The sequence below is a fragment of the Bos indicus x Bos taurus genome, chromosome 8 (genome assembly GCF_003369695.1).
Source record: "Bos indicus x Bos taurus breed Angus x Brahman F1 hybrid chromosome 8, Bos_hybrid_MaternalHap_v2.0, whole genome shotgun sequence".
Lineage (NCBI taxonomy): Eukaryota > Metazoa > Chordata > Mammalia > Artiodactyla > Bovidae > Bos > Bos indicus x Bos taurus.
The window spans coordinates 59,630,838-59,697,687 of record NC_040083.1 but is presented as its reverse complement, the minus strand read 5'-3'; the positions used below and the strand labels follow the sequence as shown (position 1 = coordinate 59,697,687).

The window sequence follows — 66,850 nt, the reverse complement described above, 5'->3', positions numbered from 1 at the left end:
GCCCACTAGGCTCCTCTGTCCCTGGGATTCTACAGGCAAGAATACTGGAGTGGGTTGCCATTTCCTTCTCCAATGCATGAAAGTGGAAAGTGAAAGTGAAAGTGAAGTCGCTCAGTCATGCCTGACTCTTAGTGACCCCATGGACTGCAGCCTACCAGGCTCCTCCGTCCATGGGATTTTCCAGGCAAGAGTACTGGAGTGGGGCGTCATTGCATAATAGTACACTAATGTCCTGTCCAGCAATTAACTCTTCTGCTCCACACAAAGCCCTGTTGGGAGAATAAAATTAAATGTCTGTCCTCCCTTGACAGAAACCAAGGGATATCCTAGGGACTCCTTTCCCTAGACCCTTTCTCTCTCTATCCTGATAGAGCCATAGATGGCCCTTGACTTAAGCTTGGCCAATTAAATAATCTCATGGAACTCTTTATTTCTTTCAAAGAGTAATGCAAGAGGCAAAGACATGGCTTGCAGTGGAGCCAGGCAAGACAACCAAGCAGTTTCTTTCTCTTGTCAGTTCCAAGCCTCATTTCTTAGGTTTCCCATCCATCCTGTGAGGCTTTCCTCCATGGAGAAATACATATTTTAAGTTTCCCACCTCCCTCCCCTACCCCTCATCCTTTTTTAATCTCCCCGCCTCCATCAGAGTTAATGTCTATTACCAGTTTGGTGGTGGTGGTGGTGTTTTTCCAATTTCTACATATCCCATTTTTGTTTTTAAAAATGCATGTATATGTCATATAAGTTGGATTATATTATACATGTTGTTACACAACATGCTTTTCCTGAGCTGTGATCTTCTATTTCTTTTGTATCGTCTCATCATTTCTGATTAAAGATGTACACAAAAATCTCACCAAAGTTGGAGTCTATGGATAGGGTGGGACTCAGTTAATCTATTACATAGCCCATTTATTACTCATAAGAGAATGGGCTCAAGTTCATCTGGCTGAACAAAGATTCTAAAGAATGCCAACTACGTGTGAGGCTCAGAAGTTCTTACAGGCAACATAAGGGTTCTTGAGCAGAGAAATCTCATGATGAAGACAAAGTTTCATGAAGAATAACATGGCAACAGCAAGTATAATAGACAAGAAGGAGACCCTGGACAGCAGGGAGACTGGTTCAGTGGCTAATAGAGGAGTAGATCTAAAGAAACAACACTCTAGATTACAGTGGTGGTCAGAAAAATGGAGAGAAATTTTACTGAATTTTTAAGAAGGTAGACTAGTAGAGTGGAAAAAACAATGATTGGAATTAGAAGAGCTAGATTTCAATTCTAAGACTGAAATTTATTAGCTGTGTGATATTTGGTAATATACATTCTTGCTCCATATCTTTTTCTCTGTCAATAAAGTGAAAAACCTGGAATATCAGGGCTTTAAGTTTCAGGGTTTTTTTTCCCAGCAAAACCCCCGCTCCTCTCATAGGGACAGGGTTCAGAGCCCCAGCTCTCCTTCATTATACCTCCCAGCCACTTCGTTACACCTCTGAGGCATTCTTGAGAAATCAAGAGGACTAGGATACAACATTTGAGAAATCTTTAAAGGCTCTATTATTAACTCTAATATTCAATGACTCAAGGGGGTAAGTTTGGCAGAGATGTCTAGAAAAAGAGTAATGATTTTAATAGTTACCACAGAATCAAATTAGAAAGGATGAACTGACTTCTGATAAATCTACCTGTTTCTCTTTACATGTCAAATCCAGCTTAACATCTAAATCTTGTGCAGATGGTAATCTAACCTCTATGCAAGCAATACAGTCACAAATAATTCACTGCCTAACAATTCAGCTCACTCCCATTTGAGATCCTCTAACTGTTCAAATGTTCTTCCCTGTTAAGTCAAAACTGGTTCCCCATCACTGTCATCCGAAATGAAGGTCCTTATTCCACCTTGTGAAGCTAAATCAAGTAAATCTAAGCTCTCTTCCACAGGAAAGTTGAAAGTTAAATCGCTCAGACGTGTCCAACTCTTTGCGACCCCGTTGACTGTAGCCAATCAGGCTCCTCCATCCATGGGATTCTCCAGGCAAGAATACTGGAGTGGGTTGCCATTTCCTTCTCCAAGGACAGTCCTTCAATTGTTTGAGAAGAGCTCTCAAGTCTACTTTACTCCCGTCCCCCACAACCCCACTTACTCTCTCTTGCTCTGGCCTGCCAGGAATGTTCCACAAATGTGGCTAGCTCCACTTCTGGATCAAATCAACATTTTCTAAGCATCTACCTAAAAGGAGAGATCTGCACTTCTTCAAGGCTTTAAAGAGTTAATCAAATCAGATAGTCTTCCTTGAAATAAATGACTAGCTTTATAATAAAGTGTAAATAGAACCTACATTCATTATCTGGAAACCATTATTTTCTTACTAAATTTGGAAGGAAAGTTATGATCAACCCAGATAGCATATTAAAAAGCAGAGAAATTACTCTGTCAACAAAGGTCCATCTAGTTAAGGCTATAGTTTTTCCAGTAGTCATGTATGGATGTGAGAGGTGGACTATAAAGAAAGCTGAACACCGAAGAATTGATGCTTTTGAACTGTGGTGTTGGAGAAGACTCCTGAGAGTCCCTTGGATTGCAAGGAGATCCAATCAGTCCATCCTAAAGGAAATCAGTCCTGGGTGTTCACTGAAAGGACCGATGTTGAAGCTGAAACTCCAATATTTTGGCCCCCTGATGTGAAGAGCTGACTCATTTGAAAAGACCCCGATGTTGGGAAAGATTGAAGGCAGGAGAAGGGGACGACAGAGGATGAGATGGTTAAATGGCATCACTGACTCAATGGACATGAGTTTGGGTAAACTCCAGGTGTTGGTGATGGACAGGGAGGCCTGGCGTGCTGCGGTTCATGGGGTCACAAAGAGTCGGACACGACTGAGAGACTGAACTGAACTGCACTGAACTGAAACATTAGCTGGTCCCAGTGTATCAGAAGTAGATTGCTAAATCTTTTAACCCAAAGCAAATTGTGAAAAACATCTAGCTAGGGATTCAAAAAGACCTAAGACTCAAGCTCCAAAGAAACAAATATAAATAACATAAATAAATGGAAGCAGCCTGACTCCAAACTTGTAATCTCATCAGTTCTCAGGGGAATGTAATTCTCACAGGTAACAAAATTTAATTATCACCAAGGTGACCTGGAATATCAATGTTAGTAAGAAAGCTTCATTCACAATTCTTTATCCATCCGTTCCATATTCCACCATGAGGTCTGCAAAATCAGGGTGTGTGGCTTAGGCCTGTGTTTCTTCCAGTCTGGGTAATCTGGGGATGGGGATTAGGAAGTAGGACCAAGTCCCTAAGGAGAAAGCAAGCTGGCATAGCCAGTCTGTGATGCCTGTGGGAGTGCTGAGACTTTATGGTTTCCTGTGCCCTGGTTGTCCTAGTAACCTGAGGCCTCCCTATTTGTGTTGGCATTGTGGGGCCAAGAGCGGAAGCAAAGCTGAAGTACCAGGAAGACTTGCAGGGAAAAAATGCGGGTAATGCAGCAGTTATGCCACAGAGGGTCAAGCCTAGGGCATAAGAATTACCAGACTTTGGGGAAAGGGGGTAGTATCTTATAAAAATCAGATTTCCAGATTCTACTTCTAGCATTTCTGATTCAGGAGATACAGGATAAGCTCACAAACCTGAAATTTTAAGAAGCTACCTCCTAAGACAAAGATCACAGTTTTGAAAACTTGGGCTAAGCAAACACATCAGCAGTTGAGGAGAAAAGGTATTGATCAATTTCAGAAAGCTGATATTCTAGCATGGTAGTTCTGAATGTGGTGGGGGCGGGGGACAGAATTTCCCTCCAGGGAACACTTGACAACGTCTGGAGATGCTTTAGGCTGTCACATCTGAGAAGGTACCTCTGACATGCAGTGGGTAGAGGCTAAGGATGCTGCTAAACATCCTACAGTATACAGAACTACTCTTGCAACAAAGGATTATCCAGCCCAAGACATTAGTAATGCCATGGTTGAAAGGATATTCTGCCCCTCAACCCCATCACCTACCAATCCACAGAAATCAATGCTACCTACATATTCTTAGGTCATAGTACAGAGACTTATATGAGACCCCCTGGAAATCACTTGAGACCCCTAAATGATTATTTTAAATAGTGATTTAAAAAGAATACAGATGGGGGGTGGTGCTTCCCAGGTGGTGCCCATGGTAAAGAATCCGCCTGTCAATGCAGGAGTCATAAGAGACACAGGTTCACTACCTGGGTCAGGAAGATCCCCTGGAGAAGGGCATGGCAACCCACTCCAGTATTCTTGCCTAGAGAATGCTATGAACAGAGGAGCCTGGCGGGCTACAGTCCATGGGGTCACAAAGAGTTGGACATGACTGAAGCGACTTAGTACACATGCAGATAAGGAGAAGATGAAAATAACAGATAATAAAGAGAGGCAGGTATGGACAACAGTGGTGAGCTAAGAGGGGAATCAAGGGAGGACAAGGCACTGGGTGACCACAGTGGGAAACGAATGCTGCACTCCTGGTGGATGTAGGCCATGAAGACCAGGGAAGAGAAGATAAATCTATTAAAATATCACAGAAGCAAAAAGAAAGAAAATGAAGAAACTGTGAAGAAGTAGTTTTAGAGTTGGCCAAGAATAGATCTGGAATGAAAACAAACTGTTAGAGACACTTCTTCTAAACAGTGACAAATAAGGATTTCTCAACAATGATTTAAAAAAAAAAATGAGAGGACCCTTAGAAAGAAATCAGGAATTATGTGAAGAAAGGAAAAATGTAATTATTTATGACCTTCTAGCCCTAATCACCCCCCAAGAAAGATGGATCCAGAAAAAGTTCCCTGGCTTCACTGAGCAGAGACAAGGAAAGGGAAGGAGAGCTGGAGGAAGTGTACGCCCAGAAACCCTTCTTCAAGGAGAAGGGGGCAAAGGTGGTGCTCTAGGAGCATGGAGGAGCAAGGTCAGAGAAGAGGAGGAAGGGGAAAGATAAGCGCGAGGGACTTCAGGGACTCTCGGGGACAAAGATTAAAGGAGAGATTTTTGTTTTCAGTGTTGCTTTTGAAATATGGGAGATGAGATATAAGCTTCCTTTTCTATCTCTTCTAAGAAATGTCCAGTAAAAACTGACATTACTCATCAGGGCTTTGGGGTTGGGTTTGTGTTTCTTTCCCAGGTGTGACCACATGTAAGACTGGCCTCCAGACAGATAAAGAGCTCAGTTACATATGTTTTACTATGTCTGAGATGACCATAAGATTTCTGGAGCAGCCGAAAGACAGCCTCATATGACAGTGTACTAACTCCTGGAGTTTGGAACTACACTAACACAAGAGTCACATCTGGCCATTTAAATTTAAATTAACTAAAATTTAAAATTCCAGTCCTCAGTCACACTAGCCACATTTCAAGTGCTCAACAGGCACATGTGGCTAGTGGCTACTGATTAGGCAGGACAGGTAGAGAACACTTCCAGCATAATAGAAAAGTTCTACTGAACCGTGTGAGAGTAAAGGAAAAAAAGCTTAAATAGCTAACAAAAAACAAACTCTTTCAAATCTTTAAAGAGCTGCTGCATTGAAAAACAAGTCAATTTCCCCATACTGTTTCAAAGAGCAGAATTGTGGGAATGGATGAGATGCTAGCAAGGCAGACTTCTGCTGAACAACACGCGAGTAACTTAAAGCTAGCTGACCACAGAATGGGCCGCTTCCACTACAGATGGCAGTAATCCATTCCATTCAGTAGAGACAGTCAAGCAAAGACCTCCTTGGTCATATTCCAGAGATAGTCAAGAAGTAGATGTCTTCTCAGTATCTAGTTTTGACTCTATAACTTTAATAGCAATTTATAAGTGAGATAAAAATGAAAGTCATAAATGGAATTTCAAAGGTTACTACTATCAGAAGTAGACTGTGGGGCAAGCATGAAAAATTGAACCATCTAAATAGATAAGAAACTCAGATAGAATTAATGGTGTTTGCTGCTGCTGCTTAGCTGGGGGTTAATTATTAGTAGTGGGGGCTATCATTTACATAGCAATTTGTAAGGAGAAAAAGTTAAAAAGAAAAATTTGGTAATAGTTCCAATGGTACAGCGACAACACAGGGCAATTTCAATATAGATTATCAATGGAAACCTGACTATGGTTGAAATCGGTACTACAACCAAAGAATCTTTTATGTTCTCTGCCAGAGAGAATATGAGTTGTCTGGGTACAGCAACTATTCTTGGGACTCTGGCCCCTTCACCCCATCCTCTCGCCATTCACCACAACCTTACAAGTCATGTCTCTCAACTCTTGAAACTCAGTCACCTTCAAACTGTCCCTTCATCTCCAGAAGAATGATTCCTCTCTTCCTCATCTGAATAAGAATGGCAAAGGATATTGTCTCTTAACCTTCTATCCTAGCTATGAATCTACCCACCCTGATCTTCCACTCCCAAATGTATTTGGCTTGCTCATAATGTAAAATATACTGAATAGACATATTCATAGTCATATACTGACTTATGGTTCTATTGTCTGTGTACTTTGGTATATGCATGTATATGAGAACATTCATGCACACACACATTGATAACACCTGTTACTGGTAAGAATTTAGGAATCTGGCACCAGGCTGATGAAATGCACTATACACTACCTAGTACAACACCAAGCTTAAGTGGTCACTCAAGGGACTTTCCAATAATAGCCCAGTCATGCTTCTGGATGCAAAATGTGGGCAGATGAGACTGAAGTAGAAGTGAATTTGAAAACTTTTTTATTTTTGTAGGAAATATAATGGGGGGAAAAAGAATCTTGTGCTATATCTACTGGAAGAATGTTTAGTCACAAGGAGAAGGTTGAACCCGTGCTGAAAGTAAGCATAATAGAGTGTACAGAATTCAGAGTAAGAAAAAGGTGTTAGAAGAGGAAAGAAGACAAAAGTGGATCATGCAGAATAAATAAGGTCTAACCCTTTAAAAATCCCAGGTTTTACCGAAGAGAAAGGAAGAAAAAGATTTTCAATATGAGAGAGTTTAGAGTTTAAGATGGAAAAGAGCCAGAAAGGGCTGCAGGCTTTAAAAAAAAAAAAAAATCAATGAAGAAGCAGTGGTGTATGTTGGCAAAGAGAAGTGTAGAGTTGAGAGGAGGGAGAGAATTTATGGTGGAGGAAGTTGGTGTGAAGTTTTCCTCTAAAGATGCCCAGCAGAGCAAAGAAGGAATGAAGGTAAAAGCCACTGGGAATAAGGTAGGGCTGGGGTTGAAACAGCACGGGAGAGAGGAACAGAGCCCAAAGTAGGAAATTATTTTCTTTTAAAAAAATTAACTGACCCAGATTTCCTTGTGTGGAGCCAAAAGTAACTGGAATTTAAGGATCTTTAAAATAAATTACAACGATCCTAATCCTTGCAATTGCCTTTGGCCCAGGATAAAATACATTTAAAAGATCATGATAGAATTAGTGTAAGTTTCTGACACTGTAGAGTTGATTTTAGAAGAGAAATCAGACTAATAAATTGCTGTTTACATAAATATTATTGAATAACACAACTTTAGCTGTATCTCTTTTTATCAGCCACAAGGTAAATATAGAAACTTTATAGTTACACACACGTCCACAGAAGACAATAAGTAACCTAACATATATGGTAAAGTTGTTACTTGTCTTTCTATACTGAATGCCAATGAAATGTTTTAATGGATTTAGGATATATAGTTGCAGGTTAAAGGGCTGCACAGACAAAAGTTAGAGTTAAAAATAAAGACCATAGATGAGGGACAGGAAAAGAAGTTCTATGCCACTGACACAGAACTGAGGCATTAACAACACAAGAATTTCCACACGTCAGTGACAGGAACGAGGCGCAAAAGCAAGACAAAGGAAAAGACTCGATGCCATGTAACTAAACTTTGAGTTTTAAATCAAACACTGAATCAGATTCTTCAACTTTTCTATTTTTAAAAATTCAAATAACTTAAGCTGTTTGACAAATGTAGCCATGCAATTTTAAATGACTATAAAAAGTAGAGGATTAATGCTTAGCCCTTTGGCAAAGACCAAAGATGGTAGTAGTGCTAGACACAGATAACCTTGCCTCCAAGCTCCTCATTATTACTTAAGAGACCATCGATTCTACCTACGGGGCCAGTCCGGACTCCTTATCGCCATGCCTTAATCAAGGTCTTCAACGACTTCGTCACAATGGGACCCTGAGAGCCCTAACTCCCACTCCTCTCTAACCTGCTTCTCACTCTCGGGGTGCACCGGCATCTGGGGGGTGGCCATTTTCCCTTCCCACCTAGGGGGGTGTGTGGGGGGCGGGGGTGGCCTTCCATCTAATGCTCTGGCGGCCCAAGCCTGTCCCGTACTCCAGCCAACAGCGATCTCGCTCCACAGCCCCACACTCCTCGCTGCCCTTCCCAGCCTCCTCCCCGACTTTCTCAATTGCCCCTGGGCTCCTCTCCCTCGGCTTGAATTCTCCCGAGGGTTCGGGAGCTGGCGGGGGCTGTCGGTGGGCGTCTGTTAGGTGTTCAAGCCCTGGACGAAACCCAGACCCCGACCCCTCGGGGGCCCTCCCCCCAACTCTCTCTCGGCGCATCCACGACCCTCCTCGGGCTCCTCACTCCCAGCCGCCCCTTGGGGCTCTGGCCCCCAAATCTCCCCACGGCCGCTGCCAGTCCCTCCGGTCCTGTCCGGCTGGGGCGTCGGAATGCGCTCACTTCCTCCCGGCGCGCACCTGCCTGGCGCGGTTGGAGCGCCGCCCGGCCGGGCCTCCGGCGGATGTTTTTCTGTCCCCGCGTAGGCAGCGCGAGCCAGCCGTCCCTCCCGGCCCGAAAGCCAACCGCCGCGCCCCCCACAACTGGCATCCCCGACAGCCATGCCCCAGGCACACGCGCGCGCGCACACACACACCCCAACAAGGGTGGCCCTGGTCCTGAGAAGCTCCACAGATGCACACATGAGCCCGCACACCAGCAGGCTTGCAAGAAACCGGCTCAACCACCCCGCCACACACCTACCCTGCAACTTCTTGGAGAGGGCTCCTGTCTCCGCTCCAGACTTCCTGCAGAAGCAGCCCCCTACTCCTGCCCCTGTGTGCCTACCTCCTCTTCACTACAGGCGGGAACTCTCACCCCTGTCCCATGACCTCTCACACACCAATCCCCACTGGCTCCCCTCTGCCTACAGCATGACCACCACTCCCTTCAAGCTCTCTCACTAGTGTCTGCCCCCCATGGGGTTGGCTCCAGGTTGCAGGAGCAGAAGGAAGTCTATGGTCCAAGCATCAAGAGTGTCAGCTGCTGTCCCCACAAAGGCAGCAGCAGAGCTACTGGCCACTGACAGGATTTCTGGGCCCTTGTGTTGGTCAAGCCTTTGAATCCACCTGCTCCAGCCCAGAGAATTCCAAGGCCATGCCTCCCACATGCCAGCCTACATCAGGGCACCCTGCTTCCATTTTTTTTTTCCTCTTGCTGCTCCTGAGATGGAAAGCATATCAGACCTGACTAGGGTGAAGGTGCGGTACAGTCCTCATCTCCAGCCATGTAAGCTGTCTTCTTGGAAAAGGATAGGGAGTTCGGAGGACTGATGAAGCTGTTTCTGAATGGTGACAAGGGGAGAGGGAGGGTAGTCCTCTAGAAGTAGTTGGATTGGAACCACTGGGTTACAGGGAGGGGTAGTCTAGGGGTAAATGGCACTGGAGACTTAGAAGGAAAATAGAATAAGTGCCAAAGTGATTGACCTTGTTGGTAGGAGAGTGATAGCTGGAACAGGGGTCTTTGGAGTGTGAAATAGTGAAAGAAATCTGGTGTGGCTGGGGCAATTAATACCAAAGGCTAGCATTAGACTTGTCAGAAAGGAGAACTTGAGAGTTCACAGGAGGATGGGAAGAAATGGTTCAGAAACCTTATGAGAAAAAGCAGGAGTCCCAAAGTTAGCTGGAAGGATTTGATATGTCTTCCCGTGAAGAAGTGAGGGTTCTGACCTAGGAAAAGGAGGCTGATCAGCAACTCTGTTCTCAAAGCGCACATTTAGAGTTTCAAAGACACAAGGACCAAAACCATCCTGGAGGTAATTTTTGAAGGAAGTAGTAGGATGAAAGGAGCATACGTGTGCAAGTGAAAAAAATCTATAGCAGCCCCAACAGAAGCTGTGGGCCGTGCACACAGGGCTCCTCTGCATCATTCAAAGAATGGAACATCTAGCACTGACCACAGCAGTTTACTCTTTCCAGAGGGCTATGTGCCAGGCACAGCGCTAGGAGCATGACATGCATTATCTCATGGAATCCTCTTGATGGTCTTATGAGTTGGTATCACTATTCCAATTTACAGATAAGGGAACAGGTTTAGAAAGGTGAACTAACTTGCTCAATGTCACATAGCTTTTTAGTAGAATTAGGATCTAAATCCAGAGTCTGACTCCACAACCTATGCTCTTAATCACCTCTCTTCAGCTTCTCCACAACCTACAGGAAATCCAAAAGAGGATGTCAGAGGATACGTTCCTAAATCCTCATTCCGTAACATAGGAGAAAAGAGGGGCCTCTCTTGTGAAAACTGGAATGACCCATACCGTGAGGGCACTTAGAGATGTTCCTCTTTGAAAAGAACCATTCCCAGATATGGCAAGATCTTTTATTTGCTGTGTGTTTGGGGTGATTAACAATGGATAGTCTTATCTCTGGGATGCCTGTAAAAAAAAAGAGACACCTGCCCCCAGCCCCCCACCCCTAACCTCTGAGGGGCAGCCATGTCTCTAGGACACTGCAAGGAGACCCTGCCCTGGGGTCTGAGAGAAACATCCTCCACACCAGGTGCCTGTTTGCTCTCCTGGAGCCTCTGGCCGTCGCACCCTACTGCATCTCCTTGGTTTGGCTGGGGCACAGGATTAGCCATCCCCAGGAAATGCCTCCCTCCGGTCCAGGCAGGGATCCCAGCGTACACACCCCTGGAGAGAGTGTGTGTGTGTGTGTGTGTGTGTGTGTATTACGGGGCGGGGGGAGATGGTGGAATGCTTCCTTCTCTCCAGGCCAGGGAGAGTTCTGGGGACCACCTGGGGGCCCTCACCCCACCCCCTCCTTGCTGGGGAAGTGCCCAGTCCAGTGCCCCTTCCCCGGCCACCCTCCTCCCCCTGGCTGTGCGGGGGCATGAATCAGCTCTCACAGCTTGTTAAAGCTAGACCTCTTGTTTTCATGCCCTCACCTCAGGAAACAGAGTTACGGCTTTTCCAGCTCCACTCAGCAGGGGGCCAGGGTCCTCACTTTATAAACATCCCCAAGCCTGTGAGAACAGAGGGCACGGAGATGGTGTAAGACAGGCGCCCAGGGGAGAGAGACAGAAGCTAAGGCTCAAGGAGAGGAACAGAGAAGAGCCAAGGAAGACGAGGCCAGAGCAGCCTGAACGGAAGCCAAGAAGGGTCCGAAAGAGCTGTGCTGCCGGAATGGCCCCAAGGACACCCTGGGTGGGACAGGCTGCGGGAACTCGGGGAGGCTGGGGGGTCATCTACTTGGTGGTATCTCTGCTCCTCCAGCACCCAGGAGTCCACAGCAAGTGCTACTTCCAGGCTCAAGGTAAAACTGGGTGAGGCATAAGGAAGGATGGGTGCAGAGGGCACTGGGAGGAAGGGCTCAGAGGTGGTCCTGTTGCAGCAAACCCAGACTCCCTGGAGCTGGGACAGAGGAGAGACCACACGTAGGGGCAGCGTGCCCTTACTCCTCCACTCTGGCTCTAACATTTCCTGTTCTTCCCCAGCCCCCTGCCACTATGAGGGGAAATATTTCACCCTGGGCGAGTCTTGGCTCCGCAAGGACTGCTTCCACTGCACCTGTCTGCATCCGGTCGGTGTGGGCTGCTGTGATACGTGAGTGACCAAAGGTGGCCAGAGAGAATGGCTCCGATATGAGGGACTGAGAGCTGGCCAGGGTGTGACTAGATTGCTCTGATGTGAGAACGAACGGAGTAGCAGTAAGAGGCTGGCTGAACCGACAAGAAGGTGTGAGAGGCTTCAGGCTACAGAGAGAGGGGAGTTAGATGGATCTGGAGGGAAAGTACTCCTGCTATGAAATGAAAAAAATCCATATATGGCAGGCAAGAGAAATACTGCAGGGCCGGGGGCACTGGGGAGACATGGGAGGAGTGCTGGGGAGGGGATGAGGCGCAGGGAGAAAGGTGGACCTTCACTGTCTTGACCCTTCCCCCATCCTTCGGTTCCCCAGGTCCCAGCATCCTATCGACTTCCCTGCGGGCTGTGAGGTACGCCAGGAGGCAGGAACATGCCAGTTCTCCCTCGTGCAAAAATCTGACCCTCGGCTGCCCTGCAAAGGGGGAGGGCCCGACCCAGAGTGGGGCTCAGCTAACACCCCTGTGCCTGCGGCGCCTGCTCCCCACTCCAGCTAAACACAACTGACTGCCCTTCTGCTGACCGCCCACTGCTGCTGCCACTTCCAGGGAAACCACTAGCAGCTGCTGATTTATTCTGAATAAATAAGTTAACGCTCCAGCCGAAAGCCTGTCTCTCATTATCTGTGCCACTGGACCCCAGGTGGGAACAATGGGCCCTACTAGAGCCCAGGGGCTGAGTTCTCAGGATCCTGAAGAAGGCTGTGCCACGTGGGTCAGTTTCAGATGGTTATAGTGCTGGTGCTGGGGCCAGGGGCCGCGTAGGAGGCCAGGGTAGGGCTTGTAGGCAGCACCTTGATGGGCAGGTCCCAGCTGAAGGTGTCCACAGGCACTTGCTCAGGTCCCGTCCAGGTGGCGGGCTCAGGCTGTTCCACAGGAGGTAGGAGCACCAAACCGGGTTCTCGGGAGGTGACAAACTCAAAATGCAAACGCCACTTCAAGGATACTGAGGTGGGTGGGGGTGGGGGTGGGGGGGGGAGATAAAGGCAGAAGCATTTAGACGCCAGGAGTAAAAGCCAAAGACAGGATGTGGTTAGTAAATTAGAAAACAAAAACGAAACCCTGTATTCAGGAAGAGCAGGGAAGTCATGGGGCAGGGAGCCAGGATTGAGAATTTCGCTCAAGAAATCTAGTGTGTTGTCACTGGAAACATGACAATAAGGACAAGAGCATCAGGTACCTAAGAACCCAAGTGTGGGACAGTCAGGACTTGGTAGCTTGAAGCAAATGCTCTTTGGAATCAGAGTGAGGAATCAGAGATAAGTGCACCACAGGGTCCCAGTGGGCAGGGGGAGAGGAGATCTGCACAGCTGTTAAGAATTTAGGGGTCCGTGCACCCAAGAAACAGGTTGAAGTTCTGAGGAAGTGTTAAGGGTCAGAGGTTGGATGTGGAAACTTCTGGGCGTGTGTTAGGAACCAGGATCCATTATACAGTACCAAAGCACAGCATTTTACCCTGGGCTCCCCTCGCCCCCAACAATGGTCAGGGTCTCACCAATGGCTGTGCAGAAGCCTGGGGTGGAACTGAGAGGGATGGGGAGAGAGAAGCTGGTTCTGGTTGTGTGTAGGCAGGACTCCTGGTGCCGGGCATGAGTGATGTGGGACACCGAGGGGGCACCTCCTGCCCCGCGGCGCCGCTGGTACTCAGGCTGCACACGCTCCTCTGTCTGTAAGCTCACTGAGAACTGCGATCAAGAAGACAAGGGTGTGTAGGCTGGCACAGGGACGTGCTGACTGGGCGGGAGGGCAGCCCAACCTCATGCTGTTTTACCAGAGGGCCCTGGGTGACACCCACTTCTCCATGCCACCCGTCTCTGCAGGCCCTCTCCTTCCACCCTAACCCTTCAGGCCCAGTTCCCCCAAAGTTCCCGCTCCTCTCTCACCTGCAAACAAGCTACAGTTCCTTCCCCTAAGTTTAAGGTCCCCACCACGTCCTCGCCAAGTCTGTATACAGATTTGAAGATGCCAAATGTCCCAACTTTTCCTCGGCCATCACTGATGTTGTACAGATCTGGGGAGAGACGGACACAGTAAGCCTGGGGTCCATACTGGGGAGTCCAAAAGGTGGGCCTTCCTTTATAATCATGAACTATCTGTGGGTCCTCAGAAGAATGTGGCGGTTAGGAGAGTCTGGCTCTGAGACAGGAATACTACAGGGGAGGAAGGGGCGGGGCAATTCTGGAAGGATCCTCACGGAGGCTGCGGCAGGATGTGGCAGCCATGAGGCGCTCCCCAGCCAGCTCGGTGAGCCATGAATCCTTCTTCCCACCTTCGTCCTCCTCCAGGAATGGACTGGATGGGGCTACAGCCTCATCCTGGGGAAACCGGACATCTTGAAGGCCTAGAGAGAGAGTGAGTGGAGAGGTGGTGGGAGAGAAGAGCAGTGGTTAGGGTTTTAGATGCCAACCGTCAATGTTGAAGGTACAGGGCGCCACAACTGAGGGATAGGCATCTCACCTGTGCTCCAGGACTTTCTCTCCCCAACTCCCTCACACCTTGACTAAGATCAGGAAGCTTCCCTCCAGCCCCTTTCACAAACTCTCTAAAGAGCATTACTGCTTTGGTGAGGCTCTTCCCCAGCCCCTCCCTCCAGGAACCCTTGCTTACCAGTGAGCACAAGAACCCTCAGAGGGACCCTCAGTAAAGTGATGGGTGAGTTGACACGCTGACAGCCAATGGTCAGTTTGTAGACATACTTGACTGACTGACCCCGAAACGAGGGTGGTCCCTCTACAGGCAGCACTTCGCTGTAGGAGTCTGGTTGGGAAGCAGTAGTCAGGGCAGCTGGAAGTAGCCAGAGAGGTCCTCCCTCCAGGAGCCGCAGAAGGCAATCCAGGGGCGCGGGGGCAGTCACTCACATGATTTGGACTCTCCAGGGTCTAGCCTCAGGTCACAGAAGAGGATTTTTGGTGGAGTGGAAAGGATACATTGACCTCTCTCACCTAAAAAATAGAAGACGGCAACTTAATAACCTCATTGTCTAGCGCTGGAGAAGGCTAGCACAGCAAGTGAGGGCAGTAAGCACTGCCAACACAGGGCAACCCAAACTAAGCCACTCCTTTTTCCTCAAGGTGAGACAGGAACAGCTTTACACCACCTAAAACAATAATTACACTCCACCACATCCCCAGTAGGACAGAGACTGTAATGACCCACCGGAACAATCTGACAACTTCACCATTGGGTAACAATGATTCCATCCCTCTGAGGGCAAAAGCCCCATCTCTAACCTCGGTGTGGAAGAAGGACAGTCTGGCTCTCAGGCTGGACATCTGGCTGACTGGAGTCGGGGGGAGGAAGTGCCACTCGACTCTCACTGGCGTGGAACTGGCAGTGGATTTGGGCACTGGCCCAGGCCAGAGCCTCACTATGGGAGCAGGAAAAGAGGGCATCAGAGGGGAGTTCCTGACCTCACAAACGCTCTCCCAAACTCCCTACCACACTGAGAAGACCAACAGAGAGGTGGCTGTCATCCGGATCAGAGAATCCAGAACCCCAAAGAGAAACCATTATACAAAGAGAAGTATACCATAGGTAGCAGGGGGAGGAGAGAGGAAAGGCGAGCTGAGGGCTATGTCACCCACATCTTCTGTTAACTAGCCCTTCCCTACAATGAGAGCACAATGAACAAGGTGGTGGTGATGTAGCCACAGGACGATCTGAGCTCTGGCTCAGCACTACAGATACCAGGCTTCCTCCCAGAAGGGCCGCTTTCTTCAGTACCAGTGTCCCCACCTGGATGCAGAAGTGGCAGTTGGGGGCAGGGGATTGGTGACTGTAACCACACACTCCAGGGCCTCCCCTGCCAGAAACACAGGACCTCTGCTCAGCTCTGCTACCACTTCAATCATGGCAGCTCCGGGATCGGATCTAGAAGGAAACAAGGCGTATCAGAGGTCAGTACCATGGCAGGGAAGGGTGTCTCGGGCGAGCCTGGGGGTGAGGACCGAGGAAACGGGCGTTCAGTACCACGGTGTCAGAGGGAAGCGCCCAGGTTTGGAGTGCGGGAAGGCGGAAGGCAGGTACGGCGGCAGCTGACCGGGCACTGCAGAGGGAGACGGCGCCGCTTAGGGTCCCAGCCCCCCGCCCCTATCGGCGCCAGGTCATCCCCTCTCTTCCCGGCCGGGACCCCCAGGCCACCCCCGACCCCTTCCCTGGAGGTTTCACCTCCCAGCCCGGGGCCCCGGCCGCCCGGCACCTCGCGCCCAAGCTCGGATACCCCTCAGATCGAAACAGGGGGCCAGACTGAAACAGGGTACCCGGTGCCTCGAAGGCCTCGGCCGCCCGCCCCTCCGGGCCCGGGCCAAGTGCGTGGCCGCGGCAGAGGCGGGACTTCCCTCCGAGTCCCTTCCGGCCGGAAGCGCCGGGCTGGCTAGGCCGGAAGGGGCTTGGGTGGGCCGGCCGCCCTGGGTCACCTTCCCAGGGGCTGGTACCCGGGCGCGGGCGCCGCCCCGGACACCGGCCGGCGGGACCTGGCGCCCACCGCTGGGGGGCCTGGTGCCGCGGCCCGGGGACGGGGCCTGGGCTGCGGCGAACTCCCAGGCCGGTCCCGGGGGCGGTGCCTGGAGGGCCGGCCCCGGGGGCTCCTCCCCTCTCCGTGGGCCCAGTCGCCCTTTGGCCGGGCCAGCTAATCACCGCGGCCCAATGACGTCGAGACCCGATCCTTCCCGCCCAGGACCCAGAGAGACAACCGAGGGTGAGACCGTGGCGGCTTTATTGCTGTCGCCGCCGCCGCAGCAGCAACAGCTACCTGGTTGCACGGAGACACCAGCTCGCTTCAGCTTTCCCCCGTGGCCCGCTCTCCTAGACAACACCTAACAACCATCCACGTCCGCATCTGGGCTTGGCTGGCCAGATACTTGGTACCAGAAAGCTCGGAAACTGAAACCACCTAGGTCCTGGAGACCCAGGATCCGGGGAATATGGGAACCGGAGTCCCAGCCTCGGAGCAGACCAGCTGTGCCAAAGGGGATCCACAGGCTTCTTGCCCTGAAAATGGCACGGAGGCTGTGCAGGTTACAGACTGTCCAATCCCTGAGGACAGTCCACCCCAGCATGAACAGGGTTACAGCAGTGCGGAGGACTCCGGGCAGCTGATGGCTTCCTACGAGGGGAAAGCTAAGGGCTACCAGGTGCCTCCCTTTGGCTGGCGCATCTGCCTGGCTCACGAGTTTGCAGAGAAGAGGAAACCCTTTAATGCCAATGACATCTCGCTGAGCAACCTGATAAAGCACTTGGGCATGGGCTTGAGGTGAGTCGATCCCATTGCCTAGAGGACCTTGTGCCTCACTTTGTTCCAGCAGAGGCAGGAAAGGGTGAGAAAGCAGGAGGGTGCCTTGTCCTGGTCAGGTGGCCCCTATTCCCAACATCATCTAAGCCCATAGTTTTGGAGGGTTAGACCAGGTCAGGTCTCTTTGCAACCTACTTCCTTCCAGTAACTTGTCTTTTTAGCAAGAAAGGGCATTTGAGCCTTGTAGTAAGCCTTACAAATCTAGGCTCCCTCTCAGGTGCTCTCTCTTCTCTGAAGACTGCCCTTTGGGATTAGGTATACTTTGTGACAAGGTAGGAAAGATACTCCGGCAGTTTCAGTACTGATACAATGTTGTCTTCTGGAAGGAAAGGGTTCTCAACTCCAGATCCCCCTAAGCAACTGGAGTATTCACTGAACCTCACTCACTTAGGCACAGCATTTAATAGTCCCAACACCCTTTGGCTTCTTTCCTCAAACTCTGGCTCCAGGGAGTGGTTGAGAACCTGCCTGCTCTCAACCCTAAGGAGAGGGTGATGAAAGGTAATATTCAATCTATTCTGGAATAGATGGCCCCTGATATAAAAAGCAAAGAAGACCTTTGACCAGAATGGCCCTGCCTTAGGTGTTCCTAGAGATTAGTTATAATCTTCCAGAGCATTTCCAGGTCCCCCACCCCAGCAAGGGGTTGCAGACAGGCTGAGAGTTTATCCTGTAGGAGGCTGTAGGACTCCTCCGGATCCTCACTGAGTGTTGGGGACCAAGACCCAGTAACAGGGACAGGTGCCTGTGAGGACAGAAAGCATTACCCTGAGGTCATCCTGAGACAGTTGCCACAGTAAACACAGAACTGCAGAGGGAGGCTTCAAGTATGGGAAACCTAGCTTTGACAGCCTCTTAAGTAGAGATTCCTTCTCTTCTGCGGTCAGTGCTGTGGGGCTGGGGTGGAGAGCCCATGGACCTAACCCAAGCCCTTGGCAGTGGGGAGGGCCTGTTGCTGCCTGGGTGTCTGACTCCTCTGACAGTTCCTCTGGGTGCCCTGTACCAGAGCACAGTAATTCCTCCAGGCTGCTTCTGAAACTGACTCGGCTAGTTTTGACCCTAAAAGGCTTTGGGTCAAAACAGGATCTGGGGCCAGGGTATTGAGAGAAGCACCTTGGGGTATATGTGGTGGGAACACTGAGGACAAGAACCTGTCCATGGGCATCTTAGCCCTTCCATCCCTAAGTATAAGCTGAATCACAGATGCCTGAAGCTGTCCTCACCCCTTGGACTCAGATCCCCATCCCAGGACAGGTGGGGATCACTGACACACGGGTTTTGAGATGAGATGAGGTCCTGCACTGAGGAGAATGCAGGGGTGAGACAAGAATTCTGAATGATTAAGTTGAGGTTGAAAAGGACAAATAGATCAGGAATAGCCAGCTGCTCATTGGTGTGAGAGAAACATAGGCCCTAAGAGGGAGCTGAATTGGGGGTACACTGCTCAGGAGCCCCAGTAAGACAGAGTTCTCTTGGCCTCAGAATGGTAAGAACTCAATTTTGGTTGCTCTCGCTTTCAGCCCGAATCCATTCATTCAGTAAATATGTACTGAGTGCTTGTTCTGCGCTAGACACTCCTTTGTTCTGCTATCTTCACATCTTGCATTTCTCCCTCACTGCCCTAATCGGAGCTGTGCCCTCCCTCCATTTGGCAATCCTTTCTGGCCACCAGTTTCAAAGTCCAGTTTCCTCTAAGCTGCAAAGAAGAGCTGCCTTCCCACCATCCCACTGTTCATCTTCCCTCCGTCTCCCCTCACTCCCAGAATGTACCCTCCCTGTTCTTTAATCATATTTCTCCTCCACTTGCTCCTGTCCCTGTTCATTTCTCTTATGTTCCACTGTTTGTACATACGTTCTTTACAAACCCAGCAAATATTTGTTGACTGCAGACCAGGTGCCCTGCCCTGTACTTGAAGCTGTGGGTAATAAGCAACAAGTCTTTGTCGCTGTCCCTTTCCCCATGGAACTGAAAAGTATGTCAGACTCACATGAGGAACACTAAAGTAACAGGACAGTGTCTGATCGGGAGCTGAGATAGTGTACGTACAAGTAATGATGATATGTGACATGTATATTCCACTTTGTAGCTTTCCTATCTATTGTGTCATTTGTGACCTTAGAAGGGCACAGGTGTGCCAATAGAAGGGTATCTATTGTGCCCTTCCAACCATCTGTTGAGGTAGGGACTTGAGGTAGGACTCTACTTCAGCAGGATTACTTACCCCATTACATGGCTATCAGCAGTGTGCTTGAACAATGGGGATAAACGAACTGGTGAGGGAGGAGAGTGGAATTGGGAGAGAGTCCGGCAGGAAGGGGTTGCTTAGTGAGGACCCACTCTGAATGGAAATTGTAGGAAGTAAGATAGGCTGGGGCTTTCCTGGTGGCTCAGATGGTAAAGGATCTGCCTGCAATGCAGGAGATCTGTGTTCAATCCCTGGGTGGGAAGATCCCTTGGAGAAGGAAATGGCGACCCACTCCACTATTCTTGCCTGGAGAATCCCATCGACAGAGTGCCTGAAGAGCTACAGTCCATGGGGTCACAGAGTCAGACACAACTGAGCGACTAACACACACACACACACACACACACACACACACACACACACATACAAGATAGACTGAGACAGATGTCAAAGCCTTGAATCCCAAACAGAATCATTTGCCTATTGGATACAGAGCTGTGATAAGATCAGGATATGTTGGGGGTTTTAGAAGGTTTTTCTGGGATATAATAAGAGAACAAATTAGAAAGCTTACAGTTTAAATGCTGAACTTAAAAAGAGACAGAAAAAGAAAAAAAAAGAAAAAGACTTAAAAGAAGATGGCCCAAAATGTATATGGGTGGGATTTTTTTCACCTTCCACCTAGTGCATTCTCCAGATTTTCAACCTTTCATAATCAGAAGAAAAATCATTTTAAAAAAGAAGCTACTGCAGCAGCCTATGCCTGTTTGAAATTATGTACATGTCCTCTAGAATTTGCTTGGGCAAATCTTTATCCATGGGCATTGGAACCCCTTGGTTTCTGCATTGAAGCCGTTCAAGTTTTGTCAATGGCACCCCACTCCAGTACTCTTGCCTGGAAAATATCACAGACGGAGGAGCCTGGTAGAGTGCAGTCCATGGGGTCGCAAAGAGTCGGACACGACTGAGCGACTTCACTTTCACTTTTCACTTTCATGCATTGGAGAAGGAAATGGCAACCCACTCCAGTACTGTTGCCTGGAAAATCCCGTGGACGCAGGAGCCTGGTAGGCTGCAGTCCATGGGGTCGCTAAGGGTTGGACACGACTGAAGCGACTTCACATGCCTGTTTATGGGGTGGGGGTGATTATAAGTCAGGAAACTAACTGGCCCTTTCAGCACCTCAGACAGAAGCTCCTGGAATAAATTAAATCAGTGGTGGAGTTAGAGGTGAGGAAAGATCAGAGAGCTCCTTCTAAGGAGTAGAAAGGAGAAACAAAGATAGTCCCGTGCCATGACTGGGGGTGACTGGGAAGATGAGAGGACCTTGAACTACAGAGAAGTTGAGAGGAGAAGTTTGAAGTGAAGGCAGTGGGTCCTTGGAACAGTTAAACATGGGAAGTCACAGTGTCCAAAGAGAGAGAGGTGACTGCAGCCTCTTGCCCTGACCCACAGCACCCCTTGCTCCTCAGGTACTTGCAGTGGTGGTACCGTAAGACCCAGGTGGAAAAGAAGAAACCTTTCATCGACCTCATCAACTCTGTGCCCCTGAGACAGATCTACGGTGAGCCTCACTCCAGTCCTGCCCAGTCAGAGAGAGCAGCATCCAGGCCCACTTGGAGCTAGGCAAAGAAGCCTTCAGCTTCTTTAAATTGCACTGACCCATTCCCTAGGGTTCCCCCACCCCAGCTTTATTGAGATATAACTAACATAGAACACTGTATAAGTTTAAAGTGCACAGTGTGTGAATTTGATATTCTCCCCTCACCCCCCACCCCAGGTTTAGGGGAACCCATCTCTATAGTCTAGAAAGTGAGAAATGCGCTCTTTTTCTTCTCCCGTGCCCCTCTGACATCTTGATTCTTTCTCTAGGTTGTCCGTTGGGTGGCATTGGGGGAGGCACTATCACCAGAGGCTGGAGAGGCCAGTTCTGTCGTTGGCAGCTTAATCCTGGAATGTACCAGCACCAGACAGTCATCGCTAACCAAGTAAGAGCCAGGAGGTAGAGCAGAGGTCCCGGACAATACCTCCCAGGCAGGAATGGTCTCTTGGCTAGTGTAGGATGTGGCGATTAGAGATGTACATGATTCCATGTAGTATTTTCAGGATGCTTTCTGTGTGCCAAGCCCTGTGCTGGAGTGTACTATAGGAATGAGACACTCAGAGTTCATGTTCTTTGAAAGAGAAAAGGTACCCCTGGTGCCCTTTATTTCTCTAATAAATGCCTCCCACCTGCCTTGCTGCCCCAGCTCCACTGGTTGAGCCTGTCCCCAGCCACAGAGAGTCAGACAATTCCAGGATCACTTAACCTGCTTGAAAGATCAGAAGGGAAAACAAACCAAAAGTCTGCAAATGCACAGGAACAGAGATGCATGCACAGAGCACCTACTGCTTGCCCTGATTTGCCAGCCGTCAGCCACTTCGTCACTGCTAGGCCTTTGATTGCCAGAGGCATGTGGGCTACCTTTCATCATCTGTCTCTAGTGCCCTCCCATGTTGAGTTGTCCACCAAGTTCCTACTTCCTGTCTGAGGGAGGCCTCCAGCTCATCTTCAAAGGAGAAATGACTAGCAGACCTTGAATCCTATTAATGACACTGCCCTTCCTAGTTCAGGTTCACCAACCCTGCCCAAGGCCCCAGGCTTCCTCTCTGGCTCATCCCTGAGGTATCCTGAGGCGAATGCCTTCCAGAATCATGACTCTTTTTTTGTATAATATTTAATATGTAAAGATAGTTCTACAAGGAAGTACCATTATTATGCCCGTTTTACACATGAGGCAACTAAGTACCATGCCCAAGGTCACATGGTTGGTAAAGGGAAGCAGTGGGATTCAGAACCAGTTTTCTCTGTGGTTACAAGCCTGTAATGTTAACCATTACCTACTATTCCAACAACATAAAAAAAAATTATTTGATGTATACATTAAAGATATTAGGCGTACTTTGAACCGAGGGAGGAGATATTAACCCCTCACAGCCTGTACCCTCCAGAGCAGTCAGGGAGTCAGAATGTAAACACATTATCACATGCTGGACTAGAAGGGTAGGGGGCACACAGGAGAATGGCTCACTGCTTGAGGGGAGAGATGGCATTTGATCTAGGCCTTGAAGCCTGAGGGGTATTACCAAAAGGAGAATGAACATGCGCAAAAGCATGGAGAAGGAAATGTACTGTGCTCAAGCAACAGTATTTGATATGACCAGAAATATAAGGGCTTGAACAAGTAATGAATCTGATGGGCCGGGAGGGGCCACCTCAAGAATGAAACTTTGAAAGCCAGGTAGGTGAGTTTAGATTTTAGCCTGAGGGCCACGGGAGTCATTGAAATATTATAAACACAGACTAATATATCTTGAGTTCTCTGTAAGAAAGATCAGTCTGAAATCCAGATGGGATGGGGCAGAGATGGTGCGGGCCAGTCTTAGGGCAGTTAAGACCAGAGCAGTGAGAAGGGAGAGCAAGCAGGGAGAAAGATGGAGAAGGCACGATTTGCAGTGATTTACTGAGTGTAGGGGGAAGGCCTGTGGACGTGGGTCACCACTGCAGGGTCTGGCAGGGGAGAAGCCACTCTGGGAAGGGGTCTCGTTTGAGATACCTGTTACCCCATTCCAGCCCACGTACCTTCTTGTTTAGTTCACAGTGTGTTTGCGCCGGAGAGGACAGACGGTGTACCAGCAAGTCCTGTCGGTGGAGCGCCCAAGTGTCCTGTGCAGCTGGAACTGGGGTCTATGTGGGTACTTTGCATTCTACCACGCCCTCTATCCCAGAGCCTGGACTGTCTATCAGCTTCCTGGCCAGAACGTCACCCTCACCTGCCGCCAGATCACACCCATCTTACCCCATGACTACCAGGTGAGGCTCCCCCTTGGTTTCCTCTGGGCTCTCCCTTCCCCAGGATCTCTCTCTCCTGGAAGTGTCGTGACCTGTGCGAGAGGGGTGGGGCATGAACTTCACACTGGTTTCCTAGGACCACCAACCAATTGGTCTTCTGTCTCCTAGTAGACAGGCAATGTGGGGAGATGCAAGTGGAAGACACTATATTAGCGGGTATCTGAGTCAGCTCCTCGGTGCCAAGGACTGATCCTGGGAAGTGGGGCCGAAAGGCTACACAGGGGCCATCTGAGTCTGACCTTCTGCTCCCAGGACAGCAGCCTGCCTGTAGGAGTCTTTGTGTGGGATGTGGAAAATGAAGGGGATGAAGCCCTGGAAGTGTCCATCATGTTCTCTATGCGGAACGGACTTGGTGGTGAAGACGACGCCCCCGGGGGGTTGTGGAATGAGCCCTTCTGTCTGGAGCATGATGGGGAGACTGTTCAGGGGCTGCTGCTGCATCATCCAACCCCCCCGAATCCCTACACCATGGCTGTGGCTGCGCGACTCTCGGTATGGAGGCGCCTGCCCTATAGCATTGCCCTGAAGCCCTGCTCTCAGCCTGACCCCTGAGCCCAATCCACTGTGATCTCTTCACTTCTTCAACTCCTGAGTCCCACCCTCACCGTAGCCTTTGAGCTGGTGGAACTTAGAGGCGGGAAGATATAGAGGGGAGTTAGTCAGGAGCCACGCACCTATGGAGTTTCTCCTCACAAAGTCTTTGACCCCTTAACAGGCAGACACAACGGTAACCCACCTTACAGCCTTTGACCCTGACAGCGCCGGGCAGCAGGTGTGGCAGGATCTACTTCTGGATGGACAGCTGGACTCCCTCGCTGGTGATGGGGGGTCTCACGGGGAGGTGGAGGGAAGAGAGAATGTCCCTGTCTTCAGAGCAGGGCTGGGAGGCCTGGTAACCAACAGGCCTTCTTCCTATGTCAGGGATCTCTGTGGCCAAAGTGGGTACTCACTCATTTTGTGCTTCTCTCAGGAAAAAGTCTCCCTTCGCAGAAAGGAGTGGGCATCGCTGGGGCTGTGTGTGTTTCGGGCAAGCTGCCACCACGAGGCCGGCACCGCTTAGAGTTCTCACTGGCTTGGGACATGCCCAGAATCATGTTTGGAGCAAAGGGCCAGGTCTACTACAGGTGACGGGAATGCGAGTGTACACGGATCATGGTGCTGGGGGTCTGAGTGGAGCCCGTGTTCTCATGCCTCCCCTTCTGTCCACCCAGGCGGTACACAAGGTTCTTTGGCCCAGACGGTGATGCAGCACCCGCCCTCAGCCACTATGCCCTGAGGCACTATGCCGACTGGGAAGAGAAGATCTCGGCTTGGCAGAGCCCGGTATTGGAGGACAGGTGCCAGTGGAGCCCGTCTCTTGCCTTTCTCCCAGGCCCTCACACTTTCACTAAGACTCTGATTCACTCTCCACCACCAAAGTCAACAGAGGTGGTCTGGGATTCACTTGGGACCCCTACTTCACTGAACCCCAGAATCCTTCCTTTCCTGAAGTGCCACCCTCATGAGACCATTACCTCCTCCTGCCTCCCCAGATCCTTGCCTGCCTGGTACAAATCTGCACTGTTCAATGAACTTTACTTCCTGGCTGACGGGGGCACAGTATGGCTGGAAGTTCCTGAAGACTCCCTGCCAGAGGAGCTGGTGGGCAGCATGGGCCAGCTCCGCCCCCTCCTGCAGGAGTACGGCCGGTTTGCCTACCTTGAAGGTACGGGCTGCCAAGGGGCGTGGTGTGTGTCCATGAGGCCAGTTAGTGCCCTGCCCCACGGCAGGAGGATGGGTTTTGCCTATCCCAGGGTACTGGCTAGAACATGGAGTGTGATGGTGCCCTACACCCCAATTCTAGAGGTGCAGCTAGGCAGGGCAGTATGAAGAAGCAGCAGGAATTCTGGCAACGTGTTGTCTCCTTCATTTCTCCAGGCCAGGAATACCGCATGTATAACACATACGATGTCCACTTTTATGCTTCCTTCGCCCTCATCATGCTCTGGCCCAAACTTGAGCTCAGCCTTCAGTATGACATGGGTGAGGGTCCCTTTTGTTCCCCTTCTGCTTCTCAGTTCCCCACAGCCCTGAACCTTGGTGGTCCCTGATGCCTCTTCCACTCAGACATATGTGGATCCTGCTCACTTGAGTCCCACACACAGTTCTGTGCGCCACCCCAAGCCTACCCACTCCCTGCCCCGCACCCCCCCTTGTGTATCTGCTCCCCCAGCTCTGGCCACTCTCAGGGAGGACCTGACACAGCGGCGGTTCCTGATGAGTGGGGTAACAGCGCCTGTGAAGAGGAGGAACGTCATCCCCCATGATGTTGGGGACCCAGGTACAAGCCCCTCCAGCACAAGGGTGTGTCTCTCCCTCCGTTTCTGCACCCTCCACCTGAGCCCACTGTGCAGATGACCACATTTCCTCCCCTCCCCAGATGACGAGCCATGGCTCCGGGTCAATGCGTACGAGATCCACGATACTGGAGACTGGAAGGACCTGAACCTGAAGTTTGTGCTGCAGGTCTATCGGGACTATTACCTGACGGGTGACCAATGTTTCTTGAGGGACATGTGGCCTGTGTGTCTGGTAAGGGACATGTGTGCAGTGGTCTGTGTACAAGTGGCATGTTTCTGGGTGTCTGGGGAAAGCCCAGCTGGCTACTGTTGTCTTTTCTTAGTATCTCGGTCTTCAGTATCTTGATCCCTCTTTAGGCCGTGATGGAGTCTGAAATGAAGTTTGACAAGGACCACGATGGACTCATCGAGAATGGAGGCTATGCAGACCAAACCTATGATGGATGGGTCACCACAGGCCCCAGGTTGGGGGGGTAGGGATTTCCAGGGCCTGAGGTGGGGAACTGGGCACCAAGGGATTGTGGGCTCAGTGTGCCTATTATACTGTATGAGAGTGGCTGGAGCTGCCAGGCTGATTCCCCCAACCCGTGTCCCTCATCAGTGCTTACTGCGGAGGACTGTGGCTGGCGGCCGTGGCTGTGATGGTCCAGATGGCTGCTCTGTGTGGGGCACAGGAGGCCCAGAATAAGTTTTCTTCCATCCTTAGCCGGGGCCAGGAAGCCTATGATCGGCTGCTGTGGAATGGTGAGTTGGGGAATCCTAAAGAATCTCAAGGCAGCTCTGGGAGGCAGGAGACTTACTGTGTCCTCCCTCTCCAGGCCGCTACTACAACTACGACTGCAGCTCTCAGCCTCAGTCCTGTAGCATCATGTCTGACCAGTGTGCTGGCCAGTGGTTCCTAAGGGCCAGTGGCCTAGGAGAAGGAGACAGTGAGGTGAGAGACTAGGAGAAGTCCTAGAGAAAGCTGAGGGTTTTTCCTGGGGGTGGGAAGCAAGTATAAAAGACCATGTTTCTTCTCTGTCCCTCTAGGTTTTTCCTACCCAACAGGTGGTCCGTGCTCTCCAAACGATCTTTGAGTTCAATGTCCAGGCCTTTGCAGGAGGGGCCATGGGGGCTGTGAATGGCATGCAGCCCTGTGGTGTTCCCGACACATCCAGCGTCCAGTCTGATGAAGTCTGGGTGGGCGTGGTCTACGGGTTGGCAGCCACCATGATCCAAGAGGTAACTCACTCCCTTCCCCGGCTCTCTGCCATCTGTACCTTGGCTATCAGACTTCTGATAACCTAATTCAATGCCATCTTATCCATCCAGAGAGCCTCCCACCTTCCTTGGCATGCATTCTATTGCCTGTCTTCAGGCTTCTGCCTGTGAGCCAAATTTATCTCCCCCACTAGCCAGGAACTCCCTGAGGGCAGAGACCCTATTATCTCCATCTGTCCAGCTGAAATAGCTATTCAAGGGTTGCCAAGTAATGACTTCCCCCTCTCCCTTACAGGGCCTGACTTGGGAGGGCTTCCGGACAGCTGAAGGCTGCTATCGTACTGTGTGGGAGCGCCTGGGCCTGGCCTTCCAGACTCCTGAGGCGTACTGCCAGCGGCGGGTGTTCCGCTCACTGGCCTACATGCGGCCACTGAGCATCTGGGCCATGCAGCTGGCCCTGCAGCAGCAGCAGCAACATAAAAAGGCCTCTGGGCCAATATCCAAACGGGGCACAGGACTATGCACCAGGCCCAAACGTGGACCAAAGGAAGCCATGGCAAACCCAAGCCCAGAGTGAGCCGTGTGAACTGTGGAAGGAGGCGCTAACAGCCCAGCCTTTAGCCTGACCTTTCCTCTGCCACCACCCCCACCTCCCCGTCTCCTGCAACCCTGAGCCACCAGGACAATCATGCCCTCCCTTCTACCTACCCACCATGCCAGTAAAGAGGGGTTGAGGGTGAACCATGCATCAGAATCACTTATTTATTTCTTTCTTCACCCCATCCCCTCACTGCATGACGTGTTCAGGGAGGTCATCTGATTCTCTTACGCCCTTTCATGGGGTGACAGACATACACAGGTTCAAATAAAAGACCCAGAAACCCAGTGAGTGTGGTGTGTTTGAGTCCTTAGGCTTCCTGACAGGGTACAAGACCTGAGGCTAGCCCTCTCCTACTCCCTTTCCTCCGAACACAGACTAGGGGGCACCAGACTCTGATAAGAGGGCCCCCACATCCTCACATCTAGCCTGAGTATCTGCCCTGCAAGATAACAGATGTGGGGCTGGGAGTAGGGAGCCATCCTTCCTCTCTTGTGAGATTTGCATGCAGGGGAGATATGGAATCTGGGCAGGAGCACCCTGAGAAACCATCAGGCAGTGGCAATTGCAGGGGAGGCTCTGCTCTAGGAGCCTGGGGCATGAGATGGAAGAGGCAGCAAGAGTTGCTAGCAGCCTGGAGCTCAGGGTTCAAGCTGTCCTTTGGTACCTCTGACTGCAGGGCAGGTGGCTCCAGCTGCGGGGGGTCCTCGCTGGGGAGGGCACGAAGCTGACGGGACAACACTGAGGAGACAAAGCCTGTTCAGGGGCAGGCTGGGGCTCTCCCCTAGCCCCTCCCTAGTGGTATCCTCATGGAGCTCTCACCTCTGTGCTCAGCCGGCAGGCTCCCCCTTGTGTCCGAGGAGTACATAGCAGGTACGAGGAGGAGACAGAAGGAGAACAGTAGAACCTGGAGCACAGGAGAAAAGAGATGAAGAAGGGCTCTGCATTGCACCCCTCTCCCTGCCACCTGAGAAAAGAATATCTCCTTCCATCACCATCCTCACCAAGACACAGGTGCTGCTGCTGCTGGCTTTGTTTGCTGTCTGAATCACCATGGCCTGGAGTCTCCTCAGCTGATCCAAAAGGGACCTATAAGGGGACAGTGAGCACCCCCAGCCTGGCACCTTGCCATACAACAAAACCCTCCTGTTAAGGCCATCCTCTCTATGTGTGCTCTGGATCCTCTCTTACTTTTTGCAAGTGATCTCTTCTGTGACCAAAATATCAGACCTCATTAACACAAACACACACGTCTCTGCCCTGACTTAAACTTCTTTTGCAAACCCCTTCAGTGGTTCTCCACTGCCTGATCAGCTCTGTACACAATCCTCACCAGGGATTATATTCTCTACCTTCTGGCCCAACTCACCTATGTTAGGGTTCCAGCCAGACTGGACTAAGCTGTGTCCTCTCTGCCTAGAATGCTCCCCACCCCCATCCCAGAATCATATCTACTATCAAATGCCATCTGCCACATGAGATCTTACTCCCTCTCTTCCTTCTTAATACTTATACTTGTGAATTTATTCCCTATTACTGTGAGCTTCATGGAATCAGAGACCCATTAAAGACCAAGCATCAGACCTTATACGTGAGAGATGCCCTGTGAGAAATCAAGGATGGAGCAGGAGAAAGATTGAGACAGTATTAAGTGGGAGGGATGAGAAAAGCCTGATGTGAAAGAGTTTCTTACAGATTCTGTTCCTCCAGGAGCTGTACTTTGTTCTGTAGCTCCAGATTCTGGGCTGTGTATTTCAGGACCCTGGAGGAATAACAGGGATGTGGGGACATGGCCTGTATCCTCCCTTCAAAAACCTCATACTTCCAATTACCTGTTTCTCCCACCCCCAAGTCCAGCTCCCTTTCATACCTGCTTTCTAAACCCCCCACATACACCTTCTTCTTCCTGCGGCTCTCTTGAGCAGACTTTTTGTTTCGAATCTTCCTCCGCACCCGTTTCAGAACTTGTTCCTCCATCTGGGAGAAGACAGGAAAAGGGATCCCATCAGAGGTACATTAAACCAAAGAGTTTGAAGGCAACCGAGTTCAATCTTCTCAAAGCATAAATTCCTTCTACAATTTCCCTGACCAATAGGCACTCTGCTTCTGTCTGAATGCTTCTGAGGACCAGGTGTTAATGTCCTCACAAGCCAAACCATTGTAACAATTTTATTAAATAATAATTTTTTTAAAAAACCTTCCTTATCATGAGCCAACATCTGCCTCTGTTATTTCTACCTGTTGGACTTACCTAGCACCTAATCTCTGGGGCTATAATAGAACAAAGGTCTTCAGCTATTTTAAAGCACTTGACATTTCTTCAGAGTTTAAAAAAAAAAAATGGGCAAAAATTTTAACTCATCATCTTATCTCTTCTCAGGATGGACTGCATCTTCTTAATATTTGTCAAAGATAATAGGCTCAAAACTTAAGAAGCTTTTTGGCCAATATAAAGGAAAACAAGATGGTTACTGCCCTTCTAGTGGCAACACTATTAGATAACTGGTATCTAATGATACAACTGGGCTTCCCCAGTGCCTCAGCAGTAAAGAAAAGTGAAAGTGAAAGTGAAGTCGCTCAGTCGTGTCCCACTCTGTGCGACCCCATAGACAGCAGCCTACCAGGCTCCTCCGTCCATGGGATTTTCCAGGCAAGAGTACTGGAGTGGGGTGTCATTGCCTTCTCTTCTTCAGCAGTAAAGAATCCGCCTACAATGCAGGCGACTCAGGAAACAGGTTCCATCCCTGGGTCGGGATGATCCCCTGGAGAAGGAAATTGTAACGTACTCCAGTATTCTTCTCTGAGAAATCCCATGGACAGAGGAGACTGGCGGGCCACAGTCCATGGAATTGCAAAGAGTTGGACACAACTTAGCGACCAAACAACAACAACAACTGAATCTGATGATACAGCTTCTAAACCCCATTCTCTTCCTTAGTAGCCATATCACACTGTTGACTCAACTTGTACTTTTTTTTAGCCACACCTCGCAGCTTGTGGGATCTCAGTTCCCAGATCAGGGGATTGCACCCTGGTGAGACCAGGATTGCACCCTCACCCTGAGCAGTGAAAGCACAGAGTCCTAACCACTGGATTGCCAGGGAATTGGCTCAACTTATATTTTTAAGAAATTAAAATTCAGCTAACCTTTCTGTTAACAGACATTGATTTCATCATAGTATCACAATACCGTGCGTGTGAAGCTGCCACTCATTGCTTGAAACTCCAAATTTTACATTTATTCTTGTTATACTACTTAATCCAGCCTTGATGAACTCTAATACTTAATTTACTATTCAGCTACAGGTAAATTAGCATGAAACCAGTGAAATATAAGTATCACAGCCCCGTGGTTGTACAGTACTTTCCAAATCCCTTTACTAATATTACCCTGATAATTTTGAATTCTTAGTTAAAAAGAACACCAAAACTTATACAAGCACTACAAACCAGGATCTGTCCTTGCAAGCAGTATACTAACCACATCCTCCAGCTTCCTACTCAAAAATGTGCTAATCTCTCACCTCAGTTCTTTTTCAAGTTACTGATACAAAATTAACAGAACTGGCCTACTTGGAACACACAACCCCCGTCCCCACAATGGGAGACTTACCTTAGTGAGCGGAAGCATCCCAGGCAAAGTAAGCCCCTCCTTCTCCAACAGCCTTTTCTCCTCCTCAGTCAGTATCAGCCTAGCAATCTCCTGCGGTTCCGGAGAGGTGGGCAGCAGAGTTGCAAAGGGATTTCAGAAAGTAACGCGGAATACTGCCCCGACCCGCGCAATACGGGAATAACCCTCCTGTAAATCAAGTCAAGTACCTGATCTGCCGGCTCCTCCACACGCAGTGGAGTCATCTGAGCCCTCTCTTTTTCATAGCTCTCATTATCTGCAAAAGGGCAAATATGAATAGTCAGGCCCTGGAGTCCTCTCCTTTCCCAAACTTCACTTATTTCAGGCTTACCGAGATCTATGGAGACATGCTCTTGTGACAGAGAATAGGTGTGGTCATGCTGGACAAGACAGGGGTCAGAGTTGCTGAAAACGTTCAACACTGCTGGGGGACTCGGCAGGCAGCTCAGGAAATCCTCCACGTCCCAGTCGCTCAGAGACTGCACAGGGTTCAAATTAACAGGCTTTGACCATCACCACCCCCTGCCTCAGGGACACCCCGCCCACCAACCCGCCTCACGCCTCCCCGACTCAAAGCCCCCCAACTCACCTCAGAAAGTGGCAGCTCCCAATCCGGCGGAGACGTCAAGGCCTCGTCGGGCGCCGCACCCAAACCACCGCTTTCTTCTAGCAGAAAGCCTAGCAGGTCGTGGTCACCCGGGTCCAACGCCAGCTCCATATGAGACATTTACGGAAAAGATGCGCAGAAACACAGGAGTTCACTTCGCCACCCGGACCCTATCCCCAGCCAGGCGTAACCGCGATCGACTGTCAGTCGGCCCCACCTATCGGCTCTCCAGCGGCGTTTTCCTCCTAGCTGCAGGCGATGGCTCTGAAACCGGGACACGCCTCCCAGACTCCACTCCCCGCTAGACTTCCAACAGAACACAAGTGACGAACATACCCGCGAGGCATGCCGGGAGTTGGAGTCCCCCCACCCGACCCCGACGCGGAGGCGGCCGCAGTACGCGCCACGTCCAGGGCGCGATGCAAATAGAGGGGACATGCCTTCCGCCCCCGCAGTTCCTGAGGGCGGGCATTCTGAGGAAGCGGCTCCGCCCCGGGCTAGAAAAAGGAAGGATTAGCGCCTAAAAGGGAACTAGGGCGCAGTTCGGGCGCTTCCTCGGGACCGCACCGCACGCTCGCTTCCTGCTGGGGAGGGGCTGCCGGTCGTCGGCGGGCTCCCGAGCATCGAGAGCTGGGGCCAGAGCAGCTTCCTGCAGTGCCTGCTACCATAGAGCGCGGGCCCAGGGCGCCGCCCGCGGGTGGGGGACGTTCCCGGGACGGAAGTGGCCGAGAGTGTCGAAGGGAGGGCGAGGCCGCAGCCCGAGAGCCACCGGGAGAACGAGCGGGTTAGCGGGCCGGCGGGCGGGGCACAGAGCCGGGCAGCGCAGGTAGGCCGGACCGGGCGAACTGGGGCCTCAGGGTGGGGCCGCGACGCCAGGCCTGGGAGGCGGGCGGGCAGGGCCCCTGACTTCTGCGTCTGTTTCGGGTCATGTTGGAGAGGTTCGCGTCCGGTGTATCTCGGCTTCTGCTCTGAGTTAAATAGGCCGTTTTTCGGCAGCCAGGCCCTTCCTGGAGCAGTCCTCGGCCTGGGATAGTTTTGAGGGAGGGTGAGGAGTGGGTGGCAGTGTGGCGCAGGGCCGGGATCGGCTTTGAGGTTAGCTGATAGCGGGTACGTGCGTAGGAACGGGTGAGTTGGGGATTAAGTGGAGTTGGGTTTTAGGAGTTAAGGTTAGCTTTAGGAGTGTAAAGCTGGGGTTAAAATTTAGATTTATTAGTGTGAGGTGCGTTTTGTGTAGGTGAAGTTTGGATTAAAGGTATTATTTTGTTTTCTATAACGACCAAGTTTAGTTAGAGTTCAGGTTCAGGTTTGTCAGAGTTCAGGTTAAGGGTCAACAACAGGAACTAGGTTAGAAATCCAGTTTTAGGGATTAGAGAAGGTTAGCATAGACAGTACAAGGGATAAACAAGAAAGGGGTGAATCAGGAATCAAGTGACAAATGAACTTTAGGTTTAGGGATCAAGATTTAGGGTTAAAGGTCCGGAGTTGGTGCTACAGGTAAAAATTAGATCAAAATTAGGGATCAGGGATTGGATTCAGGTATGTGGTAGGACAGGGATGCCTGTCAAATCCAGTACTGGGAATCAGGAGACAAATTACGGTCAGCGTTAATGTTAGAAATTTCCGGCAGTTTTCTGTGCTGTAGTTGAGGTCAGGGTAGTTGACCTCAGGCAGGTGAAATTTAAGAGATTGGCAGTAGGTAGATGCCCTTGTTGTGTGGGGAAGGCTTCTTTGGCCCAGGGAAATGACAGACTAATTTCAGGCTAGGGTTCTGGGCTAGTTGGAATTGCTGGCATCAGGGATTTCAGCTTAATTCTATTCTCTAAGCCTCAGGCTCTTGCTGTGACCACCACAGTTGAGGGGGAGGGTTCTTGGATCCTGTTGTTTACAAGGTAGGAGTTAGAAAAGAGTTAGGCACCCAGGACATGTACAGGGCTTAGTAATCGTGGCGGACTGCGTAGGGGAGAAGGGACTGGTGATTAAGGGGGAAGCAGACCAAGGAAACTGTTCCCATGCAAGAAGAGGGTGGCTTAATTCTCTGAAAATTCAGCCCTACTGCCTCCATTTTCCCTCAGTCCCTCGAAATTAAGCCTTCCTCTCCAACTCTCCTCCCTGGCCCTGCATTTCACACCCTCAGGCGTACCCACTGACAGAATACTTTCCTTGCCTTTAGCTTTCCCATGCTGTTCATGTTACCTTCTCAGCCTCAGTTCTGCCTCCCTTCCCACCTCTTAATCCACACATCCCACCTTCATTTTCCTTCATCCACATCTGAGCTTTCCCATCATTTTAAAGCACTCTCCCACCATATTTACCCACTCATTCACCTACATACCTCCTGGTTATCTGCTAAATACCCCACCACCAGCTCAGCACTACTGCCAAGCCCTCACAGTCCCGGCTATATGCCATTCCCTGATTCTAAGCCTCCTAATTTCTTGGTCCAGTTATAGATCCCCTTCCCCCACTCCCCCAACAGAAAAGAGGAAATGAGACCCAAAGAGGAAACTGGGTCTTGCTGATCCCACGCCCAACCAGGCCACTGACCACACCCCCTTTCACTCCCAGCCTGACCCTGCCACTGACCACAACACTGTCCCCTACCCAGCCTGACCCAGCCACTGGCGTCAGCCCATCCCTGTCAACTCCATCTTTACTTAGACACTGCCAGCGTCTCTTCCCTGTACCCCTGTTCCACTCATTTAACCTGATTTAGCCACTGACTACACATCTCTTCTCAACCTCCTACCACCTGACCTGGCCTCTGACCTCATTCCCTGTCTTAGCCTCGATTCACATAAGTATCCTTCCTCTTCCCCCAGGCTGATTCAGTAACTTATTATATCCATATTTTTCCTACTGTTATCTTCCCTAGCCTGTCCTTGCATTTTTCTATTCCCCCATTTCCAGTCTGATAATAGTCACTAAGCCCATCCTTTCTGCCCCTAACTGACTGCTAACTGCATCCCCTAAGGCAGCCTCATGTTTGCATTCTCACCTCCTCCTGTCCTTTCTTTCCCCTCTCCCCAGTACCTTAGCTAAATTCAGGCACTCTTGAGTACCTGCTGATGACTGGAAGCTGTGGGCCTCCAGCCTCACTTGGGCCCCTGGTTCCTGAGTTAAGCCTGTCATCAGATCCTGTTGGTTCTACCTCTTCAAATTTCTGATGAGTGACATCCTCCTCTCCACCTTTCTAATTCTGGCTTCATTACCTCCGACTTGTGCCAGTGCAGGGTCTTTATAACTAACCTCCCAGGTAGGTGCCAGAGTGAGTTTCCTGAAGTCTAGTTCTGGTTGTGCCCCTTCTCTGATCATAGCCTCCCTTGGCCTCCTGTTGTCCTCTGGTAGGTGAAATCCCGCATCCTCTTCCTGAGTCCGCCCCTGCCTTTCCATCCTAACCTTGATTTCCCCATCACTGCTCACTTGCAGGTACCCTGTGCTTCAGCCAGCCTGCTCCTCACTTCCCTGAATGCTCCTTCGTGATTTCCTGCTTCTCCACCTTTGCTTATGCTATTCTCTCTGCCTGGAATGCCACCCCTGACTCATCTCCGGCTGGTTGGAATAGTGGAGAGAGCTTGGGCTTTGGAGTCAGAAAGACCTGGGTTTGGATCCTGGCTTCACAACTTATTAGCTGTGTGACTTTGGACAAGCACCTTGAGCAAGTGTTTAACTTCTTTGAGCCTGAGTTTCCTAATCTGTAAAAATGGAAATAACGACACCTACCTTGCAGGGTTGTTGTAAGGATTAAATGAAATTGTGTACACAAAGCAATTGACATATCGTCAATAAAAGATAGATCATTGTTTTTTTCTGATTACCTTTATTTGTTTAAATCTTGACTTCAAATGACATTTTTCATGGAGACATTTTAGTCCCCTTTCCCTGACCTGAAAGGGATCTCTCTCATGAGCACGTACTGTTTGGTTCTTACCTCATCCTGCCTTTTATTATAACTCTGTATGTAGCTATCCACTCTGCTGAGGGCAGATGCGAGTGCTTACCCTTCTTGGTTCCCAGCCACTGAAAACCAGGGCCTTCCCCACAACAGGCCCTCAGAACTGCTCACTGGAAGACTGGAAGGAGAAAGCACACAGAGAGACGTTGGGGCTGAGTGTTGTGTGCTTGATGACAGAGGCAGAGTCTTTATGAGAAGATAACGTTGTTGTGATGGAGCTGTGTAGGGGCTGTGTGCTTGAGATAATGTGTATGTATGTAGAGACTATAAGTAACTTTGTGGGAAAGAGCTCTGTGCATAGGCTGGGGTACATTTAGGGAAAATGAATATGCATGGATCAGGATGGAGGTAGGGAAGGGTTATGCTGGGGGAGGTCAGGTCCAGCCCTTCAGCTGCCCAGTCCAGCCCTAAATGAGCCTGCCGCAGCCTGAGGCCGGATATGTCAGTCTCACCCACAGCCCTCCCCCTTCCCCGCGGTTACAGACTCAGAGGCCAAATTTGGTAACAGGCTTGAGTGTTACTCCCCCCAACCCTCTTACATTCTGAGTCTGTCTTCAGCTTTCTCTCTCCCTCTGTCCCTTTCTGTAACTCCCTGTCTCTCTGCAGCTCCCTCTGTGGGTATCTGCTCTGACTATATTCTCCATGTCCCCCAAATTCCTTACCCCTAGTACACTTACATTCCATTCCTTGCTGGGATTTGACCTCTGTCCTCTATCCTCCCCACACCCCCACCCCCCAATTGCCCAACTCCTCTGGAATGCATCTCAGGAATGTCTTGAGGGAGGAGGAGCTCTCTGGGAGGGGGACATGGTGTGGGGGTGGGGGGGGGATTGTTGCTGTTCCATAAAACATGACAGAAAGTAGAAAGGGGAGCAAAGTTCTCTAGCCGGAACAGAAATTGGATAGCATCTCCCCTTACTTCCAGGGGCCCGCTTCTGTGCTCTCATTGCCCCCAACTCATTTGATTCCATTTGCTCCTTCACCCACTTGTAGCTTTGTGGGTGTCCACTCAGGACCAGCCTGAAAGTGAGGGTAGCCATGAGTCAACTCCCTTATCGGGGTCTCAACAGAGGTTTCCGTGCTTAAGGAGGAAGGGGGGTGTCCATATGTCCGGAGGAAATGGGGGGAGATGTGCAATTTCAGCTGAGGGTGGAAGGTCTTTTCAGTGTGTCCTCGGCTTGACAGACCTTCCAGCCTTCCAGCGACCCTACAGCCAGGTCTGTCCAGCTATCAGGAGAGGTGTGCCAGGGATGGGGACGGGGGCAGAGACCTAGAACTGGGGAGAGTGGGAGGGTCCCCTCTTGTTGGGAGTAAAGATTGAGGGAGAGCTGTGGTTTCTTCTTTTTGGAGACTCGAGATTATTTATAAGGTCAGAAATTGTCTGTCAGACTCCTGATGCAGACCTTTGCCACATCTGCCTCCTGTCTCCTGTTTCTACCTAGATTTTCAATCTCTCCTCATCTCTTCACCCTCCAAAAACACACCCCTTCCCAGCTTCCCTGGTTCTCAGCTGCTGCCTCCTGTTTCCTACCTTCTGCTTCTAAGACCCCATCCTCCACTTCCAAGCTTTCCTCTAGCTGTGCTTTCTCCCCCTTGGGACTAGCAGTTTGCAGAGAGGGGAATGGGCTGCCTAGATGTGCTCACCTCTCTTAGGTAAGAGGCACCAATCCCTGGACGGAGCTGGTCACATCATCAGCTGCCAGGCAGACTTGTTGTCTGGTGCACTGTGCGCCACCTGCCACCTCCATGGAGGGTGGAGCCTGGAGGGCGGGGGAAGGCTGTGTGGGACTAGTGTCCCCAGCCAGCTGTAAGGAAGACACTATCAGGAGAGGCAGCTGAGCTGGAGGGCAGTGTTTGAGAAGGACTTACTGAAGAGGACAGAGCATAGGAGGAGTTATGGTGAGAACTGGGTATTAACCTGCTATCTTAGAAGCAGCAAGGCCTGAGGAGTTAAGAGGGACTGGGCTCTCTCTCTGAGCTGCCTTGAAACATACACATACCCAGTCTGATTCCTGTTCTGCAAAATTAAAGGGTTGACTAGATCACTTTTGAGATCCCTTTGGATTAGAAAAACCATGATTCTGGCTTGACTTCTGGGGGAGCCAAATGTGGACTGAGCTGCTCCGGGAGGCCCCCAGCATGTCAAGTTACTGGAGAGCTGAGACACGTAAGCCAGGATGGCTTGAACAGCAGTGTTGGGCCTCCCTGCCAGACTAGCTTAAGTCAGTGTTTGCAGGGCTCAAGAGCCCTTGGGGATTATCTAATATAACGTCTTCATTCTGCAGAGAAGGAGAATAAAGCTGTGAAAGGAAAGATCACGTGATGAGTCAGGGCAGCGCTCTGGAAGTCCCAGACAGAGAGAAGCCAGAAGGATATAGTAAGAGACAAAGAGAAAAAGACTGAACCAAGAAGGGTGAAAATAGTGCAGAGACAGGACTGGGAAAGGAGGTGAGCAGGGACAAGGGTAAGAGAGAAACACTTGGAAGAAAGAAGGGAGGCCCAGATTCCAGTGCTGGGGGTGGGGTGCGTCCTCAGGTAACACTGTTTCAGACCTGCCTTTGTGCCTTGCAGACCAACCTCTCCTTCAGAGGTCTCAGATGCCTAAGACTAGTCCTTTTGATACAGCTCATCTTTCACTCTTTAATATCATTAAAAAAAACACGCTCACTGTTTTCTGCTTTGGTGACTCCCTTTCCCGGGTCTCCATGTGGGGGGCCTCCTCTTCTCCAATGAGGGTGTATTCTAATGCCCTGATGCCATGGGCCAGGTATAGCCAGGCTGGAGAGAAGAAGCCGCCGCCATGGTTGCACTTTCGCTGAAGATCAGCATTGGGAATGTGGTGAAGACGATGCAATTTGAGCCGTCTACCATGGTGTATGACGCCTGTCGGATCATCCGTGAGCGGATCCCAGAGGCCCTATCTGGCCCTCGTGAGTCTTGACTGCCCAGGTGGCTGGGGTGGGAGCCCTTGGTCCCTTCTTGTTCCCAGGCTCTTGGCCTTGGGAGATGACTCTCTTGTCCCCCAAGTCTTCTCATCTCAGGTCTGTGTTCCTTGGCCCCTGCCCTCCTCTTTAGGCCCAGGGTCACTGGGAAAATAATAAGGGATAGTGGTGTAGCCATTCAACTACATTGGGGTTTTTTTTTAAGCCTAAGCTGACCCATCTTCTCTTTTAGCCAGCGACTTTGGGCTGTTTCTGTCAGATGATGACCCCAAAAAGGGTATATGGCTGGAGGCAGGGAAGGCTTTGGATTATTACATGCTCCGAAACGGGGTGAGTATCACTTCACAAGGACCACCAATATCCTCTGCCATCACTTCCCTCCTTCTGCCTCCTATTCAGCACCCATATCTGATGTCTTTGAGTTCTCCCATGCTTTCTAATATACGCAGTCATAATACCCTGTTTTCAAGCAAGCCACCAGTCTTCCTTTTAGTAATCTACTTTCCTTCCCTCTCTGGCTGCCTAAAAAGAAAGTAATATCTTTAGCTTAAAGTGGGCCCCTCCTGTTTCTGACACAATAGGACACCATGGAGTATAGGAAGAAACAGAGGCCCTTGAAGATCCGCATGCTGGACGGCACCGTGAAGACTGTCATGGTGGACGACTCGAAGACTGTCACGGACATGCTCATGACCATCTGTGCCCGCATTGGTAAGGGGCGTGCGGGGCCGGGGGCTCAGAAAGAAGCCTAAAAACTCTGCTGGGGATGCTACCAACCCACCCCCTCTCCCAGGCATCACCAACCATGATGAATATTCACTGGTTCGAGAGATTATGGAAGAGAAGAAGGAGGAGGTGACAGGGACCTTACGAAAGGACAAGACACTGCTGCGAGACGAAAAGAAGATGGAGAAACTGAAGCAGAAGTTGCACACAGATGACGAGTGTAAGCAGAAGGGGACTGGCGAGGGCATTTAAAACAACTGGGGTGTCGGGGGCAGCCATTTCTGCGTTATTTTCTGAGTTTTCTTTTGCAAGGCACTGTTTAAACACGGGCTGCATCTGTGGTAAAACAAAGTCCTACACTCATGGAATGGAATGTATTAGAGAGGGCGGGACATGAAGAAACAAAAAATCAAAGACTGACGGTGTAAGGGCTGCAGGGACTTGGCACTGAGGGGACCCTCTGTGTCCCAGTGAACTGGCTGGACCATGGCCGGACCCTGAGGGAGCAGGGAGTGGAGGAGCACGAAACGCTTCTGCTCCGGAGGAAGTTCTTCTACTCAGATCAGAACGTGGACTCCCGGGACCCCGTCCAGCTGAACCTTCTCTACGTGCAGGTAGGGAGAGGATGGGCCCGGTGGTGGGCGGCAGGGAGAGAAGCAGGAGTGCGGGGGGGCGCCCCTGCTCCCCACACAGCATTTGTTTCCTCTGTGCTCCCCAGGCACGAGATGACATCCTGAATGGCTCCCATCCTGTCTCCTTCGACAAGGCCTGTGAGTTTGCTGGCTTCCAATGCCAGATCCAGTTTGGGCCCCACAATGAGCAGAAGCACAAGGCCGGCTTCCTCGAGTGAGTGGCCCTCATCCCATACCTGTCAGGGCCCAGGACTCCCTGCCACCATGGCCCTAGCATAGTGCGCCTGTCTCTGTCCCAGGCCTTCTCCCCTGCTTCCTCTTCTGAGTTCCCAGGGCCTGACCCCCATGGGGGCCTGTTTAGCCTCCGTCCTCCACGTGTCTCTTCCCTTGTGGAATGTGAAAGTAGTCCAGACTCTGCCCCTGCCCCCTCCCTCTGAAGCAAGCATGTCACTTTTTTGAGAGTCTCTGAAGAATTGTGCTGCAATAGCCAGAGGCAAACAGGGTACATTTTTGTCACAGGAAACATCAGATTTCAGAAGTCTCATAGGTCTCATCCACTGGTATTTCTCAGAATATATAGAGTTTGATGTGGCTTTCTCAGCTTCCTACAAGCATGGTCATCCTTCTAGTGAGCCCCTTCTGCTCTTGTTTCCCTAAAATTGTGATCTAGTTATTCTTTTCCCCAGGAAATGAGCCTCCAACTCAAGTTCCCTCAGTCTCTTTCCCTGTAGAGAGAGATGCAGACTGCATTCAAGAGTTAGTACTAAGTCACTTCAATTTCAGAGACAATCTAGACTCTCGTGCCTTGAATCTTCCTTCTCCCCAAAGATAACACTCTCCTAGACATCTCCTCACACCCCCAGGCCCACAGTCCCCGGCCCACATAGCCCTGATGCTGTCCACTACATGCTGACCCTCCCTTTTCTGGTGTAGCCTGAAGGACTTCCTGCCCAAGGAGTATGTGAAGCAGAAGGGAGAGCGTAAGATCTTCCAGGTGAATGGGGGCAAGGGACATGTTTGGGATGACCTGGGAGCTTTGCTGCCTAATCCTACTGACTGAATGGACCCCCTCCTCGTCACCCCTACCCTGCTTCCGCCCACCAAGCTGTTCTCCTACCTTTCCTGTGCCCAGAAAGCAAAAGACCTGGGCTTCTGGTCTGTGCTGCATCACTGCATCTGCTGTGGAACTCAGTTCAATAATCTTGTTTTCTTTCCTTTCCCTTTAACATGGGATAGCTATCTGCCCTGAAAAGGACAGATAGGGAATCACTGTGAAGAGTAGATCTTTGTACAGACAGAAGGTGTTATCTCTGCTCTTTGAATCCTCAGCCCAAAAGGCCTTCTGTTTGACCTTCTACTTCCTAACTATCCCTTCACATCTATAGAACATTTCCAAGTCCCTTAACTGTATCCTTCGCTTATTGAACCATCGCTTCTGCATAGTCTATATCAGCTTATCCCCTCACCTCTTTTCTCATAGCCTGCATCCCTTAACCTTTTCTGTGTTCCCATAATATTCTCCTACCATAGTTTACATCCCAACTTAACATCTAGTCTGCAATGTCATGTTACTCAGATTTTGCTAAAAGTTTACCCATTTCATACTCAAAGGCACACAAGAACTGTGGACAGATGAGTGAGATTGAGGCCAAGGTACGCTACGTGAAGCTAGCCCGTTCCCTCAAGACGTACGGTGTCTCCTTCTTCCTGGTCAAGGTGGGTTACTGACCCTTCTCCCTGCCTACCCGTATCTCTGCCCTTACCCTTTCCTCTCTGAGTCTCTAGCCCTGCCCTGAGTCACATTTTCTGCCATTCCCCAAGAGTTTCATTTTGTTCCCTGTGAAAACTTGCCCCCTAGTCAGCACTTCTCTCCCTGCCCTGCGTTTTTCTTCCCTTGTGCTTTATCCTGATGTGGCCGTGTCCAGGTCCATCCGTAGACACCCCAGGTTAGCTCTCCTGCCTCTGTCAGCACCCCTTTGTGGTCTGGATCTGATCTCCTGACTAATAACATCCACGACCTCTGCCTCATAGGAAAAGATGAAAGGAAAGAACAAGTTGGTGCCCAGGCTTCTGGGCATCACTAAGGAGTGTGTGATGCGAGTGGACGAGAAGACCAAGGAGGTGATCCAGGAATGGAACCTCACCAACATAAAACGCTGGGCTGCGTCTCCCAAGAGCTTCACCCTGGTGAGCTGGGGTCTTGGGGGAGAAAGGGCTGTGTTTTCAAAGAAGGGGCAGCCGCAGGGTCTCCCCAACCCCTCTGTGCAGGGGTAGGTACCCTGAAAATGATTCCAGAAAAAAGGAGAACTTTGGAGCTATTGTTAGGAACTTGGAGTTTAGAATAGAGGAGAAACTCTGTCCTGGAGAATGAGAGAAGCTAAAATGAAACAGTTTTAAAAATCAGCAGAACCAAACTGTAACTAGCAAGCTGAGATCACAGGCCACTTGGAGTGAGGGAAGAAAAGATGATAGAAAAATAAGCCTCCCTTCTTTCAGCAGCGACTCCTTACAGTAGCCCCGCCTCTAGCTTTCTGTTTCAGCGTTACTAATTGAAGACTGATCCCACGTTGAGGAAGTGCCCCACTGAGAAGGGAAATTAGTAAAGGCGATTTTTCCATTTTGGATATTAGTGCTCATCCTTAACTCTGGTCATTTAATGATGAATGTGTCCTCCCAATTTTATCAGGATGACAGAAGAGAGATTTCCTAAATGCCATGTATTTGAAACTGTGTAGTGTAAAGATACTCCTTAGAAATAAAGTATTTCCCTCCAAGGGAAATAGAGAACTAGGAGGCAGAAGAAAGGCTGTTGTCCCAGAGGCTGCTTGCTTGGGAGGGCACCCTCAACAGCTCGGCCTTGGGCTCTTGCCCCACCCGTTCCTGTCCCAGGTTGACTCAGGCTTCCCCACTGAGCCCTGCCCTCATTGTCCCCCTAGGATTTCGGAGACTACCAAGATGGCTACTACTCGGTGCAGACGACCGAGGGGGAGCAGATCGCTCAGCTCATCGCTGGCTACATCGACATCATCCTTAAGAAGGTGAGCACTGGCTCCCCCACCCCCGCCTCCTCCGTCTCTTCCTGTACCTTGGCCCCACGCAGGTCCTTTAGAAACTGGGACCCAGCTTCTGGAAGATGGCTGACTGGGGAAAGAAGAGGCTGCCTTTTCCACTTCCCTCTTCTTTGACGCTTGTTCCTTTTTTCTCCTACAGAAAAAAAGCAAGGATCATTTTGGGCTGGAGGGAGACGAGGAGTCTACTATGCTGGAGGACTCCGTGTCCCCCAAAAAGTACGAAGGAAGCTGGGCTGACCCCATTCCTCAGTCAGGGAAGGCACGGAATGACCCCAAGGACTGGGAGGGTGGGGGGTCCTTAGGATGGCTCTCTATCAAGTCTCAGGCTGTGATGAGGCCTCATACACCCCCCAGAGCACAGGACAAGCACACGTGGTATAGCAGGTGGGAAGGGGATGAGAGGAGGAGGAGGTCCTCAGAACGCTCCCTGATTGTCTCCTCTTCAGGTCCACTGTGCTTCAGCAGCAGTATAACCGGGTGGGGAAGGTGGAGCATGGCTCCGTGGCCCTGCCCGCCATCATGCGCTCCGGAGCCTCGGGTCCCGAGAATTTCCAGGTGGGCAGCATGCCACCTGCCCAGCAGCAGATCACCAGTGGCCAGATGCACCGAGGACACATGCCTCCTTTGGTAAGGGTGCCCTACTGCTGCCACAGTTCTGCTGGGCCCAGCTGGGAGTTAGGCAGTCTTTTCCTGTGTCCCTGTTCATATTCCTCTCCTTGGCCTCAGGCTCTCCTTTATTTTTTCTCTCTAAATGTTCTCTGTTACTCTTTTCCTTGTCTTGTAGACGTCAGCCCAGCAGGCGCTCACTGGGACCATCAACTCCAGCATGCAGGCTGTGCAAGCTGCCCAGGCCACACTGGATGACTTTGACACTCTGCCCCCTCTGGGCCAGGACGCTGTGAGTGTGGGATGGAGGAGGGCCAGTGGTGCTGAAGCTGGAACTCCAAGGACCAGGGTTGGGGTTAACTGGAGCAGAGCCAATCCTGAGGTTGGTTTTTCTTCCCCTCAGGCCTCAAAGGCCTGGCGTAAGAACAAGATGGATGAATCCAAGCATGAAATCCACTCCCAGGTAGATGCCATCACCGCTGGTACCGCCTCTGTGGTGAACCTCACAGCAGGTAGGCTGGATGCCCAGGTCTCTGGGCAATGGGGGTGTGAGAGCGAGTATGTGCAAGCAGGAGTGTGACCGCACCTTGACTCACGGAAGGAACTGTGCGTCTCCCTCAGCGTGGGGGGTGGGGGTGGGGTGTGTGTGTATGTGTGTGTGTGAGTGACTAACTGCCTGTGACTGATCTCATCTTCTTCCTCCCGCAAGGGGACCCTGCTGAGACAGACTACACGGCAGTGGGCTGTGCGGTCACCACCATCTCCTCCAACCTGACGGAGATGTCCCGTGGCGTGAAGCTGCTTGCTGCCCTGCTGGAGGATGAAGGCGGCAGCGGCCGGCCCCTGCTGCAGGCGGCCAAGGGCCTGGCGGGGGCGGTGTCAGAGCTGCTGCGCAGTGCCCAGCCAGCCAGTGCCGAGGTCAGGGGCCAGGGTCCAAGCCCAGGGATCGCAGGGTGGAAACGGGGAACCGTGGGCGTGTAGGACCCCTGGACATCTTGGCGGAGACTGGGCAGCTTCTGACCGGTGTTCACTCTCCACAGCCCCGTCAGAACCTGCTGCAAGCAGCTGGGAACGTGGGCCAGGCCAGTGGGGAGCTGTTGCAACAAATTGGGGAAAGTGATACTGACCCCCACTTCCAGGTTGGTGACTCACCCAGCCCCCAGAACCCCAGCTTCTAGGAAGTGACCTCTGATCCTGAATCCAGCTCTAGTCCAGCTACTATAAATTGACCCCTCAGAGCCAACCTGAACCTCTTTCCAGGAATCACACTGGGAACCACCCCCAAGTCCCTTTCTGGGGGGCTAAGAATTCAGAACCCCTGAATCCCAACTTAACCTATTAGTTCACCCTTGGCCCTTATTGGTGATATTTTTTTTTGGCCACTATCGTCTTTCCCAGGCCTCCCCATATGTAGCCCTCACCCCAACTTGAGGGCCTCTTGACCCCACTTCTAGTCCTGTAACCACATACCCAGAGGATGCTGCCCCCTCCCCACCCCATGCTAGTTTCCTCAGCTGACTTGTCATCCTGGATTTCCCATGCAGATCTGTGCACCCAGCGGGGCTGGGTTTCCATCTCCCCCCGATCCCCCCACGGTAATGGCCTCTGGCCTGGGCCTTCCCAGCTTTGTCCTCTCTGAGCCGCATACACTTGCTCTGCCCCCTGCCCTGGCCTCCGGGGAGCAGAGCACGACGGGAGCTGGGGAGGCGTGGCACAGGCAGGACCTGAGGAAATGGGATCCAGAGGGTCATGCAGGGACTTGCTCCTGAGACTCCAGGGTGACTGCTTCCAACCAAAGACGGAGAAGAAATAGAGAAAAATGCTGGGGGTGGGAGAGACCCCCCTGCCATCCTGTTGTAACGGCACTGCCCGCCTGCCCTCCCTCCCCATCGCCGTCCGGGTGTATCCGCCTCCCTTCGGTGTACACTGTTTCTCTCGGTGTGGGTTTGTTCCTTGGTGGGGGTTCTGTCCTACTTGATGCTCGAGGCAGGGGCTTGGGTAGGTTCTGGTTGCTTCTGCACACTGTTCTGTGATTGGAGGCAATGGGACTAATGAAACAGCTTACGCCTCTGAGAAGGGCCCTTGGACCCCAAGCTGGATCTCAGGCCACGCTGACCACTGGTTTCTCACAGGACGTGCTCATGCAGCTAGCCAAGGCCGTGGCAAGCGCTGCAGCTGCCCTGGTCCTCAAGGCCAAGAGTGTGGCCCAGCGAACAGAGGACTCAGGGCTTCAGACCCAGGTCATCGCTGCGGCAACACAGTGTGCCCTGTCCACCTCCCAGCTGGTGGCCTGTACCAAGGTGAGCCCCAAAGGTGCGCCAGCCTGCGCCAAGAGCTGATGCTTCCACGCACACAAGAGCCTCTCATCTAATCTCTCTGGCCCCCAAGGCTTCATTGTCCAACCTAATCACTATTGTGAACAGCACAGAACCACAGACACCACACCTCACGACTCCTTCCCCTCGCCTACGCCTCTGACACTCACTTTTCCCACAGGTGGTGGCTCCTACTATCAGCTCCCCAGTCTGCCAAGAACAGCTGGTAGAGGCTGGGCGACTAGTGGCCAAGGCTGTGGAGGGCTGTGTGTCCGCTTCCCAGGCCGCCACAGAGGATGCCCAGCTGTTACGGGGGGTAGGTGCTGCGGCCACAGCTGTCACCCAGGCCCTGAATGAGCTGCTGCAGCACGTGAGGGCCCATGCCACAGGGGCTGGGCCTGCTGGCCGCTACGACCAGGCCACTGACACCATCCTCACTGTCACCGAGAACATCTTCAGCTCCATGGGTGATGCTGGTAAGGACACCCCCTTGGGAAGACAACCCCAATGAGGTTCTCTGAGCCTGCTGGACTCTTCCTTGCAGACCTGCCACCACCCCACTGAGGACTCAGCACGGGGCTGGGTGTTCAGTCTCTGAAATCTCCAGTTCCCTATTCGTTAGGCAAGAATAGAATCACTGCCCTGCCTTCCTTGGTGCAGTTAAAGATCATACCAAAGTATACACAAAAATAGATGGAAAGTGGCATTATTAAGAGAGAGCTGTCCCGCCTCCACTCTGTCACTCCCAAAACCCTTCACAAAGAGCCTCTTCCACTTAAGACTGTGGAAAATACTCATTGGAGACTGTCTTCCCCACTGTCACCCCACCCCTGTCACCTCTGCCCCCATCAAAACCCACCAAGAGATCTGTCCCTTTCCAAGATCCTGAACCGAGAAAACAGTAACTTCAGGGAAATCAATTCAAGAACTTTTGCATCTGCTTGCTGCCCCTAAAAGCCTTATCTACCTTGTCTTCATCTCTCTCCCCACCCTCACACCCTCTCAGCAACTCTGGCTCTGTTTGCTGACTGTGCCTATGCTCTCAGGTGAGATGGTGCGACAGGCCCGCATCCTCGCCCAAGCCACCTCTGACCTGGTGAACGCCATCAAGGCTGATGCCGAAGGGGAGAGTGATCTGGAGAATTCCCGCAAGCTGTTAAGTGCCGCCAAGATCCTGGCCGATGCCACAGCCAAGATGGTGGAGGCTGCCAAGGTAGGGAGCCTTCTGTGCAGACCCCCAGACTGGGCCCTGTGGGAAGTAGAAGGGTCCAGATAATCACCCTCATTTATGGGAGCAACCTGGGAAAAGCAGAAGATACAAGAGAACAAATACAGGAGCACTGAGGAAGTAGATGCACCCCTCGGCAGTGAGCGGATGGCGCCAGGCTTTCAGCCAGTGTGACTCGCAGAGTTCTTGCTGACAGACAGGAGACCATGCCCCTCTGCTTCCTCTAAGTCCAGGGTCTGTGGTTCCGACTGTTCCCTACTGTGCGGCTGCCGCTTGCTTGCTCCCTCAATGCTTGCACATGGGCATTCAGTCCCAGGGGATCTGTTGCTATCAGCATAGAGAAGGACCAGGCAGTGGGACACAGAAACACCAAGTGTAGAAGACAGCAGGAAGAAGCCAAAAGATTCCTGGGTCCCTGGACACTGGGCTCTTCACTTTGCAGAGTAACCAGGGCCCCTGCTCTGGTGTTCTGAGATCCCTGCTCTAAACCGTGTCCTCCTTGTCCCCAAGAGCCCTGCTCACTCCCCTTTGCTGGTCGCATTTTGTGGGCAGTGGGGAAGAAATAAGGCCACTTCCCAGGAGGGGAAGCAGAAACAGTCCTGCCTAAGGAAGGGCTTTCAGCATCCCAGAAGGAAGCCAGGGCCCGCACGACTCCCCATTTGCCCACGTGAGGGAGCTTGTCTCAACCATGATTACCTTTCAGCAGGGGTGGTTAGAAGTGACTTTAAGAAAACAAGTGTGAGTATGGAGACATCAGAGAAACGCTTACTTAGGATCCACAGGGATTCTGGGTGGTCACTGTCTCTCTCGCCACCTCTCAGGGAGCAGCCGCCAATCCTGACAGTGAGGAGCAACAGCAGCGGCTGCGGGAGGCAGCAGAGGGTCTCCGCATGGCAACCAATGCCGCTGCACAGAACGCCATCAAGAAAAAGCTGGTGCAGCGCCTTGAGGTGAGGCTGGGAAACAGGCGTGTGTAGGTGCTGCGGGAGGAATGAAATCAGGAGGCACGTGCGGGGGCACGCTCGGTGTCCTTGCTGCATGCTGGCATCCTCAGTGCCAGCAGTTACTTCCTCAGGGAATAGCAGGGGCAGGGTAAGCCAGGGACGAGGAATGGGGACAGGAACGTCTGAGCCTTGTCCTTACTGTTCTGTCCTTAAAGCATGCAGCCAAACAGGCTGCAGCCTCGGCTACACAGACTATCGCAGCAGCCCAACATGCAACCTCCACTCCCAAGGCCTCTGCTGGCCCCCAGCCCCTGCTGGTGCAGAGCTGCAAGGTGAGACGCCAGGAAGCACATGGGGGCCGGAGGAGGTACGGGAGGTGGGGACTTTCCCGCAGCCTGTGGGGAGGTGGTGCTCATGACATTTTTACCCACAGGCTGTGGCAGAGCAGATTCCACTGCTGGTGCAGGGCGTCCGAGGGAGCCAAGCGCAGCCTGACAGCCCCAGTGCTCAGCTAGCCCTCATCGCTGCCAGCCAAAGCTTCCTGCAGGCAAGGCCCCTTCGTTGACCACTCAGACCACACCCTTACCACTCCTCTTAGGGCCTCTAGATCTCATCAGTTTAAGTTTCTGCCAGTAGTCTCTCTCCCTGTACTGAACCCCAGTGCTAACCACATCCTGACCCTCATCCATCCCTGTACCCAAGCCCAGAGGACATATGGTGTGCTTCATCTGCCCACCTGTTCCCCAACAGCCAGGTGGGAAGATGGTGGCAGCCGCAAAGGCCTCTGTGCCAACAATTCAGGACCAAGCATCGGCCATGCAGCTGAGTCAGTGTGCTAAAAACCTTGGCACCGCGTTGGCTGAACTCCGTACTGCTGCCCAGAAGGTAAGGGAGCTGGCTATCTTTTTGGAAGATGAAGGGGGTATCCTGGGATGACGGAGAATCTGTTCAGGCTATCCTAAAATGGATAACTATAACCTGAGCCACGAGTGAGACCCTGTGTACCACCTACCCCTCAAACTCTCCCCCTTCACCCCGTGTGTTTGTAGGCTCAGGAAGCGTGTGGGCCTTTGGAAATGGATTCTGCTCTGAGTGTGGTGCAGAATCTGGAGAGAGACCTGCAGGAAGTGAAGGCAGCTGCTCGAGACGGCAAGCTGAAGCCCTTGCCTGGGGAGACGGTAAGTACTTGTGAGATCTGAAGTCTCCTCACCTATGCCCCAGAGCTGCCCTGAACATTTGTTGAAACTGCCTGCTGACTCTCAGTAGCTTCTCAAGCTCTCTCTTCCCTGTTTCTCCTGCGGCTGAGTCCTGAGTCTCCCTGTCATCCCTAGATGGAGAAATGTGCCCAGGACCTGGGCAACAGCACCAAAGCCGTGAGCTCCGCTATTGCCCAGCTGCTGGGGGAGGTCGCCCAGGGCAATGAGAATTACGCAGGTACACGGGCAGGGCCAGGATGGGGCCTGTGGGGAGAAGGAGGGGGAATGGGAGCTGTAGGGGTGGGGCGACACAGGAAGCCCCCAGCATCAGGGCTTGGCAGTGAAGGTACCTTTTCCCCTCCTTTCTCTCTCATTGTCTCCCCAGGCATTGCAGCTCGGGATGTGGCAGGTGGGCTGCGGTCACTGGCCCAAGCTGCTAGGGGCGTAGCTGCCCTGACATCAGATCCTGCAGTGCAAGCCATTGTGCTCGACACAGCCAGCGATGTCCTGGACAAGGCCAGCAGCCTCATCGAGGAGGCGAAGAAAGCAGCCGGCCATCCAGGGGACCCTGAGAGCCAGCAGCGGCTTGCCCAGGTTCGGTTTTGGGCCGAGGCTGCTTCCTCCCTCTCCCCCGACCCCCTCAGAAGGCTGTCTCGAGGAGGTGTCTCATCAGCACTGTGGCTCCTCTCTGGATTCCACCCTTCTTCTCCATCTGAGTAGAAGAGTCTCAGCGAAAGCGAGGCCTGGGCCTAGCCAAGCACCACATTTGGGGAAGTTTGATACTCTAACTTGATACTCTGGCTTGTTCAGCTATAGCACCCCCTTTCCGCTTTCACTTTCAGAGGCTCCCATGGGTGGAGGCGGGGATCTCCCAGTTTCTGCTTATCAACCCCTGTCTCCTTTCCCACCTCAGGTGGCTAAAGCTGTGACCCAGGCCCTGAACCGTTGCGTCAGCTGCCTGCCTGGCCAGCGTGATGTGGACAATGCCCTGAGGGCAGTGGGAGATGCCAGCAAGCGACTCCTGAGTGACTCGGTAGGAGGACAGGGGTGTGAGGGGACATGGGGACAAAGGACTCCAAGTATCTACCTCTAGACCTCTCCATCACCCTAACTCCCCAGATGCACCCCCTCCCCTCACCGCTTTCCCAGGCCTGTGCCCACCTCCCCGAGCTCCTTCAGCAGGCCTCCCCTCAGGTCATCTCCCGTCCTTGCTCCTGACTCTATCTCTGATCCTGCAGCTTCCCCCCAGCACTGGGACCTTTCAGGAGGCTCAGAGCCGGCTGAATGAAGCCGCTGCCGGGCTGAATCAGGCAGCCACAGAGCTGGTGCAGGCCTCTCGGGGAACCCCTCAGGACCTGGCCCGAGCCTCAGGTCGATTTGGACAAGACTTCAGCACCTTCCTGGAAGCCGGCGTGGAGATGGCAGGCCAGGCTCCGGTAGGAAGGGGAGCTGGGTACGGTTCAAGGGTCAGGGGCATCTCTGTGACCACGGAATCCTGACCTGCTCCTGGCCCCCTCCCCTCCCCAGTCTCTAGCTGTAATTGGGTGTCTGGGACAGAGAATCCCTTTTAGAGACAGACAAGAAAAGATTCAACAATGCATTGGCCTTCTTGCCCTCAACAGAGCCAGGAGGACCGTGCCCAGGTCGTATCCAACTTGAAGGGCATCTCCATGTCTTCAAGCAAACTTCTTCTCGCTGCCAAGGCCCTGTCCACAGACCCTGCAGCCCCAACCCTCAAGAGTCAGCTGGCTGCAGCTGCCCGGTAAGTGGGAGCTGGGAAACCAAGCCCTTGCATATTAAGCAGACTGGGGAGGGGACGTTTCGTAAGAAGTCTCTGGCTCAGGAATTGTTCCAGACAGAAAAGAAATGGCTAGAGACTTACTTGCTACGTGAGCAGGATGCAGAAGTGATGACCTATGCACTCATTCACTCAACTTCCCGTTCCTTCCAGGGCAGTGACCGACAGCATCAACCAGCTCATCAGTATGTGCACCCAGCAGGCACCAGGCCAGAAGGAGTGTGATAATGCCCTGCGGGAATTGGAGGTGGGCCTTGGCAGGCTAAATGGGGTTGAAGTTGAGGAAAGCGTTCTTGGCTAAGGGCAGTGAGGGGGCGTCTTGGATCTCAGTTCACCACCAACCGCCCCTTCCCCCACCCGACAGACGGTCCGGGAACTCCTAGAGAACCCAGTCCAGCCCATCAATGACATGTCCTACTTTGGCTGTCTGGACAGCGTCATGGAAAACTCAAAGGTAGGTGTACCCAGTCCCCTCCCAAGGACGGGAGAGGGTTGGAAGACGAGCCAGCCAGGGGCTGCCCTCTCCCTCTGAGAACAAGATCTGACTCTCCCGATACCCTCTGTTCCCCAGGTGCTGGGTGAGGCCATGACCGGCATCTCCCAAAATGCCAAGAACGGAAACTTGCCGGAGTTTGGGGAGGCTGTCGCCACAGCCTCCAAGGCCCTCTGCGGCTTCACCGAGGCAGCTGCACAGGTTATCCTCCTGGGATAGTCCCTGGAACTCCCCTGTTGTCCCTACCCGTCCTCCTCGCAGCCTGACACACATGCGCAGAAGACAAAGTTACGCTTGTAAAGCCAGCTGTGTGGAAAATGGGGATCTTTCCCCTACCTAAAGTAGAGGTGTTTGCCAGCAAGCATAGAACACCAACAGTTCTGATCACTGTCACCGCTGAGCCCTGGTGCTTTCAGTAGGGACTACACTGTCCAACCACTGAATCTGGCCCCAGCTTGCCTGGTGTATTCTGCCTGCCTAGCATATGCACGTTATTTTCATATAATGAGTACTTTCTTTTTTGCCGAGCCACACGGCATGCTGGCTCTTAGTTTCGCGATCAGGGATTGAACTCGTGCACCCTGCAGTGGAAGTGCAAAGTCTCAATCACTGGACGCCCAGGGAAGTCCACACGTATTATTACACTGTTAGAATAGTACCAGGGGTTAAATTCCCCGTTACTTGGGTCACCACCTAACCTTGCCTTTTGCTACATTACGAAGTATAAAACGATCCATTGGCTCAGAGTATTTTGCTTTTGTATATGAATCCTTAAAACAAACTGACTTGAGAGCTCATCCTCTCAGCCTGTCCTTCAATCTCCCTGCCTCCCTGTACCCTGTTCTGTTGGGGGGCCTGCTCTATATGGCTTGACGTATTTCTGGAAAAGCATGAAGAAGAAAATGCAAAGCTACCATGTGTTGGGTGAAGTAAGAATCAAACCTTACGATGATCTTCCAAGAGAAACAGTTTTTGGCAACCATCCCTTCCCTCTTTCCAAATCTCTGAAGCCTGGAGGCATTATGTGTTAATTAGCCTAACACCACCCACAGTTTTATTAGAACTGTCTCTAAAAGAGGCTGTGTGTGTGTGTGTGTGTGTGTGTGTGTGTGTGTCTTTGTGTCTTTCAAACTTTTTTTTTTACCAACACTTAGAATAAGCAGTACTTTTTACCTAAGACCCAACATACAAACACATAAACAGGTAAACAGGTGAACTGAATTTTGATAAAAAGCTTACTGTGCTGCTTCCTTTTTTTTTTTTTTTTTCATTTTTTAATCTTCTGAAATGTTTGAACACATTTAACAAAACAGGAGAGGTTTTTCCCTCTTTTATAGTATAATCGCAGCTTGCTAATGTATCTCCACTCATGTAGAACCCTGGCCACTGAACCTACCCCTGCTCCCCATTGTCCCCACTGTGGCTATTCCTACCTCAGGAATATTCCTTATTCCTCACCCCACTCCTCTCTCTACAGGCTGCATATCTGGTTGGCGTGTCTGACCCCAACAGCCAAGCTGGACAACAAGGGCTGGTGGAGCCCACACAGTTTGCCCGAGCAAACCAGGCAATTCAGATGGCCTGTCAGAGTTTGGGGGAGCCTGGCTGCACCCAGGCCCAGGTAACTCGGGGGTACAGTCACTGTGAGCAAGCCTGGGAAAGGCTGCTGAGCCAGGACAGGCCACCCCCATGGCGGGAGGAGATGCAGGACATGTGGGGAAGGAGGGTGGAGCCCCAGCGCTGACCTCCTGCCCACAGCTTCTCTGGGTCATTGTCTTCTCTGGCTGTGTTTCTCATCATTTCTTCAATTACTGCCAGGCTCACCACTTCTCTATGGAGGTTTGAGTTCACTCTCCTCCTGAGCCTGTGAACGATTTCTCCATTAGTGTGTCGGCTTTTCATTTTCCTTTCTCCTCCACCCTGCGCGTCTTTGGGTATCTGTCTCCCAGATTTTGACTTTCAGGTGACTCTGTCTTTCCTAATGAGACTTCCAAAGGATTGCAGTCCATCCCCCAAGCTGAAGGGGCTGCTGCCCAGTATAGACACGGCCCTCCTGCCCTCACATGGCTCTTCCACGTCTCTGTCTCCTCAGGTGCTCTCTGCAGCCACCATTGTGGCCAAACACACGTCTGCGCTGTGTAACAGCTGCCGCCTGGCTTCTGCCCGAACCGCCAATCCCACTGCCAAGCGCCAGTTCGTACAGTCAGCCAAGGAGGTGGCCAACAGCACGGCCAACCTTGTCAAGACCATCAAGGTTCCCAGCGTTGGACTTCTCAACCCCTCCCTGACCTGTCCAGTTTTCTCTCCCCCAACCCCTGCACCCCGTCATTCCCTGAGGCCTTCACGCAGTCACACCTGCCTAAGCCCAAGGTCTTGCCTGTCCGCGCTGGTCACCACCAGCCCCGCCCCATGCCCTTTGAGCTCAGGAGGGAGACCTGGGCTTCCCTGCCTTTGTCTACAGTCCATCCTGAGCTCCTCCTTGTCACTCCCACTTCAGGCGCTGGATGGGGCCTTCACAGAGGAGAACCGTGCCCAGTGCCGAGCAGCAACGGCCCCTTTGCTGGAGGCTGTGGACAATCTGAGCGCCTTTGCGTCCAACCCTGAGTTCTCCAGTGTTCCTGCCCAGATCAGCCCTGAGGTGAGGCAGGGTGAACGCATGAACTGCCGGCCACCTCATCTTTCAAGGAGTCTTGAGACTCACCCCTCGACCTCCCCTCTCCCCAGGGCCGGGCTGCCATGGAGCCCATTGTGATCTCTGCTAAGACAATGTTGGAGAGTGCTGGGGGCCTTATTCAGACAGCCCGAGCCCTGGCGGTCAATCCGCGGGACCCACCACGCTGGTCCGTGCTGGCTGGCCACTCCCGTACTGTCTCGGACTCCATCAAGAAGCTGATCACAAGCATGAGGTAGGGGGCAGGGTGGAAAACCTTGTGGCTGGGGGATGCACACGCCTCTGACAGAGCAGAGGGATGGGCACTGTGGTGTGAGATGGGCCAGTGTTGGAGGACATCTGTGGTCCAAGATTCAGGGGTACAGGGAAAGGTGGGCCAGCCTTGTGCTCAAGAGGTGTACTTGATGTTGGAGCCTGTGATACGTCTGCAGGGACAAGGCCCCAGGGCAGTTGGAGTGTGAGACAGCCATCGCAGCTCTGAACAGCTGTCTGCGGGACCTTGACCAGGCTTCTCTTGCTGCAGTCAGCCAGCAGCTCGCTCCCCGTGAGGGGATCTCTCAGGAGGTAAGGGGAGGAGGGAGGGCAGGCTTAAGGAAGGTGGGGGATCTGGGAGTGAGCTCATAGACACATGGAGGGTATGGAACGTGCTGGGTACTGGGTCACTTTGGTGTGGAAGGAAGAGTGGGGTCCTGTGCAGGTCACAGTCAGGGCTAAAATCCACTTCCTCCCCAGGCCTTGCACACCCAGATGCTCACTGCGGTGCAGGAAATCTCCCATCTTATTGAGCCGCTGGCCAGCGCTGCCCGGGCTGAAGCCTCCCAGCTGGGACACAAGGTACCTGGGGCGACACATGGGCTTGGGTAGGCTGAACCAGGGTACCTGGCCAGGCTGACCCCCATCCTAAACCCTTGCTGCAGGTGTCCCAGATGGCCCAGTACTTTGAGCCGCTCACTCTGGCTGCCGTGGGTGCTGCCTCCAAAACCCTGAGCCACCCACAGCAGATGGCGCTCCTGGACCAGACCAAAACCTTGGCCGAGTCTGCCCTGCAGTTGCTATACACAGCCAAGGAAGCTGGCGGTAACCCCAAGGTACTGAGCTAAGGGGCTGCTACTATAGTAAGAGAAGCAGGAACCACTGCTCCCTGCCCCAGCTCACTCACTCTGCCCCACAGCAAGCAGCTCACACCCAGGAAGCCCTGGAGGAGGCTGTGCAGATGATGACAGAGGCCGTAGAGGACCTGACAACCACCCTCAACGAGGCAGCCAGTGCTGCCGGGGTCGTCGGTGGCATGGTGGACTCCATCACCCAGGCCATCAACCAGGTTGGAGTCTTGGGGAGCCTGTGGATGGAGGTGCCTGTGGACGGAGGTGCCTGTGGACCAGTGTCCCTGAGCCCACAGTCCTTACCCTTCTGCCATTCTGCCCCCTCAGCTAGATGAAGGACCAATGGGTGAACCAGAGGGTTCCTTCGTGGATTACCAGACCACCATGGTGCGGACAGCCAAGGCCATTGCTGTCACCGTTCAGGAGATGGTGAGTTTGGGAGAGTATAAGAGGGCTGCTCTTGGAGAGTTTGGACATTGAGTTTGGACATCAATTCACTTCTTCCTGTCACCAGGTAACCAAGTCAAACACCAGCCCTGAGGAGCTGGGCCCTCTCGCTAACCAGCTGACTAGTGACTATGGGCGTCTTGCCTCCCAGGCCAAGCCTGCAGCTGTGGCTGCTGAAAATGAAGAGGTAACTTCCCCTGCCCCTGACAGAAAACCCAAGGCTTACCCCTTGTCCCATGATGTCAGCCTCTGGGGCTGTCCCACCCTCGGCCACTCGGGTCTTTCATAAAAAGGGGAACTCATCCTCAGGGCTGCTCCATGAAAGAGTGATCAGGGCTCCATAAAGGGTGGGATCAAAGCCTCCATCACAGGGATAAGGAGTAGCCCAGGGTCTAGAGATTGCCTGGGCTGCCACTGTTTCCCCCGTTGGCCCTGATTCCCTGTGGCTGCTTCTCCACTGTGCCGCAAGCCTTTGTTCCCTTCCTAGTTGTTCCGTGTTACAAAGCCCTGAAGCTCTTCCTTCCCTAAGCTCCTGCCTTTCCAAGAAAGCAAGTAATTGGATCTTAGCATGACACACCTAATCCCCAACCCAAACCCCTCCATAACCACACACGCCAAACTGTAAGCCGTGGCCTCTGCTTCAGATACCCCAGGATGAGGGCTTCTCCCCCTCCTCCTCGCTGTGCTTATTAGCACGGTCCTCACAGCTGGTGCCCACAGGCTAGTATTTTCCATGTGTAGGAGGAGACCTCCTGACTAAAGGCTGTGAAACAGGACAAGTCTATGCAGGGTACTTCTCACTACCTCTTTAGTCCTCAGCGCGAGCTTTTTTAGGTCCTTAGTACCTCCTCCAAGTGCAGTGGACATCCCTGAATCCTCTTGTAAAATCCGTCTCTCTGTTTCATCTACTCACAGATAGGCGCCCACATCAAGCACCGGGTTCAGGAGCTGGGGCACGGCTGCGCAGCTCTGGTCACCAAGGCAGGCGCCCTGCAGTGTAGCCCTAGTGATGCCTACACCAAGAAGGAGCTCATAGAGTGTGCCCGGAGAGTCTCTGAGAAGGTGACTGAGCCCGTCCCCATGGCCTGGGGGCTGTGCTCCCCAGCCCTTTCCTCTGTCCCTTCTCCCAGACCCAGGACCTATCCTCTCACGGGGCCTCTGCCACAGTCACCACGTGACTCTCCTCCCTCAGGTCTCCCACGTGCTGGCTGCGCTCCAGGCTGGGAATCGTGGCACCCAGGCCTGCATCACAGCCGCCAGCGCTGTGTCCGGCATCATCGCCGACCTGGACACCACCATCATGTTCGCCACTGCCGGCACACTCAACCGTGAGGGTGCCGAAACCTTTGCTGACCACCGGTGAGGAGGGAACTGGGGCTTGTGCGGTGTGGGGCCAGAGGGGTTGGGGGAGGCCTGAGAAGAGCTGACTGGGCTGGGCTGTCCCCCAGAGAGGGCATTCTGAAGACTGCCAAGGTGCTGGTGGAAGACACCAAGGTCCTGGTGCAGAATGCAGCTGGGAGCCAGGAGAAGCTGGCACAGGCAGCCCAGTCCTCCGTGGCCACCATCACCCGCCTCGCCGATGTGGTCAAGCTGGGTGCAGCCAGCCTGGGAGCTGAGGACCCAGAGACCCAGGTATCCGCCCCACACGCCTCACTCTGGCCAGAACCACTTCCTGTTCCCCCCTTTCCTCCCACAGACCGGAGCCTCTGCTCTCGCACACAGGTGGTGCTGATCAATGCAGTGAAAGATGTGGCCAAGGCCCTGGGAGACCTCATCAGTGCCACAAAGGCTGCGGCTGGCAAAGTCGGCGACGACCCTGCTGTGTGGCAGCTCAAGAACTCTGCCAAGGTGGGAGGAAAAGAGAGCAGCTGCCCAGGCGGGGAGTAGACCAGTGTGCTATGCCTGCCCCTTAAAACAATGCTGCCCTCCCTCCTCTGATGCCCGCAGGTGATGGTAACCAATGTGACATCACTGCTCAAGACCGTGAAAGCGGTAGAGGATGAGGCCACCAAAGGCACGCGCGCCCTGGAGGCCACAACGGAGCATATTCGGCAGGAGCTGGCGGTGAGCCCACCTGTGCAGCAGGGCCTGGGCTGGGGAGCAGGGCCTGGGCTGGAGAACGGGGCCTGGGCTGGGGAGTGGGGCCTGGGCTGGTGCAGCAGGGCCTGGGCTGGAGAACGGGGCCTGGGCTGGGGAGTGGGGCCTGGGCTGGGGAGCGGGGCCTGGGCTGGAGAACGGGGCCTGGGCTGATGCAGCGGGGCCTGGGCTGGAGAACGGGGCCTGGGCTGGGGAGTGGGGCCTGGGCTGGGGAGCGGGGTCTGGGCTGGAGAATGGGGCCTGGGCTGGGGAGCGGGGTCTGGGCTGAGGAACGGGGCCTGGGCTGGGGAGCGGGGTCTGGGCTGGGGAGCGGGGTCTGGGTGGATTGTGAGCGTGCGTGCGCTGCCCACACACACACAAAGACGCTGACGCGCAGCCTTCTCCCGCTGCCAGACTTCCTGTGCATGCTGCGCTGTGTCTCCCTTCCTCGCCTGTTTCCTCCTTGGCATTTGACACCTACCCTCTTCGTCCCCCCACCCCAACTTTCTCTGGCCTCTCAGTTGCCACATTCAGGGGTCACTTCTTAGCCTTCATCTTCTTCAGACATTTCCAAAACAGTGGACCCCCTAACAAGCCTCTCTTTGAAAGCCTTTCTTCCTTTGGCCTTTGTGACACTGGCTTTTCTGTTGCCGCTCACATCTCCTCTATAGTTGCACTCACCTTCAACCAGATAAATCTTAGAGGCCTTCCTGGAACTGCACCGATCGCCTTCTTACTCCTCTTTGGCAGGTTCAACCCTCTCATCATTGTTCTCTGACAAGTAGACTTCCAGTTCTGCGCTCAGTCATTTTCAACCTCCTGTTTGACCTTAGCACCGAGACACAGTGCCTCCCCACCAGCCTCTTTTCCCGACTCACTGCTTCCCACTAAGCATGGCCACAGCCCTCCCGGTCCAGCAGGCTCCCTCCCAATCGCCCGTGACTTCTCTGCCTTGCTCACAGCCTGCAGGCCGTCGCCAGGTCCTGCCCCACCCTCCTCCAGTCTCTTCCTCTCCTTTCTTCTCTCCCAGCCCACAGGCAGCACTCTCCCTCACTGTGACTGCTGTGCCCGGTTTCTACCTGGTCTCCTTGCCTTCAGTCTTTGTCACTTCCATCTTTTTTTCTTTTAACTTATTTTTTGGCTACGCTGGGTCTTCTCTGCTCCACGTGGGCTTTCTCTAGTTGTGGCGAGCCGGGGCTGCCCTTCCTTGTGGTGCACAGGCTGCTCATTGCAGTGGCTTCTCTTGTGGAGCACCGGCTCTAGGCGCATGGGCTTCAGTTATGCCCAGTAGTTGTGGCACAGGCTTAGTTCCTCCACCGCATGCGGGATCTTCCCAGACCCGGGATCAAACCCATGTTCCACTGGCAGGCAGATTCTTAACCAATGGACCACTGGGGCAGTCCCCATCTTTCTAACTTCTAAATTTATCTTTCTCATCTTCTGTTTTCACTTCTCCTCAGAGATGTTCAAATTGAAATTGCTTTCTACTTACCAAACTTGATCATTCATTCCCTCCTCTTTCCCATATCACTAAACAGTACCTTTCAGTAACTCAGTTCCTAAAGCCAGAAACTCCGTTTTAACATCTTTCTCTCATTGTTCCCCACATCTGAGCTCATCAGCAGTTCTTTTAGTGGTCCCTCCAAATAGACCTCATTTTCTCATTTCCCATCTCTGCTACCAGCACCTTGTCCAAACCATCATCAGGCCTTAGCTGTGTTTATGTGATAGCATCTATGTAAACCCCTTGCTTCTCCATTCACCTCCCCCTCCCCAGTCAATCCTCTCTATACAGAGGATAATTTTGGGGGGTGGGGGGCGCCTCACCGTGCAGCTTGTGGGATCTTAGCTCCTCAACTAGGGATTCAGTCCAGGACCATGGCAGTGAAAGTGCTGAGTCCTAACCTCTGGACCACCAGGCAATTCCCAGAATAATCTCTTAAAAATATAAATCAGGTTATGTCACTTCAGTGCTTACAATCCTCCAGTGACTGCCCTGGCATCTGTGGTAAAGTCCACTCTCCTTCCCAGGGCCTTCCAGGCTCCAGGGCCCCTGCTGCCTTCCCCAGTCTCTGCTCACCCTTCTCTCCTCCCGGCCAGGGGCCAGGCCCCTGCCTTCTCAGCTCCGCCCACTGCAGACCCTTGTTCTTGCGCTTTACCAGTTTTTTGAACATCTGGCCCCTTCTGATCCTTCAGGCTTCAGCTTAAACATCCCTTCCGCCAAAGGCTTCCTTGACCACCTTTCTGAAAAAGAACTTCCTTTTTCTTTCTCGTCACAGCACCCTCTTTTTTTTCCCCTTCACAGTGTAGTTTCCCTGGTCGTTCACCTATTATCATTTGTACCCAAAACCAGAATGCAAGCTCCATGAGAACAACAGGACCTTGTCTACCTTATTCCCCACTGCACCCCCAGCACCTCACGTAGTCTCCAACCTAGCTGATCTTTAGTGGGATTGAATTTGTTGGGTGAATACATACAGCAAAATATTTCTATGACTTTTACATACTGTGTGAAATTCTGAGTTCCTTGTTCTGATACCCAAGGTCCCAACAGCCTTTGCTGTGCCATCCCTGTGCTCTAGAACATTTCTTAATACTCTCTCACGCTTGACGTCCTGGTTATTTGTGCTCTGCCACTTATGTCAGTGCACTCCTGTTGTCTGTATCCTTAAGACCCAGCTCCTTACCCACCTTCGCCACTCGCCACATTAAGACTTCTCTTTAGGAATGAAAAGCCAGCAGAAAGGTACTTCTTTAATTTCAAACAAATACACTTTCCCCAATCACTTTAGTCAGAAATGAGGACCAACTGCCTTCTATTGTGTTAGCTGTGAATGTGTGAAAGTCTCCAAGCGCTGATCTACAATAACTACTCGGTGGCTGCCTGTTGACTGAGTACACAGAGGAATGAACCAGTCACACAAGTGCTGCTTCATCTCACAGCCTCACTCACTGTGGAGTTTTCTTCTTGCTCTACCCCAACAGGTCTTCTGCTCCCCAGAGCCACCTGCCAAGACCTCGACCCCTGAAGATTTCATCCGCATGACCAAGGGTATCACCATGGCAACCGCCAAGGCCGTTGCCGCTGGGAACTCCTGTCGCCAGGAGGATGTCATTGCCACAGCCAATCTGAGTCGCCGTGCTATTGCAGATATGCTCCGGGCTTGCAAGGTAGAAATCCCGGCGGTGAGGCAGAAGCGTGAGGCAGCTTGAGGACAGCACGTGGTAGGGGAGAACCTGCAGGGACTTGGGAGCTCTTTGGGATCCTAAGGCTAATGTGTACTCTGTGCTACAGGAAGCTGCCTACCACCCAGAAGTGGCTCCAGACGTGCGGCTCCGAGCCCTACACTTTGGCCGGGAATGTGCCAATGGCTACCTGGAACTGCTGGACCACGTGCTGCTGGTAAGGCGGGAGGTGTCTGCTCCTCACAGCGGCCTCCCTGAATACACAGGCCTCAGGCCCTGCACTGTTCAGATCTCCCCCCCGACCCCACCATCTACTCCCCGAGTGTGTCCTTGTTTCCACATCTCCCTTCCACTGGGGCTCCATCAGTTTTAGCATCTTTGGTTCTCCCACTCACCTCCTCCTCTTTCTCTTGTCTCCTCTCTTCCCGCCTGACCTCCCCCTCCTCTACCTCCTCATCTCTTCTTTCTTCTCATTTCATCCTTCTCCTGGCTTCTTGTCAGCCGGTGAGTGACACACAGCCCCACTGTCTTCACCATGCATGCAATGTGATGTCTGGCGTGCTCCTGGATAGGCTGTGTGCTGTTTCAGGCTGCAGTGTGGAGCGGCCTAGGGTGGGGGTGGCAGGAGGGGGTGGGGTCTGCCCTGTTTCAAGGGTCAAGGTAGAAGCTGAGATCTGATGCTCTCTCCCCTCTGCCCCCATCTTCCCCAGACCCTGCAGAAGCCAAGCCCAGAATTGAAGCAGCAATTGACGGTGCACTCAAAGCGTGTGGCTGGATCAGTCACTGAGCTCATCCAGGCTGCTGAGGCCATGAAGGGTAAGGGGTGACCAGGGGCAGGGAGGGAAGGGAAACCCTTGTTCTGGGGAGAACTCTGCTTCTGGGAGGCTGCTCAGAGATGGCCTCTGCAGAGTCCTCACAGATGCCAGGGCCTGGTGATAGTAAGCACACTGCCCGGTGCTCCTGATCTCCCTGCTCTGCCTTAGCCCCTTCCCACCTCACTTTGTCCACCAGGAACAGAATGGGTGGACCCAGAGGACCCCACAGTCATTGCTGAGAATGAACTCCTGGGAGCCGCGGCTGCCATTGAGGCTGCGGCCAAGAAGCTGGAGCAGCTGAAGCCCCGGGCCAAACCTAAGGTCAGCCCTGCTCCCTTCTCCTCCGCTCCGCTCAGAGTGTCTGCACCTTCAGCCTCCTCTTACCCTGCATCTCTGTCTGCCACTTCTGTCTCTTTTTTGCAGGAGGCGGACGAGTCCTTGAACTTTGAGGAGCAGATACTGGAAGCTGCCAAGTCCATCGCAGCAGCCACCAGCGCCCTGGTGAAGGCTGCCTCAGCTGCACAGAGGGAACTGGTGGCCCAGGGGAAGGTAAGGACTTGGATACCACCAGCTTTGCCTTCCACATGGCATGATGGTCTCCTCTGGGAGGCTCTCAGGAGGGCACAAGTCTGAGCGGATTCCTGCCCTCCTCCACAGGTGGGCGCCATTCCAGCCAACGCACTGGATGATGGACAGTGGTCCCAGGGCCTCATCTCTGCTGTGAGTGTACAACTCTCCCTGGGCCCCTCTGCACTTCAGGCACTTGAGAGGCTGGAGAGGGGATGGACCAGGGCAGGAGGCACGTTCTAACCTAATCTCCCTGCTTCAGGCCCGGATGGTGGCTGCGGCCACCAACAACCTGTGTGAGGCAGCCAATGCAGCTGTCCAAGGCCACGCCAGCCAGGAGAAGCTCATCTCATCAGCCAAGCAGGTCGCCGCCTCCACAGCCCAGCTCCTCGTAGCCTGCAAGGTCAAGGCCGACCAGGACTCTGAGGCAATGAAGCGGCTTCAGGTGAGGCCCCCTGGCCCATCTCATGTGTCTTGAGCTGTGCTGGTTTCAACTGTCACCGCTGACGTGCTTTCTGCGAGGGAGATGAGGGCCTTGCTCAGCTGGGACCTTCCTGAGTTCTCACCTCACACTGCTCTCTCTCTCCACCCAGGCTGCCGGCAACGCAGTGAAGCGAGCCTCAGACAACCTGGTGAAGGCAGCCCAGAAGGCTGCAGCCTTTGAAGAACAGGAGAATGAGACCGTGGTGGTGAAGGAGAAGATGGTCGGGGGCATTGCCCAGGTAAGTTCTGAGGGATGTCAGCAGGGCAGTCACAATGCCTGCACTGGTTCCCATTCCCCCAGACCCTGATGCACATATTCACTGACTGAGTCCCTGATCTCTGTCCCTCAGATCATTGCTGCCCAGGAAGAGATGCTTCGGAAGGAACGAGAGCTGGAGGAGGCACGGAAGAAGCTGGCGCAGATCCGGCAGCAGCAGTACAAATTCTTACCTTCAGAGCTTCGAGACGAGCACTAGGGCAGCCGCTTGTGTGTATCACAGACCCAGCCCAGAGACTGTGCCTCACTACCAAAGCCTCCTGGGCTGTCGGGCCCAGCCTGCCCAACCCCAGCACCCCCAAGTGCCTGCCAAGCCTCAGGCCTGGTCCCGCCGCACGTTTCCTGGCCCTTCCCGGACTCCAAGTGCCTTCATGCCCTAGGGCCCCCTAAGTGCCTGCCCCTCCCCAGAGTATTAACGTTCCCAGAGTATTATTAACGCTGCTGTACCTCAGTCTGAACCTGCCAGGGCCCCAGCCCGCTCCACCCTGCCAGCAGCTTCCAGCCAGTCCCCACAGCCTCCGCTCTACTCATCCTTTTTTATACTCTCCGCCCCCCACCCCCAGCTACCTGTGGGGGCCAGGGGTGTAAGCCCCAAACAGGTCATGCTCCAATAAAGGTGATTCTGCCTGCAGCCTCAGCCTGGCTTCATGAGGAGGTACCCGCCCCGAGTGCAGGCGGGGAGAGAATGGGATGGAGTGCCGTGGCCCAGCTTGACGGGCTCAGAAGGCTGCCCCGAGGCCCCTTGCTCCCACTACATGCAGAGCCCTAAGTCATCCTAGTCAGGAAGCTGTCCCTGAGCAGTCAGGCCGCTGCTGTCCCTTGCCTCTCGGGCCAGCGCCCACGCCACACCAAGTGTCATTCTTCTGTTCCTGGGACAGCAGCTGCCAGTGCTCTTTGTGGCTGCCAGGGATGCACTCTGTTCTTCATCACTCATGAACAAACCTAGGCCCTCACCAAGTCCGAATTTTCAAGAAGCAGCTTTGCTGAAAACAAGCCTATGGATACAAGTATCTGAGCCTAAGAGAACTAGGGCCAGATTTGGTTGAGGCAGTTAACAAGCCAAAAATCCAGCCTGAGGCTGCCTCAGGTAGCTCAACTGTTGACCGGGTTGGGCATTTCCAGCCCCTCCCCAGCCTTGCTGCCACTCCTGCCCAGAACAGCAGTAGAAGGAAAGCAACTGAAAAAGCCAGATCCAAGCATGAGGCCGCATCGTCAGGGGCCAGAGCTCCCCTAATGGCCAGGCGGGTGCTGGGAGCCCTGTGCCAGCTGCCCCGCTCACCTGGAGGTTGAGTGGGGAAGGTGGGGGTGCCGTGCGCTTCCACTTCTCCCACATCTGCCCACATGGCCCACGCCACCTGGCAGCCCTCTCAGATCTGCCACTGTTTTCATGTATGATTCTTCAACCAGCCCTGTTGCTTAGTATGTTACTTCCTTGCTTCTCCCTCCAAGTAGAGCACAAGCACCACCCAATCCGCTGCTACTCTTGTCACCTCCTGCCACCTCCTTAAAGGCATGACATCTACTACCCCATTAGAGTAGGTTTAAAGTAGAATGACTTTGTCCTCCCCAGGGCAGCCCATTAGGGAGGTGCCAGCTTCCTACTACCACTTGTGTCACCTGTGATTAATTCATTCAATATTTACTAAGCCAGGCCCAGGCTAAGCGCTGGAAAACACAGATGTATTATCACCTCTCTGACGCAGACTGGCAACTGCAGTCCGTGTGGCTCTGGCCCCCTAACCCCAGATTCAATGTCCTGGCATCGCTGAGGACCTTAGAGATCAAATCCCTTTTACCACTTCCCCAACAAGTGGTAGTCCAGACCCTTTAAACTCCAGCTATGAGCCCAGACAGCTGCTGACCCCTGCTACCACTTCCCTGCCATATCCTCAGAAACTGTGACCAATCACGTTCCTGTTGATACTGATGCCTCAGGGAGCCTTCTGGGGAGAGACTCAAATACCTATTAGACCAGCAGTTCTTACAGTGTGGTTGACCCTCAGGCCTCTAGGGGTGCCAGCGTCCTTTCAGGGGTCCATAAGGTCAAGATTATTTTCATATGGGTTTCCCTGGTGGCTCAGTGGTGAAAAGTCTGCCGGCCAATGCAGATGACACAGGTTCGACCCCTGGTCAGGAAAGATCCCACATGCTGCAGAGCACCTAAGCCCCTGCGCCACAACTGTTAAGCCTGTGCCCTGGAGCCCACACACCGCAACTAATGAAGCCCACGCACCCCAGAGCCCATGCTCCACAAGAGAAGCCACTGCGATGAGCAGCCCACACACTGCAAGGAAGAGTAGCCCTCGCTCACCACAGCTAAAGAAAAGCCAGGCAGCAATGAAGACCCAGCACAGCCAAAAAGGAATAGAAAAAAGACTACTTTCATAGTAATACTAAGACATTATTCTCCTTTCTCAGAGTGTCAGCATTTGCACTGACAGTGAAAGAGCATTTGGCAGGTAAGCTGCCTTAGTGCAAATCAGGGCAGCAGCCCAAACTACCGTAGTCACTGTATTCTTCACCACCATGCACTAAGTGTAAGATATAAATGCTGGCTTCTTCCTGAAGAATGGCCTTGATGAAGTAGCAAAAATTATTCATTTTGTTAAATCTTAGTCCTGTAGTAACAAGTGTTTCAATATTCCGTGTGCTGAACTGGGGAGTATGTGTAGAACCTTTCTGGTGCCCACCCAAGTGTGATGGTGTCTCAAGGAAAGCACCTAGACAGTTCTTTGAGCTGAACTGGCTGCTTTTTTCATAGACCACATTTACCTGCAGGAATGACTGACAGACAAACCACAGTTATCAGACTTGAGTAGCTGGCAGATTTTTCTCAAAAACAGAACCTGTCACTTCAGAGAAAAACCTGCCAGTACTTGTTGCCAATGATACAATTCAAAGTTTCAAGTGAAAACTAAAATTTTAGAAAACTTGTGTCTGCCACCATGAGCTTTAGGGCTTCCCCAAACTTAAAACAAGCTTTTCTGTTGAAACCATCATGACTTTTTAAATAATATATAATGAAACATGTTGACATTTGGAACACCTGCATAGCTCAGTGAATCATTTTCCAAATGACCAATGCATGCATGCTGTTACAAAATTATCCGAGTAAAAAAAAAATGATCCAACCAAAGTCAATACAAACCAATGGATTTTAATGAAACATTGTACAGGAAGGTTATTGATAGGGTCAGGTTCTTCACTGCAGTTAACCACTAAGAGAATAGTCAAGTCTTGATGTAGGATCAAAGAATAATATCCACAATTGCCCAAAAAGGCTATACATGCTATTGATGCTTGAACAACATGGGTTGTTACATTTATATTGGGATCAATAGATATTTACAGTACTACATGACCAGTGGTTACTTGAATCCAGGGATGCAGAATCATGTATATGGAGGAAGCAAGTAAATAGAGGGTTATGTTATGGATTTTCAACTCCACAGACCCCTGTCACGTTCAAGGGTCAGTGAATTCAAGGGTCAGAAAAGAGGATATCTCTTTTCCAACTACGTATCTGTGTGAGACTAGATTTTCTTCTTAAAGAGTACTTCAAACAACCAACACATAGCAACAGTAGAAAGCACAAGTAGATTTTGAGAATACAGCTGTCTATTATGCCAGATATTAAAGAGATTTGCAAAAATGTAAAACAACTGCCATGCTCTAATTTGGGGATGTGAATATAGTTATTTTTCATTCAAAGTATGTC

At 52.2% G+C, this 66,850-nt stretch overlaps 5 protein-coding genes across 16 annotated transcripts; 3 read left to right on the top strand and 2 right to left on the bottom strand.

The window, feature by feature from the left end:
• Positions 1–10,584: 10,584 nt before the first annotated feature.
• Positions 10,585–16,281, bottom strand: RGP1 (RGP1 homolog, RAB6A GEF complex partner 1). Of its 8 annotated transcripts, XR_003512285.1 has the most exons (12): positions 16,060–16,171; positions 15,831–15,906; positions 15,597–15,731; positions 15,092–15,228; positions 14,720–14,803; positions 14,469–14,618; positions 14,056–14,202; positions 13,745–13,872; positions 13,357–13,546; positions 12,656–12,807; positions 11,166–11,243; positions 10,585–10,911 (listed from the first exon to the last, which is right to left on the bottom strand). XR_003512285.1 is itself a non-coding variant. In XM_027549628.1 (11 exons), the coding sequence occupies exons 3-11, from the start codon at positions 15,710–15,712 to the stop codon at positions 11,226–11,228; spliced, it is 1,122 nt and encodes a 373-aa protein (XP_027405429.1). In that variant the 5' UTR covers positions 15,713–15,731; positions 15,831–15,906; positions 16,060–16,171; the 3' UTR covers positions 10,585–11,225. The 8 variants fall into 8 exon arrangements, 6 of the variants coding, with proteins under 6 accessions (XP_027405429.1, XP_027405424.1, XP_027405423.1 ...); XR_003512284.1 differs by having other exon boundaries at positions 11,166–12,807; XM_027549628.1 differs by having other exon boundaries at positions 10,585–11,243.
• On the top strand, positions 11,404–12,359 carry MSMP (microseminoprotein, prostate associated). Its single transcript, XM_027549629.1, has 3 exons — positions 11,404–11,533; positions 11,715–11,823; positions 12,179–12,359. The coding sequence occupies exons 1-3, from the start codon at positions 11,404–11,406 to the stop codon at positions 12,357–12,359; spliced, it is 420 nt and encodes a 139-aa protein (XP_027405430.1).
• Positions 16,268–27,653, top strand: GBA2 (glucosylceramidase beta 2). 2 transcript variants are annotated; one of them, XM_027549618.1, is made up of 17 exons: positions 16,268–17,112; positions 20,810–20,901; positions 21,210–21,325; positions 22,972–23,190; positions 23,482–23,721; positions 23,945–24,047; positions 24,200–24,353; positions 24,441–24,566; positions 24,762–24,934; positions 25,147–25,251; positions 25,442–25,549; positions 25,649–25,800; positions 25,926–26,032; positions 26,170–26,312; positions 26,387–26,502; positions 26,598–26,789; positions 27,064–27,653. In XM_027549618.1, the coding sequence occupies exons 1-17, from the start codon at positions 16,784–16,786 to the stop codon at positions 27,343–27,345; spliced, it is 2,757 nt and encodes a 918-aa protein (XP_027405419.1). In that variant the 5' UTR covers positions 16,268–16,783; the 3' UTR covers positions 27,346–27,653. The 2 variants fall into 2 exon arrangements, with proteins under 2 accessions (XP_027405419.1, XP_027405420.1); XM_027549619.1 differs by having other exon boundaries at positions 16,577–17,112; positions 25,649–25,734.
• CREB3 (cAMP responsive element binding protein 3) lies at positions 27,513–32,040 on the bottom strand. Of its 2 annotated transcripts, XM_027549621.1 has the most exons (9): positions 31,587–32,040; positions 31,329–31,476; positions 31,186–31,253; positions 30,980–31,069; positions 29,237–29,343; positions 29,060–29,128; positions 28,371–28,455; positions 28,189–28,273; positions 27,513–28,107 (listed from the first exon to the last, which is right to left on the bottom strand). In XM_027549621.1, the coding sequence occupies exons 1-9, from the start codon at positions 31,722–31,724 to the stop codon at positions 27,791–27,793; spliced, it is 1,107 nt and encodes a 368-aa protein (XP_027405422.1). In that variant the 5' UTR covers positions 31,725–32,040; the 3' UTR covers positions 27,513–27,790. The 2 variants fall into 2 exon arrangements, with proteins under 2 accessions (XP_027405422.1, XP_027405421.1); XM_027549620.1 differs by having other exon boundaries at positions 31,186–31,476.
• A 105-nt stretch (positions 32,041–32,145) lies between these two features.
• TLN1 (talin 1) lies at positions 32,146–63,763 on the top strand. Of its 3 annotated transcripts, none has more exons than XM_027549614.1 (58): positions 32,147–32,430; positions 38,324–38,486; positions 38,731–38,828; positions 39,080–39,209; positions 39,292–39,444; positions 39,696–39,838; positions 39,943–40,070; positions 40,790–40,850; positions 41,468–41,572; positions 41,888–42,043; positions 42,793–42,894; positions 43,067–43,143; positions 43,374–43,554; positions 43,712–43,825; positions 43,937–44,045; positions 44,243–44,451; positions 44,574–44,672; positions 45,078–45,128; positions 45,666–45,833; positions 46,030–46,324; positions 46,895–47,061; positions 47,898–48,026; positions 48,236–48,352; positions 48,454–48,567; positions 48,771–48,905; positions 49,070–49,198; positions 49,352–49,454; positions 49,602–49,810; positions 50,130–50,249; positions 50,455–50,652; positions 50,839–50,978; positions 51,168–51,261; positions 51,379–51,468; positions 51,586–51,708; positions 52,985–53,128; positions 53,600–53,761; positions 54,005–54,145; positions 54,232–54,413; positions 54,610–54,742; positions 54,911–55,012; positions 55,096–55,266; positions 55,350–55,499; positions 55,609–55,710; positions 55,796–55,915; positions 56,644–56,790; positions 56,921–57,087; positions 57,177–57,360; positions 57,451–57,576; positions 57,676–57,792; positions 60,790–60,975; positions 61,100–61,207; positions 61,701–61,806; positions 62,002–62,126; positions 62,229–62,354; positions 62,463–62,525; positions 62,635–62,817; positions 62,966–63,094; positions 63,206–63,763. In XM_027549614.1, exons 2-58 carry the CDS (start codon positions 38,357–38,359, stop codon positions 63,329–63,331), a joined length of 7,677 nt encoding a protein of 2,558 aa, XP_027405415.1. In that variant the 5' UTR covers positions 32,147–32,430; positions 38,324–38,356; the 3' UTR covers positions 63,332–63,763. The 3 variants fall into 3 exon arrangements, with proteins under 3 accessions (XP_027405417.1, XP_027405415.1, XP_027405416.1); XM_027549615.1 differs by lacking the exon at positions 32,147–32,430 and adding an exon at positions 37,878–38,004; XM_027549616.1 differs by lacking the exon at positions 45,078–45,128 and having other exon boundaries at positions 32,146–32,430.
• The last annotated feature ends 3,087 nt before the right edge of the window (positions 63,764–66,850 follow it).

Excerpts from the sequence above, each read along its gene's own strand:
- CREB3 (XM_027549620.1), bottom strand. The coding sequence starts at position 31,724 with ATGTCTCATATGGAGCTGGCGTTGGACCCGGGTGACCACGACCTGCTA. Across the intron at positions 31,477-31,586 it reads GGGAGCTGCCACTTTCTGAG|TCTCTGAGCGACTGGGACGT; the intron begins GTGAGTTGGGGG and ends AACCCTGTGCAG. Across the intron at positions 29,129-29,236 it reads GTGGGGGGTTTAGAAAGCAG|GGTCCTGAAATACACAGCCC; the intron begins GTATGAAAGGGA and ends TTATTCCTCCAG.
- MSMP (XM_027549629.1), top strand. The coding sequence starts at position 11,404 with ATGGCCCCAAGGACACCCTGGGTGGGACAGGCTGCGGGAACTCGGGGA. Across the intron at positions 11,534-11,714 it reads GTGCTACTTCCAGGCTCAAG|CCCCCTGCCACTATGAGGGG; the intron begins GTAAAACTGGGT and ends GTTCTTCCCCAG. Across the intron at positions 11,824-12,178 it reads GGTGTGGGCTGCTGTGATAC|GTCCCAGCATCCTATCGACT; the intron begins GTGAGTGACCAA and ends TCGGTTCCCCAG.
- RGP1 (XM_027549623.1), bottom strand. The coding sequence starts at position 15,712 with ATGATTGAAGTGGTAGCAGAGCTGAGCAGAGGTCCTGTGTTTCTGGCA. Across the intron at positions 14,804-15,091 it reads TGTCCTTCTTCCACACCGAG|GTGAGAGAGGTCAATGTATC; the intron begins GTTAGAGATGGG and ends TCTATTTTTTAG. Across the intron at positions 14,619-14,719 it reads CCCTGGAGAGTCCAAATCAT|ACTCCTACAGCGAAGTGCTG; the intron begins GTGAGTGACTGC and ends CTTCCCAACCAG.
- TLN1 (XM_027549614.1), top strand. The coding sequence starts at position 38,357 with ATGGTTGCACTTTCGCTGAAGATCAGCATTGGGAATGTGGTGAAGACG. Across the intron at positions 43,144-43,373 it reads GACTCCGTGTCCCCCAAAAA|GTCCACTGTGCTTCAGCAGC; the intron begins GTACGAAGGAAG and ends TCTCCTCTTCAG. Across the intron at positions 62,818-62,965 it reads AGGCAATGAAGCGGCTTCAG|GCTGCCGGCAACGCAGTGAA; the intron begins GTGAGGCCCCCT and ends CTCTCCACCCAG.
- GBA2 (XM_027549618.1), top strand. The coding sequence starts at position 16,784 with ATGGGAACCGGAGTCCCAGCCTCGGAGCAGACCAGCTGTGCCAAAGGG. Across the intron at positions 17,113-20,809 it reads CACTTGGGCATGGGCTTGAG|GTACTTGCAGTGGTGGTACC; the intron begins GTGAGTCGATCC and ends CTTGCTCCTCAG. Across the intron at positions 24,567-24,761 it reads AGCCCGGTATTGGAGGACAG|ATCCTTGCCTGCCTGGTACA; the intron begins GTGCCAGTGGAG and ends CTGCCTCCCCAG.